At 42.2% G+C, this 72,089-nt stretch overlaps 2 protein-coding genes across 2 annotated transcripts; one reads left to right on the forward strand and one right to left on the reverse strand.

Annotated features, from left to right (window-relative positions):
- Positions 1–4,953: 4,953 nt before the first annotated feature.
- Positions 4,954–21,890, forward strand: MED17 (mediator complex subunit 17). The gene is made up of 12 exons (XM_072134126.1): positions 4,954–5,308; positions 6,465–6,631; positions 8,173–8,392; positions 10,998–11,134; positions 12,365–12,449; positions 14,990–15,142; positions 17,470–17,600; positions 17,689–17,873; positions 18,220–18,357; positions 18,845–18,962; positions 19,809–19,968; positions 21,622–21,890. The coding sequence occupies exons 1-12, from the start codon at positions 5,080–5,082 to the stop codon at positions 21,825–21,827; spliced, it is 1,929 nt and encodes a 642-aa protein (XP_071990227.1). The 5' UTR covers positions 4,954–5,079; the 3' UTR covers positions 21,828–21,890.
- Positions 21,891–27,356: 5,466 nt separating this feature from the next.
- VSTM5 (V-set and transmembrane domain containing 5) lies at positions 27,357–49,985 on the reverse strand. Its single transcript, XM_072134127.1, has 4 exons — positions 49,607–49,985; positions 30,181–30,507; positions 29,956–30,093; positions 27,357–27,884 (listed from the first exon to the last, which is right to left on the reverse strand). The coding sequence occupies exons 1-4, from the start codon at positions 49,686–49,688 to the stop codon at positions 27,850–27,852; spliced, it is 582 nt and encodes a 193-aa protein (XP_071990228.1). The 5' UTR covers positions 49,689–49,985; the 3' UTR covers positions 27,357–27,849.
- Between the last annotated feature and the right edge of the window lie 22,104 nt (positions 49,986–72,089).

The raw sequence follows: 72,089 nt of genomic DNA on the forward strand, positions 1-72,089 counted from the left end.
TTTTAACGCTAGCGCTCCCAGCCAATTTACTCCTCACCTTCTTTACACCTAGTTGTGTTTGTGTACAACTACAGATCTACTTTATCACACAAAATTCCTCTTTTTCAGTGTCCATTTCTCGGAATCACGCCTTATCCTTCCAGATACCATAATTTAACTTTTTACTATATTTTGCCTGATTTCACACCACCACCAAGTGCCGCACTTTTGACGAATTTATAACCGAAATCCTGTCATTACAATGATTTGGGTCTTACTTTAGATTGCAAGAGTGAAAATTTACTTGGGTGCAAAACAAGAATCAATAAGCGAAGCCTGAAATATAATAAGTCTCACATCCACATGCAAAAAAAAAGTGCCCCTGCACAACTAATGCCTCAATAATCTATATCCATGTCATTCTTTTTTCATACATTAGTGCTCAATCTTCACACACTCCCCGTCCTCTTTACACCTAGATGAAATTGTGTACAAAGTCAGATTGCTTTGGTCATTACAACGTTACGAGGTTCACTTTTACATTCTCCTCCTAAAACATCTGTGTTTGTCGGTCTTTTTGTTTTCAGGAGAACTAAAATATACTCCCGAGACATCAAGATGTGTAAAATGGCAGAACATGAAGACTCTCATCCTCTTGGAGGGCAGAGATCACCCACATACAAAAATAATTGACCCTCTGCACAAGTAACACCTCACTAATTTATTCATTTATTAGTATTCTTAATTTCAAGGCATTTCCAGGACTGAGCTCCAGCAATTCCCTCCTTTGCCTCTTTGAGCCTAGAAGATGCATTTGTGTACAACCTCAGATCCCTTTTTCATGCAAAAATTCCTCTTTCTTGCTAATTATTCTTCAGCATCAAGGACAGTTCTTCTATTATTTGCATCAGAGCAGATTACTAAAAGTAATCCGAAAGATAAACTAAAAGATCTGACCAATTTTTCAGTGTTTGTGACACTATCAGCACAGCCCCATCATTCTCACAAGTAGGGTTTCCCCCTGAAACTTCTATGTTGCTTTGTCTGTAGCTAAAACTTACTGAAGAACAAAAAAAAAAAAAGAAGAAGCATGAATATGGCATAAAACAGCAAGATACTAATAATACTCATGTCCTCACGGAGAACAAACAACATGTATGGTGTAAAAACCAAGCGCCCTTCAAAACGAATACCTTACTTATGTAATAATTTCTATTTTTTAACTTTTTTTTATATTTCTCATATGTTTGTATATTTTTTTTTATCAGTTATATGGCATTTTCTCACTACGCCTCCTCTCCATTTCATCCCCATCCTCATAGTGGCTAAATATGTTAAAGTACAACTACAGATCACATTTTCATGCAAAATTCCTCTTCTTTGGTGTTCATTCATCAGCGGTAGCCCTTTAGATACCCTAAATTTGCCCTTTTTGCACAATTTTTTCAAGTTTTCTCAGTGCAAAAATGATATAATTAGCAGAAAAAAATAATGCAGCAGATTAGACAGATTTTTTTTTTGTATACCATCCTGACATTACAATATTGCTTCCATCCTAAAGCCTCTGGAACATCTCCTATGGTTACAGCAGAGTAAACCTTCTATAATAATAATAATTCCTTTATTTATATAGCGCACACAGATTACTCAGCGCAGCACAGAACTTGCCAAATTGGTCCCTGTCCCCAATGGGGCTCACAATCTAATCAATCTCTTGTGTATATCAAAAATTGAGGCAAGACATGCACATGGTGGGCAGATGTCATGCAAAATTATTCCTATTTATTGTTCATTCCTCAGCATTAGGTCCAGTCCTTAATTACCTACATTTTGAAAATAAAAAAATTTCCCCATTTTGTCCGTTTTAAAAAATTTCCCCATTTTGTCCGTTTTAGTCCTAACAAAAAGTTTCTCAAAAATAAGTAAAATGTCAGGATATGAAGCCTCAGGTGCACGTGGATGTCAGATATCAAATCCCCCATGCAAAACTTAACTTCCCCGTCACCACTAAACCCTCACAAATCTTTTCACTTATTTCTAATTTCATTATATCTTGTTTGTAAGATTTTTACAGCATTTTTGTTCCAGAGTTTCACGCCAAACGCTCCACATACAGATCCCCTTTTCCGTTGTGTTCATTCCTCAGTGCTTCTAGTAACCATAATTTTGTCTGTCACATTATCCCAACCAACTCATCAGTAAAGGGGGTCACTGACATTTTTGCCCTCAAACATCTATGTTGTCTCTTCCATAGCAAAAATTTACTCAAGAGCAAAGATAACTTTAAAAAAAAATTTATGAAGATGGCATAAAACTGCTAGATATTAAGTCTCACATCCTCGTGAAGGGCAGACTTCATGCCCAACGCAAAAAAAAAAAAAGTCTCGCTTGCCTTTTCACGTTATTCATCTCTCAAATTTCTTGCATATTTCCCTCGTATATTTTTCAAACATTTTCCTTATATATTTTTCTCATAGGTGTGTAGTAATTTGACTTGTTTTTCTTTTTCAGTTGCATGGCATTTTCACACACACACACCATTCCCATTGAAGCCTAAATATATTCGTGTTCTACCACTTCTTAGGTGTTCATTCCTCAGGACAAGGTCTTAATAATAATTCTTTATTTATATAGTGCACACACATTACGCAGCGCTGCACAGAGTTTGCCAAATCAGTCCCTGTCCCCCAATGGGGCTCACAATCTAATCAACCCATCAGTATGTTTTGGAGTGTGGGAGGAAACCAGAGGACCCGGAAGAAACCCATGCAAACACCGAAAGAATATACAAACTCTGTGAATGTTGACCTGGAAGGGACTTGAACCCAGGTCCCCAGTGCTGCAAGGCTATAATGCTAACCACTGAGCCACCGTGCTGCCCTTGTCCTTCCATTTACCCTAATTTTGCCTGACTGAATTTCTGACTCTATTTTGTCAGTTTTAGCACCACCAAATGCCTCAGTGAAAATATTAAAATATTGTTAAAAGAGAAAAAATTCTGCAGATTTTGAAACATTTTTCTTTCCCCAAGATCATATCATTAAAATATTGGTCTCCCTTGGACAAGTTTCCCCCAAAACACTGATATATATGTCTTCTATTGTTGCTTCAGAATGGAAATTTTTTTCAAGTGTAAAAAAAAAAAAAACTAAATTGACACATGAAAATAGGTAAAAAGTGTTAGGAAAACTAACACCTCAGTATGTACTCATTTCCTCACATCTCCCGTGCTCGTTTTTCCCCAAATCTTTCTTGTATTTTTTTCCCCACAACTTTTTTTCATCACATCTTTCTCAGTTCTGACATTTACTCTGACCTTTATTCCCCATTTTGCCAGGTTCAGCACCAACACCAAGAGCCTCAGTAATAAATATAAAAATATTAGAGAGTAAAAAAAAAATAATAATGCAGCAGATTTTGACATATTTACTTTCTATATGATTCTGTCATTAAAATATTGGGCTCTTTGACAATTTCTCGATGATCCTGTCCTTACAATATGGGGACTCATTTGCTAATTTTCTAGCAAAACCCTCCGCTATATCTTCTATTGTTACTTCAGGGTTTACCCTAATATTGCCGTTCTGACCCTATTTTGTCAGTTGAAGCACCACCAAATGCTTCAGTGGAAAATCTAATATGGTTAAAAGTTAAAAAAAAATTCTGATTTTGAAATTCTCTTTCTTTGGAGATTCTGTCTTCATGATGCCATCATTACACTATTGGTCTCCCTTTGACTAGTTTCCTTCAAAAAGCCCTCAGATAAGTCTCCTATTGGTGCTTCAGAATGAAAATTAAACAAGTGCAAGAAAAAAAAAAACGAAATTGAGGCAAAATGGCCACACAGGCACATGGAGGACGGCTGTCACACCATATGAAAAAAAAATTAACCGCCCCCCTTGAAACTAATGCCTCAGTACTCATCTCTATTTTTCTTGCATCTTTCGCGCCCGTTTTTTTTCCCCTCACATCTTGCACATGCACGTTTTTTTTCCCTTGCATCTTGTGCACACGTGTGCTTTTTTTCCCCCTCACATCTTGCACATGCAAGCTTTTTTCCCTCACATCTTGCGCATGCACGCTTTTTCCCCTCACATCTTGCACATGCACGCTTTTTTCCCCTCACATCTTGCGCATGCACGCTTTTTTCCCCTCACATCTTGCGCATGCACGCTTTTTTCCCTCACATCTTGCGCATGCACGCTTTTTTCCCTCACATCTTGCGCATGCACGCTTTTTTCCCTCACATCTTGCGCACTTTTTCTCTCACATTTTTCGCGCTTGTGCTATTTTCCCTCACATCTTGCGTGCATGCACTTTTTCCCCTCACATCTTGCACACGCGCTTTTCCCCTCACATCTTTCTTGCACATTTTTCTGCAGCAGATTTTGATATTTTTCTTTCTCCATGATCCCGTCAATGCAATATTGGGCTCTCTTTGACAACTACCTCACAAAACCCTCTAAAAGTTCTTATGTGTGAGAAAATAAATTGAAAATTCAGGCACGGAGAGAAGTAAAATGGCTGCACAGGAACATTGAGGGCGGATGTCACCCGGTAGCAAAAAATAAATAAAAACACCCCCTCAAAACTAATGCCTCCTCATTACATTATGGGTCTTCCTATGACAATTTTCCAGAAAACCCCACGGATACGTCTTCTACAGTTATTTCAGGGTAAATGTTCTCTCATATGTAAGAAAAAAAAACGAAAATTCAGGCAAGAAAATATGTAAAATGGCCGGATGTCACCCCGTATGAAAAAAACAGGTGCCCCTTCTACACGAACTCCTCACTAATTTACTCATGTCTCCCCCTCATCCTTGTACTGTCTCTTTTCAGTATTTTCTCTCAGCATTTTCCCTCAGGATTTCCCCGCCATCTTTCCCCCACCCTCTCCCTCCGCAGCTCTGAGAAGACTGGCGGTGACGTCACGCGGCGGAAGTCGTTAGCCGCTGGTCCCGTGACCTCCGACGTCATCGCCGCGCGTCCCCCTTCCCCTGCTCGGATCCGAGAACTACAGGACAGCGGCCGTCATCACTGTGCGACCATACAATAGGAAATCTTTTATAGATCGCAGGTTTCATTAATCGGCTTGATCATGTCGGGGGGACCGGCAGTGCAGATCAGTATCGAGTCTTCGGCGGAGAAGCAGATACAAGAAGTTGGGCTGGACGGTTCCGAGACATATGTGCAGCCGCTTTCTATGTCGCAGAACCTGGCCCGCCTGGCGCAGAGGATTGACTTCGGACAGGATTCTGATGAAGAAGAGAATGGGGAGAGAAGTCTACCCCGGGAGAATGACTGGGGGGACCAGGACGAGGAGGAAGGTGAGGGTAGATGGAGATCGGCCGATGTGATCGTTTAAATTCATTGTTTAAAATGTAAATGTGTTCCTATTGGCATGTGTGTAACAGCTGGGTCCTTTTCAGCCTTCACTTAGGGAATAGAAAGCTTTAATATGCAAACTGCTGTGTAACTACAACTCCCAGCATGCCCCGAGAGCTGCAGGGCTTTCTGGGAGTTGTAGTTACCCAACAACTGATTACGTATCTATAGATCTAAGTGGAAATTGACTGGGAAAGTACTGCTGGGTCTTACTTCTGGTCATCTGTGTTTTTGGGATTCGTGTTTGGCCCATGGTGGTTGTTATTGTTTTTTTTCCTCCATAAAATCCCTTTTATAGGGAATTTTAGCAGTTTTGACTCTGCAGATCTATATATAGTCCAACTTTACTCACACTGCTGTGCTTAAGATCGCTGTCTTAGCCCTTCCTCTTAACTCTAAATGACTGCTGTAGTATTTAAAGGAAACCTACCATTTCAAATGGTCGGTGTAAGCTGTAAACACTGAGCACCAGCTCAGGGTGAGCTGGTGCCGGTACTTACTTTCGTTAGTGTTATTAACCGCGGTATCAACACATTTTAAACTTTATAGCAGAAGCTGCTTCGGTGCTGCGTGCACACGGTCGCGCGCAGCGCCGAAGCAGCTTCTGCTATAAAGTTTAAAAAGTGTTAAAACCGCGATACCGCGGTTAATAACACTAACGAAAGTAAGCACCGGCACCAGCTCACCCTAAGCTGGTGCTCGGTATTTACAGCTTACACCGACCATTTGAAATGGTAGGTTTCATTTAACCAGAAGACTGGTACAGCTTTTACTTGGTGCTTTTACTATATTTCACAGTCCTGCTGCTGTTATAGTTTTCTTTATTATTGTATTTTTTATTTTTATGTCTTGTTCGTATCTGTCTGTGCTCTTCAAGTCTATACTACCAATGCCGGAGCTATGTAAACTGCAATTTCCTCTGGGTTCAGTAATGTATAAAGGAATGGTTGCACATCTCTCACTAAATCCCAGCCCTGTCTGCAGATTTTTGTTTTATCTATAGCACGTTGACACTGGAATCAATGTATATGTCAGTGCTTGCTCATGTATCTTATATGATTTCCAGAGTCAGTATCTCTTATATTATTCTCTCTGCAGGTCTGGTCAAGTTCCAACCTTCCCTCTGGCCATGGGACTCTGTGCGTAACCATTTACGAGGCACCCTGACCGAGATGTGTGTATTACACGATGTCCTGACTCTGGTGAAAGACAAGAGGTACATGCACCTGGATCCTGTCTCCCAAGAGTCCATAGCACCAAAGCAGGTATGTACTACACTCTCACCACCACAGACTTAAAGGAAACCTACCAGTTCAAATGGTAGGGGTAAGCTGTAAATACCGAGCATCAGGGTGAGTTGGTGCCGGAGCTTACTGTAGCTGCTTCGGCGCTGCACGCGCCTACATAGGAAGTGCCGGAGACGTCGTGCGCAGCGCCGAAGCAGCTTCAGCTATAAACTTTAAAAAGTGTTTAAACTGCGATACAGCAGTTAATAACACTAACGAAAGTAAACACCGGGTGAGCTGGTGCTCGGTATTTACAGCTTACCCCTACCATTTGAACTGGTAGGTTTCCTTTAAAGGGAACCTGTCATGGCGGAGGTAATGTTTACATGAAGACAGGTTCCAATAACCTACAGCATGTTCATTTCAAAAAAGACCTTGTCAGTAATATGAATAAATCCAGTGCTTTTTAATTTGATTATTTTACATTACCTGGCTCCATGGTGAGTCCCAGAGGGGGCCATTCAAACAGCTTCTACCCCTCAATCCTTCCTCACACATGGCACTTCCTCAGCCTCTCCCCTTCTCCCTGAGTAAGGATTGAGGTGAAGATGACTAGATTTATTCATATTGCTGACAAAGGCATTTTTTAAAATGGTCATGCCAGAGGCTTGGAACCTGTCTTCAGGTAAAAAATGACATCCCTGATGACAGTTTCCCTTTTAAAGGAAATCTACCAAATGATTTAACCTCTACTAAGCTTCACCAGAGGATAAAAAGCTTAACCCCTGCATACTTTTACTATTGATAATTGCCAGGTGGATCCTTTAAAAAAATGCTTTTATCTATATGTAAATTAGGATAAAGGTCTCTGGGAGGAGTTACTGGAGCCCCTCCAGGAAATGGCATCACACAGCCCTTCTAATCTGCTTGCTTCCTCTCCCCTGCTCCCCTCCTGAGATCTACAGAGGATGGGAGGGGGGGGGGGGGGCATGATTCTGGATCTTGGACGGCGTTCATGGAGCTCTTCCAATTAATTTACATACTTATTGATAATAAAGATGCATGTTTTCCTATTTCAAGTACAGAGAAAAAAGACGCCAACAATCACCACCCACCCTAAACCTAGAACGCCCTCCCCTTCCCCTCCTTCAGCTCCAGGTGCAGTCCCAGAAAAGTCCAGTGTCTGAATGGCAAGTCTCAGCATAATCTTTCCATCTGGGTTAAAGGGAACCTGTCACCAGGAGACCCATTTTTAGCACTCCCCCGTCCCCACAGAGCATAGTACATACACTGCCAAAGTGTTTTTTGTATTAAAAATAGGTTTTACAGAAAAAAAGATACGTCATATTGTACCTTTCATTAGCATCTGCTGTGTGACTAGGCAGTTGCCTATTGGGAGTGGCTGGAAAGGAGCAGTTCCTGGTGACAGTTCCCTTTAAGAATTGTTACCTGGAGCCCCTAGCTTGCCAGATTAGTGGGGCACCTAATATTGTGCTAGTCTAATCAGAATTATATAGCCCCCCCCCCCCCCAGTTGTATCATAGATAAATTACAGTTTATAATCTATTTTATCTCTTCAGAGTCAGCATGGTTTACTGTTGGTTTCTAAGCGGAAATCCCTCTTCAGTGCAGCACAAATTCTTCTTAAAGGAGGCGAACGTCTGTCCAAATCTGTAGCAGAGAACCAAGAGAACAAGAGGCAGCGCGACTTCAACTCTGAACTGCTGAGATTACGCCAGCACTGGAAGCTGAGGAAACTGGGGGATAAGATCCTGGGGGACCTGAGCTATAGGAGTGCAGGTAGGTCCTGGATAATGTGTAGATCAAAGCATTGATTCTAGTCTAAGATTCAGATGACTGGACAGTAAAACTTCTGCCTTTTAAAACTGATTTCATGAAATTCTTATTTTATGTTGGTATTCATAGAGTGTGAATTAGATGCATAGTAATATACTTACCCTATGTGCATTTTCCATGTCTTATGGAAAGTTACTCTTTCACAGGATAGGGAATAACTTGCTGACCAGAGTGGTCTGACTACTGGGGCATTCAACAATTGAAGGGTTGCTTCCCCAAAGACAAGTTTCTTAAATATACTCAGAATAACAAAATAACACATTCTCTAATTCACAGTTATTAACAAAAATACAGCATTTCACAGATATAAGTCCAACCTGTCTCTATCAGTCATGCTGTACACATTTCGGTTGCCCCTGGACCCAAACCTGGATCTTCTGACTTTAGTGTGTATACAGTACAAGCCTTTACTCACACTGCTGTGCTCTTAGCTCTTTGTCTTTAGCCTTCCTCTTTGCTCTAAATCACTGCTGTAGTATTTAACCAGAAGACTGTTACAGCTTTTACTTGGAGGACATATTTTTCTCCTGTCTGTCTGTGCACTGAGCGGCTCTCTGCCTCTAGCCCCCACCCTTGTATTCAAGGACAAGCTCACACGGAGCATGTGAGGAGAGTAAAACTACAAGCTGCAGACATATAAGGTCTTAATCCAGTGGAAGGAGGTATACAGCAGAGCTGTGTATGTAATAGGTGTGATAGCAGAGCTGAGATTGTCATATGTAATATGCATCTCATGGATCTCATCATCTCTCATCTCTCTTTTTATGTGTCAGGTACTAATGAATGTTCAGAAGCTAAGTAATAGTGTATATAAACCTATACCCTTATAATCTAAGCACATTGTCATCACAGAGCATCTCACAGCACTACAGGGATCATGAAGTGTCTGATTAGAGTCCCAAACTCTGGAATCTTGCACTGACCATCACTGAGTGATGGGAGCTAAAAGAGCAACAAAACTGAGTAACATTGTAAAGTAAGGGGATTCAAAATTATCTCTAGTGTGTAGACATCACTTGAATTGAAACTTGAGAATTTTCTTTCATGGACAACCCCTTTAATAGGACAAACCTTGTTGCCTAAATGAATGACATCGTGCGTAAGATATCCAGTACAAAACTTCATCATACCTCTGTACAAAGCAATAATATCTTGCCACTGGAAGTCTAGCATACCCGTCTGCCGCCGCTACTACCCAATTCCAGAGCGGTATGACTGGGCCTGGCCATGGTGCTTTTGTGTCCAGTTACGGTACTAAATAATTAAGTACAGCTCATGATATCCCACGTGTATCATAAGTCATTAATACTCGTCCAAGTAAAATAGAATTCATGTAAAAAGATCTGTTTTATTTTAATATTAATTTTAGGATTTTGTTTTACACATTTTTTTTTTTTTTTAATTTTCACAATTTGGGAAATAATAACAAATTTATTATACTGTCCCACTGTAGGCCACTAGAGGGAACCACATCTTTATACTTTCAGCGTAGTACACAAGCCTTAGAAGAAAAGGGTGCAGACTCTAGATGGAAGTAAATTTGCATGCATCATGTTAATTATTGTAAATTTTTTTTTTTATTTTTTTTTTTTTTACTCTGATTTTATTTACAACTTTTTAAAAATACCTTTTATACATTCCAGTTGTCTTTTTGTAGCCCATAATAGCCCTTAAATAATCATCCGGTGTTCAGCAAGGGGTTAAGCAGGGGAGGCATTGTCAGACTATAGTTGGAGTTGCCGATCCTGCTTTAGAATATCATTTTTTATTTTTTTATTTTTTTTTTAACATTAATTTTTATTGCGTTTTTAATAAAAAGAAAATCCATGTGCAGGCAGTCCCCAGACAGAATTATTTTTTTTTTTTGGGTCTCTGACAATTGGATTTTAAAAATGTTGGATTGTCATAAGAACCAGGATTAATAAAAACCTATAAGTATTTTTGTGTCACATTAAAGATAAGGATTTCCTCTTTCAGATCACATCAGGCTTATGGTTCTGTGAGCTACAGAACCAGAGATCCAGAAAGCTAAACACATAGTTGGAAATGCTGATAAAGATGCAGATCCCACCTATTTGTTAAACTGCCTGTATGTCCAAGAGGAGCTTTGTATCTTTAATATGACACAAAATGTTTTGTTTTTAGGTGCTATAGAACAGAAGATGCAGGCTTCTGAAGTGAAAGACCCCGTACAAGCACCTAACTTGACTAGAATCTCATGGGAAAATGTGATGAGCTGAGTCATATTTGCCTCAATGTGGGGGAGATAAGGCCACCTGAAATCACACTTCCCCCCCCCCCCCAGCCTCATATAGTGACTCATCTAAGGCAAAATATGACTCTTCTTAGCTTAAATCCATATGACTTTGGATATATTTTTTTATATAGGTAAATTGGTGAGACTTATAGAAAGGACATTTCATACCCTACCTGAGGGGCAGGAAGTTTAACAGGGGGGAAACTTGGTGATTGTTTCCCTTAAATAATCTGATATGTCTTACTGACCTCTTATCTTTTTTTATAATTTTTTTTGTTTGTTTGTTTTAAGGTTCGCTCTTTCCTCATCAGGGAACATTTGAAGTCATAAAGAACACAGACATAGATCTGGATAAGAAGATCCCAGAAGACTACTGCCCGCTAGATGTACAGATTCCCAGCGATCTGGAGGGCTCCGCTTATCTGAAGGTTGATTACATGCACCCTACATGTCTAATAAATGACTGCAATACACCCCGGTGCACCCTACATGTCTGGTAAATGACTGCAATACACCCCGGTGCACCCTACATGTCTGGTAAATGACTGCAATACACCCCGGTGCACCCTACATGTCTGATAAATGACTGCAATACACCCCAGTGCACCCTACATGTCTGATAAATGACTGCAATACACCGCAGTGCACCCTACATGTCTGGTAAATGACTGCAATACACCCCGGTGCACCCTACATGTCTGGTAAATGACTGCAATACACCACGGTGCACCCTACATGTCTGGTAAATGACTGCAATACACCCCGGTGCACCCTACATGTCTGGTAAATGACTGCAATACACCCCGGTGCACCCTACATGTCTGATAAATGACTGCAATGCACCCCGGTGCACCCTACATGTCTGATAAATGACTGCAATACACCCCAGTGCACCCTACATGTCTGACTGCAATACACCCCAGTGCACCCTACATGTCTGACTGCAATACACCCCAGTGCACCCTACATGTCTGACTGCAATACACCCCAGTGCACCCTACATGACTGATAAATGACTGCAATACACCCCAGTGCACCCTACATGTCTGATAAATGACTGCAATACACCCCGGTGCACCCTACATGTCTGATAAATGGCTGCAATACACCCGGGTGCACCCTCCATGTCTGGTAAATGACTGCAATACACCCCGGTGCACCCTTCATGTCTGTTAAATGACTGCAATACACCCCGGTGCACCCTACATGTCTGATGCCAAGGGATCCGTAAAACTGATATGTAGGGGACTACATTGTTCTTTACATGTAGCTGCAGGAGGACAAGGATAGCAAATTATCACTTTATAAATAACATGGTTCTTGCATTGAAGAAATCTATTATTTATTTTCTTCAAAAAATGACAAGATATGGCCGTTACATACGTGATATGGCGCCCCCTGGTGTCTTTGATTCCCTCTCCGAATGTCCATCTATTGTGTCCAGTGCTACTGAGATGAAGACTCGCCAGTAATCACCTGATTCTTCTTGCTTGGCTCAAAAAATGACTCTAGGAGGATCCAGGAGATGGGACTGAGCTCTTGAGCATGTCTGATCACCAGCACTGGACACATTAGACCAACATTCATGAGTGAGTCGGCAGTGGGGGGCGCTATAACTAGTTAACATTGTTTTTCTTTGTTACAATTACATTTTTTAGGTTTCCATTCAGAAGCAGTCATCAGATATCGGTGACCTCGGCACAGTGAATCTCTTCAAAAGGCCCTTGCCGAAAACCAAGCCAGGTACGTGTCATGTACTACACGTGCCGCACCCGAGCCAGACACATTACATGCACTACACGCGCCGCACCCGAGCCAGACACATTACATGCACTACACGCGCCGCACCCGAGCCAGACACAGTACATGCACTACACGCGCCGCACCCGAGCCAGACACAGTACATGCACTACACGCGCCGCACCCGAGCCAGACACATTACATGCACTACACGCGCCGCACCCGAGCCAGACACATTACATGCACTACACGCGCCGCACCCGAGCCAGACACATTACATGCACTACACGCGCCGCACCCGAGCCAGACACATTACATGCACTACACGCGCCGCACCCGAGCCAGACACATTACATGCACTACACGCGCCGCACCCGAGCCAGACACATTACATGCACTACACGCGCCGCACCCGAGCCAGACACATTACATGCACTACACGCGCCGCACCCGAGCCAGACACATTACATGCACTACACGCGCCGCACCCGAGCCAGACACATTACATGCACTACACGCGCCGCACCCGAGCCAGACACATTACATGCACTACACGCGCTGAATGGCTGGGTCTCAATATGGACAGTAAGGCTGCCATATTACAATCTAGTACCTGTGATGGTGGTCCCTGAATTTTCCTAATCATAGGAGCTGCTAATATCTGTTAATACTCTAAGAGAATACTATAGAAACAAATCTCCTTTAGGCCACAGACCCCGTATAATCAGCTTTAATCAAAAACGTTGCCTTTCCCAGTAAGATAACGTGCCGGGGGTAGCAGCATTTCTAGGACACGACAACCCCCATCCATGAGAATGTTTGGGATGGCAGCACTAATTTCCTCCTAAAAACTTTACTCCCTTTTACTTTACTTTACTCCCAGACTGCAATGATCAGCTGTAAGGTGTCTGTAATGAAGATTATTGATAATTCTTGGTCCCATTACAGCTAAAAAAATGTAAAAATCCAATTGTCACTGGGGCAAAAAAAATTTGTCTGGAGCTACAATTGTAAAATATACAGTTCCGACTTACATACAAATTCAACTTAAGTACAAACTTGGGCGCATCTGAACAATAAACCAGAGACACTTACTCATAGATCCAGGCCCAGTGACTGTGGTTATCTTAGAAGGAAGGAGGCCATGTATAACAAGTATACTAAAATCAACTTTTACATTTATGCTAATGAACCTGAAAGACCAGTGCTGTAGATTCAAAGACTGTTACCATGAGCAGAACATGTGTCACCCAACCCCCTGCTCTCTCCCTCTTCCCTTTGCCTGTGTAATCTAGAAGCAGCAGGGGGAGGGGGGGGGCTCCCCTGTGCCCTTCAAGCTCATTAGCAAAAAAGGAATATAAGAAGATTACCACAGTAATGGTAAGGGTCCATTGTTTATCATGATGGATTTTTATTAGAATAGGTTTCCCAATGCACTCAATAGGTTCCGCTTTCACATCACAGACCATTGAAAACAATAGTGACCTGTACCAGAGGCAGCTTAGTCCCGTTCAAGCGAATAGTTTTGAGTTGCAATACCAAGCAAAGCCACTGTGCTATGTGTGGCAGTGTGCTTGGTAAGAAGTGAAGAGATAGCAACACATGTCAGCCCCTTTAAAACCAGGGTCAAAGGGTATCAGAGGTCAGACCCCACCATTCAGTAGTGAAATTATATATGTCATCTCTATACTAAAATATATGCATTATAATATATATTCTGCATATTTCTAATACACTTTCCCTTTAACTTGGTCACAATTTTCGAGAACTCTGCTTGCTGTCACTGGATGTCAATGTCCTTGGTTACATAGTTGGTATGGTTGAAAAAAGACATGCGTCCATCAAGTTCAATCAAGGAGAAGGGATTGGATGAGGAAGGGTACACAGTTCTCTATTATAACATAACTGTTAAGGTTATTTTGATATAAAAGCACATCTATAACCTTCTTGAAGCTCTCTGCTGTCCCTGCTGTGAGCAGCTCCTGAGCGCGGCTATTCTACAGATTGACAAGTCTCCTCTAATTACTAAACCTTGTATTTTTAGCATGGATCATTCATATATTTATATAAATGAATTGTCTTTGTCTTGTTTTCAAGCAGAAACTAAAATGTGTACAGACCTAATGTTACTCACATCAGCGGATTGTATCCGGGCTAGGCTCCAGACTCACTAATTTGGTCTGCACTGCTACATTGTAACAAACTATAACGACAGGATGGAGATTTCTGTTGCTGCCATGTTCAGGATTCATTGGCCTGGATACAGTCATAACAAAACCTTAGATGTGAGATGTGTTCTTTCTATACAAGTTTTCAGGTGCCGCATACAAAATTTTTCCTAATCACTGACAGTAAGCAGAGATCTTGAAAATGGTGAGAAATTGCAAAAACAAAGGATATTAAAGATTCTGCAGGATCCATTGACCGCTTCAGTGTTCTGGTGTTTTGTTCCTCATCCCATTCCAATGTTCTGGTGATACCATCTGCTGCGGGTTAGCTCGGCGCCCCCAATATTGAATCGCCCCCATGCTTCCTTATTCCAGGGACACCACATTGGCAGAGCAAGCTGGAAGCGGCACAGAACGTCCTGCTCTGCAAAGAAATATTTGCACAGTTGTCTCGTGAAGCCGTTCAGATCAAATCCCAAATCCCTCACATTGTCGTCAAGAACCAGATCATCTCCCAGCCGTTCCCTGGTAAGAAATCCGTGTTCTCCAAATGTGTATCACAATCTCTCTTATCCACAGTGTGTGCCAAGGTGAACCCACCCTATGAGAGAGACATGGATATAGGCAACATCTCATCTGGGAGCAGGTGGGACCATGCTGTACTGTACATATTATTCGGTATTGTCCCCAGAGATCTGTGTAATCCTACCTTTTGTGTCTGTTATTAGTAGCAGCAGGACTGTGTAAAATACATTTATATTCCAGCATTGTAGCTACTGCAAGTGTGTCCTCGCACTGCTGTGTAGTTAGAGTATATGGAAAAGGCAGTGGAGGTAAAATTGTAGCAGGCTTTACAGGAGTCAAAGTAAATAAAGGGGAGGGGCTGTGGGGCAGTTCTAAGCAGAGAGTGAAGAGCACAGCAGGGTGAGGACACGCCCCCAGTGCACTTGGAGAAGCTTCAATCCTAGAATTTTGTTCCTTTTATTTTTGTTATTGGCTAATCACCTCTGAAACAATTGCTGATTGCCATTCAACGCTTTTCGCCCATGTAATGAGAAGGGAGTCAGAAGACCCCCATACACCTTAGATGAGAATCGGCCAATTTAGAAAGGATTGGACCATACTGATATGTGTACGAGCAGAACTGGTCCCCATGTTTGTGCATGTTATTACTCACTAAATGCACGAAAGCCGCAATACCAGACCTGGCCTGTGAGCAGGAGGGGGCACTCCCACAACCACAAAGCCAGTGAAGGCTACAGTCTTTGTTGATGTGCTATGAAGTGACTGCGTAACACTGCTATCTGCAACCCCATTAATGTGGATACAATATTGACAGCTTTATTCTTACCCTCTTTGTTCTGGCAGTGTCGGGGTTAAGCGCGTCGCCTCGTTGTATGTAATGTTATTTGTGTGTTGCTCTTTATTCCCCCTCTTCCTTATTATAATCGGGCTCTATGTGTGCTCACAAGTGGAAAATCCAAATCTCTCCACACAATAGAGACCCCCCAACAGCAGCGCCCCCCGCCCCCCCCCCCCCCGAGAAGCAGCGCCTACAGTCATTACACACTGTAACAAAGCATCTGCGAGACCAGTTAAAATCTCCTTAAAATATCTTCTTTTCCGTGTTAAACAAGCCGGTCTTTTATGCTCTTGTGAGTGTAAATTCGCCCCCCGTGGCCGGCTCTTTGTGTGCACTGTAAAGCCTTAATATTTTATGGGGTTGGAAGGTTTGAGGTTCCTGGGCATAAAGCGAGGCACAGCCAGAGAGCTGACACGTCGTGCCGTTTCCTTGGTAGCCTTTGTACTAGACGGATCTCCATCTTTCTGTGTGCACAGGCTGTTCCCTGGCGCTCCACATTGCGGACAGGGCTCGCTTTGTATGTAGCGCTCTTGCTGCATTGTATGTAGGGTAACGGGGAGATGTCCCTGATATGCTCTCATGTCGCTGGCACATGCCCGGCATTGTGGACGTGTGCATATTTAGAGGGGTTTCTGGGATTAATATAGTGACTACCTATCATTTTGAAATCGGAGAAGTGGAGGTCCATTAATATGCAAGCGACAGCAGCGTTCCTGTGGTGTCTCATCCGTCTTGTTGTACAATATATTTCAAGTAAATGGAGCTGAGCTGCAATACCAAGCACAGCCAGAGTACGATACCTGGCACGGTGCTTGGAGAGCAGCAAAGGCACCACATCTCTTCTTTAAAGGACATCTACCACCAGGATGAAGGATTGTAAACCCAGCACTGATATACTGTTGTGTGCACACTCTCATGGCATCTGATCTTCTTTTAGCTTTTTTTTTTTTTATTTTTTTTATTTTTTTTTTAACCCTTGTTACGAAATAAGGTTTTAAAAATTATGCAAATGAACCTGAGGGGCTCCAGGTTTCATCGATAACAATAGAGCCCACCAGACTCATTTGCATAATTTTTAAAACCTTTTTTTTTTTTTCTTAAAAAGGGCTTAAGAAGCTAAAAGACGTATGTGGTAGATGTCCTTAACTACTTTGGTAGGGAGTCAGGTCCCTACTGATTTTTGATAGCTCTTCCCTTATCGGTGTCCTGGAAACCAATAAAGATAATAATAAAATACCGATGTAAAAGGGAGACGTTCTGGAGAAGGGTGAAGGGAAATCTGCGGGTGCACTAGACCTCAAGGCCATGTCCATTTTGCGCCAAAATGCTCATTTACATATAAATGAGAGTGAAGATTTCTCTTGAGGACGCCGATTTTCTTAGGAAGATGTGCGTGTAATGCAGGACACCTACAAGGTCCTATATAATATTTAATATTTGGATTGTTATGGGTTAAATACCGTAACGTCTTTGCATCTCCTTTTCCGCTCAGGCCTCCAGCTTTCCATATCGTTTTGTCACTCCACCAACGACAAGAAGTCCCAGAAGTCGTCTTCCGATAAGATGAACCCAGAAGATCATCTGTACGTCCTGGAGCACAACCTGCACCAGCTGATCAGAGAGGTGAGACTTGGGTGGAGGCGGCACACAGCCCTCCTGACAGTGCTGGGGTACTAAGAGCGGATACTATTGTCCCTTTTTATTATCCCAGTTCCACAAGCAGACGCTAAGTAACATCGTCATGCCCCATCCGGCCAGCGCTCCGTTCGGACACAAGAGGATGAGGCTGGCGGGGCCCCAGGCGTTTGATAGGAATGAGATTAATACCATGCAGCAGAGCGAGGGCCTCCTGGAGAAGATCATCAAGCAGGCCAAGCACATATTCCTCAGGAGCAGGTAAGTGTCACTAGAAAGGAGCCATTCCCATCCTATTATTACTCTATGATCAGTGGGATCAGACCTCTCGGACCACCACTAATACCAGGAAAAAAGGGGCCGCAGCACGTGCCTTATTGTCTCATATGGCCTTGATTGTCACTTGATCAATTTGACTCCCAGCTGTTCTCTCTCCTGGAGTAAATTGACAACTGGGCGTGTCCCTACACAATCTAATTCAGTGCAGGTAGTATAGGAACACACCCTATTGACAAGGTTACACCCGGATGTCTTTTTATACTTTTTCTATGACTGTATCTAACACTTAAAGTTTCCAATTGATCCCATGTAATGTCTTCTATAACAGGACAGCCCGCACCATAGACAGCCTGGCCAGCAGAATCGAAGACCCCCAAATCCAAGCCCACTGGTCCAGCATCAATGATGTCTACGAGTCCAGTGTCAAAGTCTTAATAACCTCCCAGGGTTACGAACAGATCTGCAAGTGAGTGCTGGGATTTTATTACAAACTTGGTTCTGTTGAAAATTGATAACTGGCAGCATGATGGGGGTAGTAGTTACTTGGTGGAAATTCTGTGAATGTTCGCTCAGATTAGCCTGCAGGACATGCATTGTGTGCTATTATAGACCCAAGCTGATTTTTGGAAGCTCTCCTATAGGGTGCAAAGTTTCCCTGCTCGGAAATTTATTCATAGTGCTGATCTGCTACAGATTTCTTTTCTATCAAAGAGAGAGGAGAAACTCCACAAATCCACAAATAATTGTATTCAATGAGAGTCTAGATTGCAGAAGATGAGTTTGTCGCACCCGAAGACGCATTGCTGGTGCAGGTCTCCGTATCTTGTATTTAATGGATTAGATGGAAGATCTCATGTCATTTCCTGAGGATTGGTCTATGTTGGATATGTCGGTATCTGTCAGGGTCATGTCATTCACCTTTACTTACCCTTCATCGGGTTTTCTCCCTCCAGATCCATCCAGTTACAGCTGAACATTGGAGTGGATCAGATCCGAGTGGTCCACAGAGATGGGAGAGTGATCACCCTATCACATCAGGAACAAGAGCTGCAGGACTTCCTCCTGTCACAGGTGACCCCCTCCTATATTTAACACAAACCGACAGATTTATTGGGCTTGATACATACTGGCATATACATCTGACATGTATAGAGGTCTATGTATATCAGACAGGTCCATATGTCAGTTTACCAATGGCCACTGTAAATGATTTCTGAAAGAAGCATTACTAATTCAATTTACAATTGGCCTTGAGCCACTTCACACAACCATAAATTGCTGCCATAATTTAGCCATCTAAACGGCAGCTAGCATGCAGCAGAGTGCATTGTGCACAGTATAGTGAGAACATGTGTGTCACCATAAAATGTTTTCGCCGGAAAAAAAGATAAAGCATGCTCTTTATTCTCTCATGTACAACACAGAAGCACAATGGGGGTGAGGAGCTTTTCCATCTCCCCTTCTCCGGCCTGCTCCATGCTACTCCTGCTACATCTATTTTGTTAATCTTGACCTTCCCCCTTCCAAATCAACTTGTAAAATTCCGTGAATGAGCCAGAAGGGCTCTGAGTGTTAAGAGCCCCTACATACTGCAGCTTCACCGGCTGTTACAGTCTTACTGTCTACCCCCCCCCCCCTCTGCCTGATGTTATATCACACAGTGGGAGGGGATGTGCCGAGTGAGGTCGAGACATGGAATCATCCTGTCCAAATACAGCACAGAGGGGCTTTGGTAATACCTCCCCTCCTTCCAGAGCCCTTCAGGCTCTTTGGCATAATTTTTAAAGTTGATTTTAGAAGGAAGGAGGCCTGGATCTATGAGTAAGTGTCCCTGGTGTATTATGCTTGATTTTGATGGTAGATTTCCTTTAAGAGCAGGATATAATATATTCAGCCTTCTTTCCTGTATCTTCTCAGATGTCTCAGCACCAGGTCCTGGCTGTTCAGCAGTTGGCCAAGGTAATGGGTTGGCACGTGCTTAGCTTCAGCAACCATGTCGGTCTGGGCCCGGTAGAGAGCATTGGAAATGCGTCGTCCATTACCGTGGCTTCTCCAAACGGGGATTATACTGTATCAGGTAAGTGATCATTGTCTATTAGTTTTACAGCTGCTTCTACCTTTTTACAATGGCTTTCCATTACAGTAGTGAATTGGAGGAGGGGTCCCTGTAATGCTGAGTTATCATTTATATTCCCATTATAACCCCTTTCAAAGAAGTGCGTGTGTGTGTGGCCTCTACAAGTCCATGTTCACACAAAAACACTACACCAAAAGAGTCTTGTCATCAATCAGTGACTTTCAATAGCCAAAAAAAAAAACGTAACCCTTACATTTTAGTAGATCAATATCTTCAGCCGAAGGGTACATTCAGACAAACATGTGCTCCGGAGGAGGAGGAGGGAGGAGTACTGCTCACCGATCCCCTCTCCATAGATAAGCGCAGGAGCAGCAGCGTAAAACGGCGAAATATAGGTCATAACCATGCACAGAGAAATATAGGACATGGTGCGGTGAGACAACATGTGCTCATCGCACCGTGACCGGGCGCTACAGGTGTCAATGGGGACCCATATCTGTCTGAAAATGGTGTGGCCGGATATCTGTCCCCATTAAGGCCATGTGAATGAGCCCTTAGATCGGTCTGTTAAAAACGCTACTTTAGTCTGTCTAGTCCATATGGCATTACAGCCAACAGTAGTCCATAGTTGCAGATCAATAATATAATCCAGATAATATTGTTGGATATACGGCCATATGGACTAGAAGAACTAAAGTGCTAAGGGTGAAGATCTGGATCTACTGCAATGTATGTATTGCCTTTTTGATGTCATCGATTGATGACAAAATTCTTTTGGTGTAGTGTTGACTAATGTAGGGCACGATAACACTATACTCTTAATATATCTTGCATCCAACTAACAATTCTGAAGAAATCTGTATTGATCTCCATCTACCAGAACCAAGCGTAACATTCACAGTCAGAATCCAGAGAAATTGGCTCCGGTGGTGGATTTGGCCGGTTTCTCTCTGTTGTGTTGAGTAGTAGGAGGCTTGTTCCTGCAGCATGGCGGCCGGTGTGATGTGCTGTGGAGTCCTGCATTGTGTAGCACAGTCCTGTTCTGTACAGATCGCAGCAGACATGTTCTGCGCGGCCTCCTGGGACGTGCCGAGTGCCTCCAGTCATTAGTAGGACGGAGATTTCCTGTCATTTGTGGAATGTAAAACCTAATGTGCAGAATTCAGATCATCTACATGAGGGGGATTTTTCTAAATCGCCCTCTGTCGTGTATCTTTCTGCTTTGCGCTCGTATCTCTCACATCTGTGTCTGTCTCTCGCACGACGTTCTTCTTCTGTTGGTCACGAAAACAAAATCTTCTTGTTGAAGTATCCTGTAACTGCAGAAGTCTATGGAGAGGTTAGGGGGGGAGAAGGGAGAGGCAGTGGTTGCTGTCTCACCCCAAGTTTTTTTTATAATGTCTTGTAGTAACTTCTCAATGAGAGAGACTCCGGGTTTTGAAGCAGATTTTTGTCTGTCTGCGTGCAGTGTATGGGAGACATAATTGCAGCTAGTCTCCAGCTCTAAGCCTGCCAAAGGAGAACCAGATAAAAACAAAGGCAGGGACAAGTAATAGGGTGACATGTAGACACACAGGGAGGTTAGTAAGTGAACACGGCTCATGTTTGTTTCCAGTGATAGAAGCCATGTTATATCTTACCTTTACCTTCCAGTACGTAACGGACCTGAGAGCGGCAGTAAAGTCATGGTGCAGTTCCCCCGATGTCAGAGTAAAGAGGTCCCTAAAAGCGACGTGTTACAGGACAACAAGTGGACCCACCTGCGAGGACCCTTCAAGGAAGTTCAGTGGAATAAGATGGAGGGGCGCAACTTTGTATATAAGATGGAGCTATTAATGGCGGCACTGACGCCCTGCTAGATGGTAGCTGTATTCACAGGGACTGTAATATTTCATTGGAATAAACCACATTTTTATAGTTTTTGTTTGACTCCCCTGTATGTATAAATACAGCCCATTGTATATGTTGTGTGTATGTGTATCGTCTATCCTTTAACACCATCACTATTGGGACCAACATTGGTTAAAGGCTCACATATAACATGGTAGGATAAGTGTCCTGCAACTTAAACCTACATTTCTGGAGCAAATCTGTGGCCTAAATGCAAAGATTTCTTCATTCTTGTATAAATTTGGATTCTTGTTTTAGTGCTCTATGGGCGTGGCCTCAAGGTCTAGTGCACAATCCCTTGCCTGCTTTAAAATATGTCAATAATGCACCAAAAGCAACTGCATAAGGATTGTTGAGACAAAGGGGGCCCCACATTGTAATGGGGTGAAAGTTAACTGGATATGTTGTTAAAATTATAGTTATAGGAACCAAAGGGAAGTGGGATGAAGAGCTACATCCTCCCTGTGCTCGGCATCTCTTCTCCTTTCTTCTTTTCCTTTTACTCACCAGAGGAGAAAGAAGGAGATTAAGCTGAACTGCATCACTCATAGGGATGGAGTTTACCATTAGGGGGTGTCAACTAATAATTTAGTTGGCCCCAAAAATGCTAAATCTGTCCCATGCCAGGACTGACTTCCCATTCAGCTTTGATATACTGTATCTTAAAAACACCCACACCCACTGTGCACCTAACTTACAAGGCTATATGCTTAGTGTATATGTGATCAGGGAGCTAAAAGAACAGGCTGTGGGAAAAAAAAATGGTGCACCATTTCGGGTCACTGCATATTTAGTCAGTTGGTGGATGTTTCGGGAATTGGAACTGCGTGATCTTAGATACTTGCTTTATCTCGAAGGCAAATCGTAAGCATTCTCACCCATATTCCCTGATGGGTTAAGTGGCCATGGCTTATCAGGTGAAATAACCTCTTAAATTTCTTGTTGCCTATAGCCGCCACTAGGGGGAGCTTAAGAGTTTACTGTATACATTGAAGTTATATTGACACAGTAAGCTACAGAACTACATCTAGTGAGGTTATAAAGTATATCAAAGGTATCTTGACTCATGGAGACAAACAGGACTGCACAGGAGTTTTTTTTAAAAAGGGATGGTAAAGGTAAAATACTGTTCATTTCCAAATGAATTCATGGTCCACATTTTTATGTTTAGGCTGATTGTTGCCTTTTATAAGAGTTTACTTTCATTTTTGTAGTCTGTAATAGTAATGTCTAGGATCTTGACTTTCCAGTCGGGTCAGTCTGTATTAGAATAAACCCTCTGCTAAATATAGCTTACATTTCAGTGATGCACGCGCCAATTATCTGCGCGTGGCTTCCAATGCATAAAGAAACAGTTCTCACCTGTATGTAAGGTTGTCTATACGGAACCTGTAACCTATATTTTCACAAATACAACTAGTGGCAGGTTCCCATAGAGCCTCATTAACTAAGTGACACCCTTCTTTTAGTTAAAAATAGTTTCCCCTCACATCCCCATAAATCAATTTTGGGATATCTTAAAAGAAATAGGTATTCAGCTTTTATTCACTGAGTGCACAGGGCAAAAAAACGTTGGTCCGGCTACCAGGTGCAACATGGAATAAGGCAAAAATGCAACAAGTTGTGTGTAGAGAAAAAAAAAAGTTAAAATCTACATTTTTATTAACCATGTGATCTTGTGTCTTGGGTTTTTATAATGGAGTTAGTAGATGTGTGTGACAGACGGACAGACACTGTTGACTTATGTGGTATCGGAGGGGGCGTGTCCTGCTTGGTCGACTCCTCCCCAACAAGATTTTCTTACCGCTGAATCGTGCGATGCCTGAGCACTCTTATTTGCTGATAACAATGTAATCAGGGTGAATTCAAATGCTGGGACCCCCATAAAACACGAGGGGGATACCGCTTTCACTAAATGGTTGAGCATTCGGTCGAGCATGCTTACTGCCACTGTATTCCATACTGTGGGAGAGTTGGAAATTGCTGGGCACAGCAAACGGGTATCTCTGGAACATAGCGTAAGATCCAAACCCTGCGGATCTACAGTATTAGGAGGATATCTGATGGTGTGGGCACATCGTGAACTGCTTTAGCCTGCGCCCGAACCTGGCACCAGCCATAACTAGTGCCGGCCCGCTGCCCAGACTGGCACAATCCCTTCTCCACCCAAGTGGCATAGGGGCGGAATAGGTGCAATTCTCAGATCTTTGCATGTAAATGTGACTTTTATACCTGTTTTCTGGCGTACAAGCCGTGATAAGTCCCACCCTTAATATTGAATGCAGCAGCAGGACACATGCTTGACCTGCCGCTCTATTTGTTATAGAGAAGGAGCCCCCTGTTCTCATGTCTGATGAGGGTCCCAGTAATCCAACCCCCACCAATCAGATTGTTACACGATACGGTACAACAATCAAACTTGGTACAACCCCTTTAAGAGAGAATTTGTCCAAAACTTGTGGCACATTATTGTACGTTGCAGGTTAAACTACGGTAAAACAAGTATTTTTAGCATAACAGCTTGTTGGCCGGATGAAGCCGGATAAAGGTTGGCAGGTCCTATAAGGTCAGCTTGAATTTTTCGGATCAGCGTCACTAGGGAGAAGAATAGGGGGGGGGGGGAATGTTTTCCCGCGCAGCAGAGGCGAGATGTTTCGGCATTGGCCATTACTGGTGGATTATTCACATAACGATAATATCACACGATGCAGTCACCATTGGATCCTATGGCGGGAAGATGGCGGCTGTCCCTCTTTTTGTTGGAATGCGCCTATGTTTTCTCGTCTATAATGTGTGTGCATACACATCAAAAGGAAAACACATATTTCTAAGTAAAACAATCCGACATCTGTGTCAACATGTCAGCGGGATGCTCCCAGCGGCTCATTCCTCCGCACTGCTGTGCTTAGATAATAATACGTAATGTCACATAGCGCGGCTATACAGGGGAACAAGAGAACCGCAAAAACACCCCGCCCCCGTGTATGGCGTCTAATCGAGGTAATAGCCCCTTTCCAGGGAATTTTTTGGGACAAGTAGAGCTTATTGTGTATCACTTTTATATGGTAAATGACGGCTCGTTATATCCCTCGTCATGTGATGTCATACAGGTGCACGGCTCATTATATCCTTGGTCATGTGATGTCACACAGGTGCACGGCTCGTTATATCCCTCGTCATGTGATGTCACACGGGTGCACAGCTTGTTATATCCCTGGTCATGTGATGTCACACAGGTGCACGGTTCGTTATATCCCTCGTCATGTGATGTCACACAGGTGCAAGGCTCATTATATCTCTGGTCATGTGATGTCACACAGTTGCATGGTTCGTTATATATCCCTGGTCATGTGATGTCACACTGGTACATGGCTCGTTTTATCCCCGGTCATTTGATATCCCAAAGGTGCACGGCTCCTTATATCCCTGGTCATGTGATGTCACAAAGGTGCACTGCTTTTTATATCCCTGGTCATGTGATGTCACACAGGTGCATGGCTCATTATATCCCTGGTCATGTGATGTCACACAGGTGCAAGGCTCGTTATATCCCTGGTCATGTTATGTCACACAGTTGCATAGCTCGTTTTATCCCCAGTCATGTGATATCCCAAAGGGGCACGGCTCCTTATATCCCTGGTCATGTGATGTCACACAGGTGCACGGCTCGTTATATCACACGGCTCTGATTATTCTCTGTGATATAATGAGCCGTGCACCTTTGTGACATCATATGACTAGGGCTATAACGAGCCGTGCACCTGTGTGACATCACATGACCAGGGATATAACAAATGAAGTAATATAACTACAACATAACAAAAAAATGAAGCTTCCTGTTGAATGAAAGCAAGCAGAGATCTAGAAAACTGTGTGGAAAAGTACAATATACAGAAAGTATATTGGAAAATGATATAACTTTTCATTACACGAACAATAAAATGTATTTGCTTAAATGGACAAACCTTTTAAGCCCTCTCTGCCGCCAGGACTCCTTATCGCTCAAGTGAATAAGATAATTTTGTGATTTTTCTGAATCTCCCAGAATTTAGGACATCATTGTGCTCCTGTCACAGGAGGGTAGGCCCGAGTCCTCAGGGCAGGTTTCCTTTAGTATGAAGTTATGTCGTAGTCGCAGCAACTTGAGTCACAACATGAAGTAATTCATTATCAATAGCTGTAAAGCAGGTCGTGCAACCCTGTGTCCAGACTAATCACCTACATCTGACCTGAAGAAGTCATTAATCTCATGTCGAAACGCGTTGCCTTTCAATAAAATACATGGAGATGCTCAGCCATCTTGTGCTCTTCATTGTACACTGTGAACACCCAGCTTTCCCAGAGTTCCGGCACCAGACACAGCCAGAATTGGAGGATTGGTGGGGGGTGTCCCTTCTTCCTCATAGACTGTAAGCTCCTGTGAGCAGGGACCTCATTCCTGTTGTTTCATATGACTGTACTCTGTGATGTTATATTATATTAGTACGGTATATGTCCCACGGAATTTGATGGAGCTATACAAATAAAGATTATTATTTTTATAGAACCACCATCAATCTACCACAAAGGATGGATCTTAAAGGGGTTGTCCACTTTACCTCATGTTTTTTTGTAATGTGTGTGTAAAAGTGAGGGCAGGATATGAGGTAATTTACCAATATACATCTATTATTAGTTCTGCTCCGCTTTCTTGATATGTAAAGTGAAGCCTCCTGTCTTTTACCTCATCATCCAGACATTCCTGACCATAAAATGGCGGCAGATGGTGGGTCATGTGATCTCTATCTGTCCATGAACAATTGCCCTGCTAAGACCTTATGATAGTATTGCGATTGATGATGGACAGTGTTTGTCGACAACAAAAGACAATTACCTATTGCAACTAGTCCTGGAGCCAACAAGAGGCTAGACCTTATCCTAACCAACAAACCTGACAGGGTATCAAAATTACATGTGTGAGGGGGAACCTGGATAATAGTGATCATAATATCATTAATTTTGTATTATGCTTTACTATGAACGTTAGGGGAGGGGCAACAAGCACTCTAAACTTCAGGAGGGCAAATTTTCAGCAACTAAGGGAAGACCTTACAGGCATAGACTGGAACAATGTTCTCAAAGACAAAAGCCCCCCCCCCCCCCCCCCCAAAAAAAAATGGGACTTTTTTTACAAATATTTTATGTGTGAAAAACACATACCATATGGGGAAAAGCATAGGAGGAACAAAAAAAAAGCCAATGTGGCTAACTGGTCTTGTAAGGAGAGTAATAAGTAATTGTGTTAACATAAGTGTTAACAAACACATGTATTAACACGTATTTAACACATGTTAACAAAAGCAGTAACACGTGTTTTGCAAACAGAATGTTGACAACAATGTAATTAGGCAAAACTCTTCTTCAGCTGTTTAAAAACGCATGCGTTAAACGCAAACAAGACGCAACGTGTGACCGCAGCCTAAGTTAAACCTACAGCAAAAAAAGCAAATACCCCAGGCTTGTCCATTTCACAGTCACATTTATAAAACGTACATATCTACACAGTGCATTATTATCGTCACAGGAGCTCACAATTCAATGGCACGGCGATTCCAGTTACTGAAAGTGACAACACAGACTGTAAACAAGCTTCTCCGTGCGGTGCATTATCATACAATATCAATGTACACGCAGCCCCTGCCATTACCATGGAGAGTGCGTGTTATAACAGGTGACGGGAAGTCACGGAATCTCCACTGACTGGTTGTATCACTGATAAGACTCTGGAAACAATGGTTTATACAGGTCGCTCTGGTTTGCACTGAATCTGGACTGCCATTGCAAACTCCAGTCCACCAGATGGAAATGTCCTTTAAACGTTACGAGAAATACTGCAGAACAACTACCCCCCACCCCACCCCCACCCACGGCCCTGATCACTGGTAAACATGACTTTACATTGGACAATTGTCTCTGTAGTGCCTTGAGGTAGGTGGTCCACGCTCACGTTCCTCAGTCTGAAATGATACGAAGCTCAATCTCTTCTGCTGCAAGTAGTTAAAAGGAATTATTAAAGATTATTACAAGCCTTCAAATTATACAATGTCTACATCTGAATATCAATAGGAATAACAGGACTAATGCTATATGTACATGATGTGTTCATATTCTCAATGTATCCGCACCACAGCCTGAATATGGAAATTTTAAAGGGCTTTTACCCTACTACCAATTGCCTGAAGTAAAGTATAACATGTCCTATAGTTATAACTATAAAATTTCCCTCTTTTATGTAAAAAATTGTACTATAAAAACAATATTCTCAGTTGAGAGGAGTCACTTTTCCCATAGATGAGTCACTTTTAAAGGCTGAAGGGAGAGTATCACTTCCAATGTTCCTATCCTGTATCCTATCCTATCCTATCCTATCCAATGTACCTAGAACTGGTGTCATTGAAAGATTAGACTCTTATCTTTTAAATCAAAATGGGTCTGTAATCAGATTTTACCCCATTAAACCCTTTGCGCGCAAGAACATACTATTATGTTCTGGTGGTGCAAGGGGTGTATGGAGAGAGCTCTCTCCATGTACAGCGGGTATCAGCTGTATAACACAGCTAACAACCGCCTGTAACTGCCAACACCTACCACGGCACCTACCTGGGCTGCAGGTCGGCGCTGCCATCTTGGATGTCAACGGAGGGGGCCGATTGGTTACAATGGGCAGCCTACAGTCTCATAGAGATTTGTCGGCCTGCAATGGATAGTGGCAGGCTAATAGAGATCAGCAGTAAAATTACTATATACTGCAATACTGAAGTATCGCCAGTATATAGTAAGAGCAATCAGACCCTGCAGGGTTAGAGTACCCTTGAGGGTCTGAAATAATAGTAAAAAAAAAAAATTAAAAAATATAAAGCAAATTTAAAAAGAAAAAGTTTAAGTAACCCTCTTTCTCTAGAAAAAAATAAAAAATAAACAGTAAAAATCATACATATGTTTGGCATCCCCATGTCTCAAAATGCCCAATCTATCAAAATATAAAAAAGATTATTCCCGGCAGTGAACACCGTAATGGAAAGTAGCGCCCAAATGTTCGAATCGACACTTTTTCCATTTATGAATATTTGAATAAAAAATGATCAAATAGTCGTAAAGGTCTAAAATTGATATAAATTAAAATGTCACCTCAAAAAATAACACCTTGTATAGGTCCGTAAACTAAAGTGTGGAAGAGAATTTGGCAAAATGGCAAATATTCTTTTTTTTTTAAATCTACTAAAACATAAAGCAGACATATGGGAAATGTTAGTTTGTAACTAATTTGGGTTGTAAAACTAACAGTCTAAAAATTTTCACATTTTTGTTCATAAAAAAACTCAAAATTAAGTTAAAATGTTCAAATCCTATAACCATATAAAGTGACGCATGTCAGATGGGGCCTAAAAGGACATCTACCACCAGAATGAAGGACCGTATGCAAATGAACCTGAGGGGCTCCAGCCTCCTTTAACACCTATGGAGTCTGCAGCCCCTCAGGCTCATTTGCATACAGCCCTTCATCCTGGTGGTAGATGCCCATTAAACTACAAAACGCCTGCGTCCTTAAGGGGTTAATGGGGTAAAATCTGTTATCAGTATCCCTTTAACTGACTGCATCTCCAGTTGAATGCACAACTATTTAAACTGTAATTTTAAAAGATTCTTATAACCGATAACATGTTTCTAGGTACTATAGAGACCAGGATAGAGGCATATCAAATGACACTCTACCCTCAGGTAAAAAGTGACTCATCTCAGGCAAAATATGACTCTTCTCAGCTCAATTGCACATGGCACACTTTGGATGAATTTTTTTTTTTTTTGCAAATGGGGAAGATTTCACACAGAAGAGGGAATTCTAGAAAGGAAATGTTATACCATACCTGAGGGCACTGAGAGTTTAGTGTGGTAAAAGCTGGGTACAGTGTCCCTTTAAGTCTCATGTTTAGGTCCACCTTGAGTCCTAGGCAAAATGTGAACCGGGCCTCAAATATAGTGTATAATTTATAGTTGTGATCTCATCATACAGGAAAGAAGCCAGTTATTGCCCCGCTAAGGATTTGGTATTGTAGTTACCTCTCCGATGTTGCTTTCTCCTCTGGGCGATGTTAATACACTTGTTACAGATCCACATGAGGCAGACCAAGACGGCGGATCCCGCAGCTAGAAATGCAATGAACACGGCCACAAAGTAGAACTCTTCATAGCGGATTTCTGAAACGAGAAAGAGTCATGAGGAACATGGCCGACAACCCACCCGGAACATAAGAAAATGCCCAGAGAGAAGGAGAGAGGTTCTACCATGAACATTGAGGATAATTGTGCTCTGCTTGGTACTTCCAAAGTCATCACTCACAGTGATCATATAGAAACCAGTGTCTCTGACCTCCACGTTCTGCAGCTGTATGGAGCCATTCCCAAACTTGTGGACCCGACCCGTATAACTGGCGGAGACATTAACGTAAGAGTTCACCTTCCACTCAATGATACACTGCGCTTTCCAGCTCGACATATACTGCCATTGTATCCACGGGGTTCCGTTACTTGAGTAGTCGACAGACAGGAGAACATTTTGGGTCACGGTTGCATTTATAATGGGATCTGGGACCAGTAGGATGATTCCTTCACCTGGAAAGAAAAGAAGAAACTTTCCTTTAAATTATATGAATTGCAGATTTTCTTTAGTTCATACGTTTTTGACATGTACCCTACTATATAATATAAGGGTGAAGTTCCTGATCTATGAGACATGGGCTGGATGGCGCTCAGCAGGCCCACTGAGAACATTGGGGGAACCAACAGAAGCCACAATGCTGGAAATGGTAATTTAAGGGGTTAAGTACACTGCCTCATACCATATGGCAGTGTTGGCGGACCTATGGCACGGGTGCCAGAGGTGGCACTCAGAGCCCTTTTTCTGGGCACCCAGGCCTTGCTTCGTCCTGAGGTCCAATACAGCCCAGGACTTGCTATGCTCAGCGCCATTTTAAAGCGACATCTTTGGCCTGCCAGGGATACAGGAGAAACGAGATGGTGTGGATAGAAACAGATTATTATTTTAGCTCCTTTTCTAGGAACCCTGATTCTTCCTCTTCAGGGGACCCTGGAGGGAACCTAAAATCCGTATTTCTCCATCATCAATCTATTGTATTGGTGAACTCTTTGCTGCATATAAGTGGGTTTTGGTTGTACTTTGGGCACTCTGTCTCCAAAAGGTTGGGCATCACTGCCCTATGGATTTTCCAGAATTGGTAGAGAACCCTTTTAGGGTCAAGGGATATGTTTGTATATGAAGGCTAGTTTTTCTTTTTTCGTGGGAGTTAGTTTTTGTATTTGGGTATAGCACTATTGTTCACTTTTGGTTGAGAATGGGTGGTGCAAAGACTTCCACACTGTGCTCCTAGATCAAAAGAATGTCCACACTATGCCCCCAGATTAAAAGAATGTCCACACTATGCCCCCAGATTAAAAGAATGTCCACACTATGCCCCCAGATTAAAAGGATGTCCACATTATGCTCCTTGATTAAAAGAATATCCATAATGTGCTCCTAGATTAAAAGAATATCCACACTGTGTTCCTAGATGTCCACACTCTATTCCCAAATTAAAAGAATGTTCTCACTTTTCTTATGAGTAAATAAATTGCCCTCTGATTAAATATGTCCACAGTCTACCCCCTGTTTTGCCCAGCAGCCAGAGCTCATATAAGGCAACAATTGTGCTTATTCTTTTCTTTCTCCTCGGGTCCCAAGCACCCCCCATCACCTCTGGTCTTTGAAAAGGAAAAGTTTCCTCAGGGGTACATAGCCACTGCAGCTGTCAACATGACATGGTGGCTTAGCGGTGAACATTACAGCCTTGCAGCGCTGGGGACATTGGTTCAAGTCCCACGGTCAACATCTGCAAAGAGTTTGTATGTTCTCTCTGTGTTTGCGTGGGTTTCCTCCGGGTCCTTTGGTTTCCTCCCACACTCCAAAACAAACTGGTAGGTTGATTAGATTGTGAGCCCCATTGGGGACAGGGACTGACGTGACATGCTTTGTGCAGCGCTGCATAATCTGTGTGCGCTATATAAATGAAGAATTATTATTATTAATGACATTTCCAACTAAACTCCTATCTACAGAGTCTGGCGGTTACAGGGACCGGTTTGGAAGAAGATGGTAAGTATAGAGTTGTTTGTTGTATTTCTGACTGATATTCCCAAACATCCTCTTTAAGCACACGATTGCAAATAATTTCATATAAGGAAAGGGGGCGCCATTATAGGAGGATTTATATGATCCTTTACAATGGATTTCTGGCATAACTCAACTGAAAGGAATGACGCTCAGGCTGAGCACCATATTTATACACCCACACTCACACTGCCCTGCTGCTCAGCATGAGTAACTCTACTCCATTGTGTTTCAGCTTGTCAACATTTTCAATGCCTTGTTTTTTTGTAAAAAATATATCGAAGATTTATCCATTGCAAATGTGACCTTTAGGTCTATCATCTGATCTACTACAGTCTCTCGGCACATATACATATATTTATGCTGATTTTATACAACCCCTAGTAGTGTCATACTACATACGGTATGTAACAGACTCAATATTCCATCTATTTTAAGGGATTTTTAAATATTTAATGGACAACATTTGTATACATTAGGCTACAACATTGGACATTCATTTATCTGACATTCCCCACAAGTTATTGCCGTACTTTTATCTATACCGGTACAGTCTATAGACACTGCACTTTGATCATGTTTGCCATAAAGTTGGATCACCAATAAGGTGCAATAGATTCACGGAGATATCTAACTCATTGATCGGAATGCTAGATAAAAGTATCGGATGAGCTTGTCATGGGATCAGTTGTGTCTCTATTGACTTGTTTGATCCTAGAGCATCTTATCTTTGTACCCTTCCTCTTTGTTGACACCTTCCTCTATTATTTATCCTGGAAATGACCATACACCATAAACCTCGTCAATGAGGCGTGTCCCTATACTATCGGACACTGTGTAACTCGTTCTGAATATCATACAGTGTAAAAAACTTCAGCTATTAAAATGAGAAATACAATGTAATACCCTGTTTTCAGCTTACCATTACATTTCCAAGAGGAACAACAGAGGGACATCACCGATTTTTATTAAACCACACATAATAAGTAGAGATTACATGCCCTTTTAAATCAGTTTTTGCAGAATAAGGCTGCATTCACACGACCGCAAGGGGGACGTATATACGGCCGACGTATATACGGCCGATATACGTCCCCCATAGACGGCAATGGGCGCGCGGCGCCCTACGGGAGCGGTACGGTGCCGCACACGTGCGGCACCGTACTGCTCCGTGCCCCGTGAAAAAATAGGACATGCCCTATTTTTTCAGGGCATACGGCGCCGTGCGCCATATATCCCTATGGAGAGGGGCGGGGGTGAGCAGGGCTCTCCCCCTCCTCCTCTCCCCGCACGCTGCCGTGTGCCCGCCGTGCTACGGTACGGCGGGCACCGGTCGTGTGAATCCAGCCTAAGATCATAAATATTAGGTTTTTAACTAGTTATTGACTACTCAATGCATAATGCTGAGCAACCCTTCATGCCTAAAGCCTGTGCTACAGTATATTTACAGCACAGACTTCAGGAGACTGTCTGAGGGATCTGGAAACTGAATGCCCAGTCCCCTGCTCCAAGCGGTTGCAGCAGACTCCGGAGAGACAGAAGCGGCTTTAATTCTACTTCTATTGGTCCCGGTGGTCACATGATTAAACATATAATTGTCAGTATGCTGGTATTAGGAGGCTGACAACTTTCACACTAGAAGTGCAGTTTTCTCCTGTTGCCCCGTTACATTGAAAAAGTTCTACTTAACAAAAAAACAAAATCTATATTTCCCAAGGGTCTTTTTTGAAAAGAAAAATGTAAATTAAAGGAAAAACCTGAATAAACTAAATAAGTAATACATGAAAAAGAAACCTACCCAAAAGTTCTCACAAATTGCTGATGTGACCCTAGAACAGAGATGCCAAATCTGTTTTAGAGTAACACTATTGTAATGCAGGAACTGAGAACGGATAGGTTACACAGACAGAGACCAAGTGGGCCCTGGAACTAAACCCCTTCCCATCTGTCCTTGGAAGATTGCCTTTCCTACCCTAACCAGTAAGGGACAACTAGTTAACGTGCAAAGAAATAGACAAGACAGAACAACCAAAGAGAAATAGTCACCAGAATGAGAGTACAAAATCACAAGACAAAAGGATAGTTTGAATAGAAGCAAAGGGTCCAGAATATATAATAACACGATAACACAAAAATTTCTATGGCTAAAGCAGACAAAGGCCCTAGGGTAGACAGACCACTGATGTGATGTCCGAGTCCCGGTCCAGAAGATGTTTGGACCAGAACTCTGAAATTCAGACAGGACACAACATTAACCCCTTAAGGACGCAGCCTGTTTGCAGGTTAAGGCTCGCAACTTTTTTTGGAAATTTGACCAGTGTCTCTTCCTGTGGTAATAACTTTTCAACGCTTTAAGATATCTCTGTGATTTTGAGATTGTTTTCTCGTGAGACATTGTAGTTTATGTTAGTAGTGTCATTTCGGTGAACCGTTCCTTTTTTGGGGGGTAAAAATTTAAAAATTTAGGAAAAATTTGAAAAAAATGACTATTTTCAAAGTTTCAAATGTTATAATTTTTAGACAAAAAGTGATACCACAAATTTTTTTTGATAGAAACCTTTTGCCATTGGTCTTCTTTTTATATCCATAATTTGTTTTACGTTTCCATTATTTTTATGGATGTGAGAAGGTTTGAAGTTTTAGTAGCAACTTCTCAGATTTTCTTGAAATTTGAAAAATGCGAACTTTTTGGTGATCAATTCAGTTTGGAAGTGCCGTATAAAGGCTTATGTACTATATACCCCCACAAGTAACACCATTTTATGAACCTAACATCTCACCCTATTCAAATCAGCATTTAAGAAGTCTGTTAACCCTTTAATTATTTTTCCGGACGCATATGAAAATGGAGTGGAAATTTTGAAATTTCAATTTTTGATTTCAATCTTTCCAATTTAGCCCTAAAACGGATACATTCAGAAGGAATTTGAGGTAAATATATATTCCTAATTTCTTGCCCTGCTTCTTCCGAGTACGGCAATACCAGACATGTGGATGTCAGCTGCTGTTTCCCCGCACATCGATGTCCAGAACAGAGTTAGCGATACCGGGAATTTGGAAGGCCAATTTGGCTGCAAATATTTTGTGGTGCCACAGTGTAATTGAAGAGCCCCTGAAGTAAAAGTACAATAGAAAACCCCCCAAAATGTCACCATTTCGGAAACTAGACCCCTCAAAGAATTTATCGGTGGTTGTGGTGAGCATTTTAACCCCCGACACGCTGGTCAAAATTGAATGCAAAGTAAATGGTGCAGAGTAAAAATTGTGTTTTTATCTCAAAAATGTCATTTTAGTGCCTCATATACTGTGCCCAACTCATGCCACTTTAGACAAACACCCCAAAAATCATTCTGCGGGTTGTCCCGAGTACAGCAATACCACACATGTGCCAATAATTTACAGACTGGGCGCACAGAAGGGATGAGAACGGAAGGAGTGAAATTTTGATTTTCCAGCTCCGTTTTCACATGTTTGGATTTGGAGTGCCATGTCATGTTGGCAGGGCCCGTGAGGTGCCAGTGCAATAGAAACCCCCAATAAATGATACCATTACGGAAACTAGACCCCTCAAAGAATTTATCGGTGGTTGTGGTGAGCATTTTAACCCCCGACACGCTGGTCAAAATTAAATGCAAAGCAAATGGTGCAGAGTAAAAATTGCGTTTTTATCTCAAAAATGTCATTTTAGTGCCTCATATACTGTGCCCAACCCGTGCCACTTTAGACAAACACCCCAAAAATCATTCTGCAGGTTGTCCCGAGTACAGCAATACCACACATGTGCCAATAATTTACAGACTGGGCACACAGAAGGGATGAGAACGGAAGGAATGAAATTTTGATTTTCCAGCTCCGTTTTCACATGTTTGGATTTGGAGTGCCATGTCATGTTGGCAGGGCCCGTGAGGTGCCAGTGCAATAGAAACCCCCAATAAATGATACCATTACGGAAACTAGACCCCTCAAAGAATTTATCGGTGGTTGTGGTGAGCATTTTAACCCCCGACACGCTGGTCAAAATTGAATGCAAAGAAAATGGTGCAGAGTAAAAATTGCGTTTTTATCTCAAAAATGTCATTTTAGTGCCTCATATACTGTGCCCAACCCATGCCACTTCAGACAAACACCCCAAAAATCATTCTGCAGGTTGTCCCGAGTACGGCAATACCACACATGTGCCAATAATTTACAGGCTGGGCACACAGAAGGGATGAGAACGGAAGGAGTGAAATTTTGATTTTCCAGCTCCGTTTTCACACGTTTGGATTTGGAGTGCCATGTCATGTTGGCAGGGCCCGTGAGGTGCCAGTGCAATAGAAACCCCCAATAAATGATACCATTACGGAAACTAGACCCCTCAAAGAATTTATCGGTGGTTGTGGTGAGCATTTTAACCCCCGACACGCTGGTCAAAATTGAATGCAAAGTAAATGGTGCAGAGTAAAAATTGTGTTTTTATCTCAAAAAAGTCATTTTTGTGCCTCATATACTGTGCCCAACCCATGCCACTTTAGACAAACACCCCAAAAATCATTCTGGGGGTTGTCCTGAGTACGGCAATACCACACATGTGCCAATAATTTACAGGCTGGGCACACGGCAGGGGTCAGGAAGAAAGAAGCACAATTTAGGTTTTCAAGCTTCGTTTTCACTAGATTGGTAATGGGGGGTACCCCCGAGGTACCAGTACAATAGAAACTCCCAAGTAGTGAACCCATTTTGGAAAGGGCACCCCTCAAAGAATGTATGTAGGCTTGTATGATCATTTTAACCCCCAACACGCTGGTCAAAATTGAATGCAAAGTAAATGGTGCAGAGTAAAAATTGTGTTTTTATCTCAAAAAAGTCATTTTTGTGCCTCATATACTGTGCCCAACCCATGCCACTTTAGACAAACACCCCAAAAGTCATTCTGGGGGTTGTCCTGAGTACGGCAATACCACACATGTGCCAATAATTTACAGGCTGGGCACACGGCAGGGGTCAGGAAGAAAGAAGCACAATTTAGGTTTTCAAGCTTCGTTTTCACTAGATTGGTAATGGGGGGTACCCCCGAGGTACCAGTACAATAGAAACTCCCAAGTAGTGAACCCATTTTGGAAAGGGCACCCCTCAAAGAATGTATGTAGGCTTGTATGATCATTTTAACCCCCAACACGCTGGTCAAAATTGAATGCAAAGTAAATGGTGCAGAGTAAAAATTGTGTTTTTATCTCAAAAAAGTCATTTTTGTGCCTCATATACTGTGCCCAACCCATGCCACTTTAGACAAACACCCCAAAAATCATTCTGGGGGTTGTCCTGAGTACGGCAATACCACACATGTGCCAATAATTTACAGGCTGGGCACACGGCAGGGGTCAGGAAGAAAGAAGCACAATTTAGGTTTTCAAGCTTTGTTTTCACTAGATTGGTAATGGGGGGTACCCCCGAGGTACCAGTACAATAGAAAGCCCAAGTAGTGAACCCATTTTGGAAAGGGCACCCCTCAAAGAATGTATGTAGGCTTGTATGAGTATTTTAACCCCTAAGGTGCTGGCTCAAATGTAATACAAAGTGAGTAGTGCAGAGAAACAGTTGTATTGCAATTTATCAAATATGCCATTGAAGTGACAAAAGTATTTTGCCCAACTCATGCCACTGGGGAAAAACACATCAAAAATCATTCTGCGGGTTACCCCGGTTAGGGCAATACCCCATAGGAGGCAATAATCTGTAGGATGGTGACACGGCAGGGCTCAAAAGGGAATAACTTGTTGGAGCACAGACATTGTACTTTTTTTTTTCTTTTTGGCATCATGAAAGATTTGTAGATGCCAATAGGGGCCAGTACAGTAGAAACCCCTAAGAACTGACCCTATTTTGGAAACTACACCCCTCCATGAATTAATCTAGGGGTATAGTTAGCATTTTAACCCCACAGGTGGACCCCTGAAAAAGTGCAAAATGGATAGTGCATAGTAAAAAATATCTATTATGTCATTTTGTGCCCAGCTGCTGCCATGGGAGACAAACACCCTAAAAATCATGATGCATGTTTTCCCGGGTAAAGCATACGGGACAGTAATCTAGAGGCTGGGCACATGGCAGGGCTTAGAAGGGAAGGTGCGGCATGATGTATAAGCTGTGCGTCAGGGTAACAACAGGGTACTCTAAAAATCCAGGGATGTATGATAAATTCGGAAGCAATCTTTCATACATAACCCTGGTTTTTCTGGGCATGTCTCACAGTGATGAATGGTGTCCTTCCGAATGCCATTTTTGGAGCACACCCTGCACCTCTTTTGTGACCTTCCCTTGCTGGCTGATTGGGGAACTACTCCTGGAAAGTGCTGCCCTGGTACAATACGTGATGTGGCCTCACTTCCAGATGTGCTAGCACTCCCCCCTTCCTGGTCTCCAAAAAGAAAGTACTTTATTACCATCTCTTGAAATTCCAGGAAAGTTCCCCTCTGGCCGGCATATCGATGCAGCACATAAGCATTATACAATGCCATCTGCATGATGTGCACGGCCAGCTTCTTGTACCACACCCTCGACTTCCGCATGGCATTGTACGGCTGAAGCACCTGGTCAGACAAGTCCACCCCTCCCATGTATTTGTTATAATCTAAAATACAGTCTGGCTTGGGGGTTTCTGTACTGGCACCTCGTACTGGGACAGGGGTGGTGGTGTGCTCATGTATTGTGGTTAATACAAGGACCTCTCTCTTGTCCTTGTACTTAACACACAATACAGAGTCGCTGCATAGTGCCCTGCTTTCGTGCCTTTTAAGTTTTTGCCCAAGCAGCGACTTAGGGAGACCTCTCTGATTTCTGCGTACAGTGCCGCATGCCGCAGTATTTCTGGAAGTGAGGCACTTGAACAGGGTGGTGCTGGTGTAGAAATTGTCCAGGTAGAGGTGGTAGCCCTGGTCCAGCAGTGGGTGCACTAAATCCCACACTATCTTCCCTGTAACACCCAGGAAGGGGGGGCATTCTGGGGGCACTATAGAGGAGTCCTTCCCTTCATATACCCTGAACTTGTATGTGTACCCTGATGAACTTTCGCACAGCTTATACATTTTCACACCATATCTTGCCCTCTTATTGGGCAGGTACTGGCGGAATTGAAGTCTCCCTTTGAATTGTACCAGGGACTCGTCTATGCTCACATGTTTGGCGGGAGTATATGCCTGGGCAAACTTGGCACTAAAATGATCTAATATGGGCCTGACCTTAAATAACCGATCATAACTGGGGTCACCTCTGGGTGGGCACTGTGTGTTGTCAGTGTAGTGCAAAAACTTATGGATGGCTTCAAAGCGCATCCTGCTCATTGCCATGCGGAACATGGGGGTGTGGTACAGTATATCTGTGCTCCAGTAGTCCCTGATTGAAGGCTTCTTTACTATCCCCATAAGGAGTATTATGCCCCAATACTTGTACATCTCTGCTGCAGTGACAGGGGTCCACCTGTAGGGTTGTGCATAAAAGGACGTGGGGTTTTGGGCAATATGTTGTGCAGCGTAGAGATTTGTCTGAAATATAATAATATTTAGCAGCTCCTCATCAAAAAAAAACTTAAAAAAGTCCACAGCTCTGAGCCCTGTCGTGTCAAAGTTAATGCCAGGATGGCCCAAAAAGTCAGGGACCTGAGGGGTATAATTATCTGGGGCTACCCATGTGGGGTCAGTGGAAGCCCCAGACGCTTCTCCTGCAGAAGTCCCAGGCACTTCTCCTGCAGAAGTCCCAGGCACTTCTCCTGCAGAAGTCCCAGGCACTTCTCCTGCAGAAGTCCCAGGCACTTCTCCTGCAGAAGTCCCAGGCACTTCTCCTGCAGAAGTCCCAGGCACTTCTCCTGCAGAAGTCCCAGGCACTTCTCCTGCAGAAGTCCCAGGCACTTCTCCTGCAGAAGTCCCAGGCACTTCTCCTGCAGAAGTCCCAGGCACTTCTCCTGCAGAAGTCCCAGGCACTTCTCCTGCAGAAGTCCCAGGCACTTCAATTGCAGAAGTCCCTGGAACCCTACGGCGCCTTCTTGGGGGTCCTTCCAGGTCACTGGAAGATGAGCAGGAGGATGATGATAGGTAAAAGGGACCATCATCCCCACTAGCTGACTCGGTGTCAGAGGCAAGCATGTTATATGCCTCCAACACGGTGTACGTCTTCTGAGACATTGCACACAAAAAAAAATAGAGAACAAGAAAAATTAGATAATGTGCACCAAACTACACGGATAAACCGTCTAGCAGGCACACAAAAAAAAAATATAATGCACACCAAACTACACGGACAAGCCGCACAGATGGCACACACAAAAAATAATGTGCACTAAACTACACGGACAAGCCGCACAGATAGCACACAAAAAAAAAAAGATAATGCGCACCAAACTACACGGACAAGCCGCACAGATGGCACACACAAAAAATAATGTGCACTAAACTACACGGACAAGCCGCACAGATAGCACACAAAAAAAAAAGATAATGCACACCAAGCCACACGGACCAGCCGCACAGATGGCACACAAAAAATAATGCGCACTAAACTACACGGACAAGCCGCACAGATGGCACACAAAAAATAATGCGCACTAAACTACACGGACAAGCCGCACAGATAGCACACAAAAAAAATAATGCGCACTAAACTACACGGACAAGCCGCACAGATAGCACACAAAAAAAATAATGCGCACTAAACTACACGGACAAGCCGCACAGATAGCACACAAAAAAAAAGGTAATGCACACCAAACCACACGGACAAGCCGCACAGATGGCACACACAAAAAATAATGCGCACTAAACTACACGGACAAGCCGCACAGATAGCACACAAAAAAAATAATGCGCACTAAACTACACGGACAAGCCGCACAGATAGCACACAAAAAAAAAGGTAATGCACACCAAACTACACGGACAAGCCGCACAGATGGCACACACAAAAAATAATGCGCACTAAACTACACGGACAAGCCGCACAGATAGCACACAAAAAAAAAAGATAATGCACACCAAGCCACACGGACCAGCCGCACAGATGGCACACACAAAAAGTAGCTATGTACGGGTACACCTACGGCGTTCTGGAAAAAAATATTACCAGGCACCGAAAAAAAACCTATGTGCACCGCGCAAAAAGGCGCTACAAATGCACCTAGCTTGCCCTAAGACAAACTAACTACCGCTAAGATTGCTAAAGATTCTGTGCAGCGCTATTCACACGGCGCACTGAAAAGTGCGTCCAGTGCAGAACAACGCTAACACAGCGCACTGAAAAGTGCGTTTGGGTTCAGAAGGGACAGACAGGGAAAAACGGAAGACACGTGGGATCACACAAGGCGATCACACAGGGAACACACAGGACACAGGAAAAAACAGATAGGATGGGAATTTGTAGGGAACAATAGGGATCAGATAAGGATCAGAACACTATTTATAGTGTAAAAGTGTATTTTGGTGCACACAGTAACGCTCTTTCCTCTCTCCAGCGATACCAAACCAAAATGGTGCCGCTGGAGGAAGAGGAAAGTGCTAAAAGCACGTTTTTTAGCCTAAAATCGCTGTAATTGGCCAGTCAGGTTTGACTGGCCAATCACGGCGATCGGCGGGCGGGACCAATTTGATTGGTCGGGTGACGGAGACAGGAACTCCTCCTGCCTCTGTCACCCAAATTTCAGCCCGATGTCACCACGTCTCGCGACGTGGTGACAATTCTAAAATAGTATGCGCTCGCGCAGTAGCTGTACTGCGCTGAGCGCCAATAGTGGGAAGCTGCGCAGTACAGCTACGGCTCGGAGCGCTAAGGGGTTAAGGGAGTAAGGAAGTGATGTAAGAGGGTTTCTGTCAGTAATAGCGGGTTAACTATTGATGAAGAGTCATGCGGAACATGGCCGACAACCCACCCGCAGTGATAAGTCTCCTTCTATGAGATTATTGTGTTGCATGTGATAGGTCCAGATATAGACAGTTTAAATTTAAAATAACCAATGAAATGAAGGAGCCGATGACATCATCAGAAGCTAAGTATGTGTTGCACTTGTTGGAGTTCCCTATATCTATACTCTTATAGTTATAGGGTCACACTCCATTATTTCCTATTGGGCCCAGTCATGTTCTAGGACACATTCATCACTTTTTTTGGATTATTTCGAAAACCTGTTAAAATTTGCCATATAGACTGTTACCGGAATGTATGAATGTCCCTTCCATACTTTAATTTTTTTGGAGGGGAAAGTCAGTCCCCCACTATGGAACCAACCAATTTGAGTTGTGTTGGCATTAGGCCCATTTCTTTTAGGCCACTTAAGGCACATTTGGTAAAACTGTTAGTAAAGTTTTTTTTCACATTCTGTATTGTTGAAAAATAAGTTATCGATACGATCGTTCTGTCTGATATGAAGTATAAATGAAAAGGAATGGGGCGGGGAGATGCATTATTTTTGGAATGTGAATGTTATTTTATGAATGTGAAGTCAGTAATTGATGCTCTAAAATACAGACGCTTCCTGGCAGGAAATAATAGGAATGCATTATTGAGTGGAGATAGTCCAATACCGCTAAGTGCATAGCACATTGTTGTAGGATCAGTTCTGAAGAATCTGGAAAGGACCTGATCAAGAAAATATCGGCTCCTGGCCTAAGTCAAAGTGTCAAAAAAAAAAAACTTACACTCCATTTATACTTTGGACAATCCCTACTTTTTGAAGGGTCAACTCTGTTGAGTGGTGATCATTTATTCTCCATCTTGGGAAAACAAACTATCCAATACCATCTGGTAATATTCCAATTCCCTACAGCACCCCCAGAGGTGGAAGTCAGTATTACACTGTGTCCATTCACATGAATAGGTTCTATGTGCAATGGGACAGGTCAGGTCCTCCAGGGACCTCTAGCTTCTCTTCATAAACGGTCCTGACTTTTCCCAGGAGATGGGAATTCTAAACAGAAACTTTCCTCTATTATCGCAGAATTCCTAATAATGGTACATTATTATTTTTTCAGTATTAGATACTACCCTATTTATCACTAATATCATCACCATTTTCTTGCAAAATAGGGAAAGTCGGAAATTGGGGCTAACAAAATTTTTGAGTTACCAGTAGAAAACGTTGAGCGGATATGAAATTTATGAAATTTTGATGGGAAACACCTAAAATTTGACAGTTTTTTGTGCTTTGTGTTTTTTAAAACTACAGTTAATGAAATGGTCCTTCCGGTGGGAGGTGCTTATACAAATTTGTCTCAAAATGGGCAAAGCTAGAAGCATGTAGCTGTTCTTGGTCAGATTGGGCGTGTAACTAAAAACTAAAGATATTTTCTTACTTTTTCTATTACTTGCATTTAGGCACTCACCCAAGCCCATATATAGACTATTTTATAGGGATGATGTTTCCCCGAAACGGGTCCATGTAAGAATGCATTGAGTCAGCCAACAATTGCACAACTCAACCAACGTGTGGGAAATGACCTGCAATGACCTTCACTAGATATATACATTAAACTATATAGTTTAATATTACATATAAACCCTTTTATAGACTCCTCAGGTAGGTTACTGATATCCACATCTCATAAAACAATAAGGCAACATATGGAAGTTTTATGATACTAAACTTCAGAACTATTTCAAGGTTAACTAATAGTCTGTGGGACACAGTTATTGTCTGAATGGTCCATACAGTAGCTGAGGATCCTCCAGTGTTATATACAGGTATCATCCACAGGCAACATAGGACCTGGAGTATGCAAAAATAATAAACACCACCCAATATTCAGTATACACTCAATCTGCGGTCAGTCCACATGTTTTACATATTATTCAGTACAGACTTTCATGCAGATATTTTAGGGCTCCTGCTGAGGTTTTATCCCCCCTCATTCTCCATGTTGGAGCTTCTAGAATACGCAGGTAATATCAATTTCCTTGTGGAAATAATAAGCAACAATTACAGTGTAAATTTGAAATCACTTTTATGTTTTATTATTGTTTATTATCAGTCCCATGGTGCCTCAGCACAGCATCACATAGCAGCTAGTACCATCTTTGCCTTCTGGGAGGACAGTCTGATTATTCCACTATATATATCATACTTAAAAACTAATAGATTGTAAGTATACAGTCAGGGAAGCTACTCTGTTATTGTTTAGTTTATAATCGTATGACAGAAACCAGTCTAATCATCAGGATCATCTCAACTGAAAGGATAAGATTCCAAACACTTTCTGAGGGAAAATTATATATATGAGCAGCACATAGAGAAGTAAGGCGGGCCATGTCCTGATCCAATCAATCAAGAAAATAGAAAAACTGTCTGCATTCCAAAGAATTCATAACGAAAAAATCAAGGTGCCTTTGTGCCTTTGCCTATGTATCCAGCCAAGGTCCGGCACTTAAAGGGGTTTTCCTAGCAAACAAGTTAGGCCCTATCCAAATACTGGGGTGATTTTTACTATTTACTATTAATATTTACTATTAATAGTAGTCGTTATAGTAGAAGTAGTAGCACATATATCATTAGTAGTAGTAATAGTGGTAGAAGTAGGAGTTATTAGCAGTAGGAATATTAGTAGTAGTAGTGGTAGGAGTTACAGTAGTAGTAATAGTTGGTGTAGCAGTAGTATGTGTAGTACTTATAGTAGAAGTAATAGTAGAAGTATTTGTAGTATGAATAGCAGTAGTAGTAGTAATAACGGTAGCAGTAGGTGTTATAGTAGTAGTAATAGTTGGTGTAGCAGTAGTAGTTTTAGTACTTACAGTAGAAGTAGCAGTAGTAGTAGAAGTATTAGTAGTATGAATAGCAGTAGTAGTAGGGGTAGCAGTAGGTGTTATAGTAGTAGTAATAGTTGGTGTAGCAGTAGTAGTTGTAGTTCTTACAGTAGAAGTAGAAGTAGCAGTAGTAGTAGAAGTATTTGTAGTATGAATAGCAGTAGTAGTAGTGGTAGCAGTAGGTGTTATAGTAGTAGTAATAGTTGGTGTAGCAGTAGTAGTTGTAGTACTTACAGTAGCAGTAGTAGTAGCAGAAGTAGTAGTTGTATGAATGGTAGTAGTAGTAGTAGTAGTAGTAGAAGTAGTGGTAGCAGTAGGAGTTATAGTTGTAGTAATAGTTGGTGTAGCAGTAGTAGTTGTAGTACTTACATGAGAAGTAGTCGTAGTAGCAGAAGTAGTAGCTGTATGAATGGTAGTAGAAGTAGTGGTAGCAGTAGGAGTTATAGTTGTAGCAATAGTAGTTGTAGTACTTACAGTAGAAGTAGTCGTAGTAGCAAAAGTAGTAGTTGTATGAATGGTAGTAGTAGAAGTAGTAGTGGTAGCAGTAGGAGTTATAGTTGTAGTAATAGTTGGTGTAGCAGTAGTAGTTGTAGTACGTACAGTAGAAGTAGTAGTAGAAGTATTAGTAGTATGAATAGCAGCAGTAGTAGTAGTGGTAGCAGTAGGAGTTATAGTAGTAGTAATAGTTGGTGTAGCAGTGGTAGTTGTAGTACTTACAGTAGAAGTAGTCGTAGTAGCAGAAGTAGTAGTTTTCTGAATGGTAGTAGTAGTAGAAGTAGTGGTAGCAGAAGGAGTTATAGTAGTAGTAATTGTTGTTGTAGCAATAGTAGTTGTAGTACTTATAGAAGTAGTAGTAGAAGTAGTATTATTATTATAGATTACAAAAGAAGCCCTTTCAGGACTGCCAAGGCAAAGAGCTAATCTATTTACAAATCTGTCCTGAGACAGGATAGAGCCTTATCGGTCAGGCCTAAAACATAACTTTTATTAAGTCTATAGAAATAAAAGGTAGTAAGTAGTTAATCACACTGTGTATTAAAATCCGAAGGTATGAGGCCACTATTTACCCTAATATCATTAGCAGTGCTGAGTATTCGCTCAGCCTATACATGTGTGAGCGGGTCTCTGCAGTGACCCTTCGCTATAGTGGCCTCAAACAAGTCAAATTAAAAACCAAACAGTAGCCCCCCCCGACATGTTTCGCTGGAAACCCAGCGTCATCAGGGGATCGGGGCTACTTTCCAGCGAAACATGTCGGGGGGGCTACTGTTTGGTTTTTAATTTGACTTGTTTGAGGCCACTATAGCGAAGGGTCACTGCAGAGACCCGCTCACACATGTATAGGCTGAGCGAATACTCAGCACTGCTAATGATATTAGGGTAAATAGTGGCCTCATACCTGCGGATTTTAATACACAGTGTGATTAACTACTTACTACCTTTTATTTCTATAGACTTAATAAAAGTTATGTTTTAGGCCTGACCGATAAGGCTCTATCCTGTCTCAGGACAGATTTGTAAATAGATTAGTATTATTATTAGTTGCAAGAGCATTAGGAATTATTTCTTACTTTGGATATAAATAGAGAAGAAATCTTCACAATCAGTCCCAAACAATAAAAAACAACGTGGCACAAATCTTTACGGTTGCCACATGTTGTCATGTTCTTGTAATCTCACTTGTAACTTCACTGTAAAACAAACACATTGCCCATCCCAGTCTTATCTGGAGGTGTAGACGTAGTAGAGTATGAGAAAGATGTGAGGGGTGTGGACACGATTCATTTCTCACTATCTCCACCCTCGTAGATACACACAAGGAGATCACAGAGACAACACAGCGTGGATGTCTGCAGGAGCTACCATGTGCACTTACTACATATATAGACGGCTAGTAGTAGGTTATTTACTGGAATCCCCTACTACAGATCACTCTACAACCACTTACCTAATTTTAGAATTTTGGTGTTTTGTCTTAATTTTTTATATATTTTTGTTGACATGACACTGGCTTCCACTTCCTGTTCTATGCAGCTCACACCTTTTTAGCTTTGCTGTGTAGACTGTGAGGCAATGGACAAAGTCATTAAAGGGGTTTTCCCAAGAAATAAAATGTTAACATTTCAATCCCCTAGTGATGTTAACAAAATAAAGATCATTTTAACCCTTTACTTTACAATGTTACTCAGTTTTATTGTTGTTTTAGCTTCTATCTCTCCCTCAGGTGCTCAGCGCAAAATCACAAGGTGTGGGCGGGGCCTCTCTAAGCAGACACAATATGACCCATCTAGTTCTGTGGGGTGACAATGTGCTTAGATTATCAGGGTACAAGTGTATATGCATTTTCATCTGGCTTCTGACATTGTGCTAACACATTGACGCATAGAGAGGTAAGACAGATCAGAGATGCATAAGATTACACAGAGGCTGATAGACCATTACACTGTTACACTGTGAGCTCTGCTACATCTCACAGAAATGTGCCTGCCTCCCCCTTCCCCCAGATCACTTATCTCCTTGTAGTTTGTAGTTTGCAGCCTCTCTCTCTGTTCACCATGTGCTGGCAGGAAATGATCAGTGTATGTGTCTCTGAGCTCCGTGCAGGGGGCGGGGCTACAGACACAGCAGAGACAGACAGTAATCTCACCTGCACCATCTCACACAGAAATCCAAGATGGCGACCCAACCTTAAGTCAGAAGTGACAGGGTCACGTCTAGGGGCAACTGAAATTATGTACACCCGGACTGAGACAGGTTGAACTTATATCTGTGAAATGCTGCTATTTTGTTAATAACAGTGAATGAGAGAATGTGTTATTTTGTTGTCCTGAGTACATATAGGAAGCTTATCTTCGTGGGAATACCCCTTTAATAAATCGACAGCAATATACAATATACACATACAATGGCATAAATAGGAGAGGCAGGGCCCCATAGCAGGCCTCTGAATGGGGCCCCTCTTCCCACTTAAAAAATATACTTATTTATATACTCACTCATGCCAGTTACAATCACACATTTATACACTCACATGTCAAATATATACACACACATGCAGTGCCACATACAAATGTACAGCATGTATACACACTTACAGTATATACACATACCATACATCATATACACATCACAGATACAGTATATATACATATTATGCTGTTCAATGTGCAGCATAATATGTATATAAGGGAGCAGATCCTCCACTTTTTAATGTGTCAGGTCGGATGATGGGGCCCCCTGACACTGCAGGCTCCATAGCAGCTGCTATGACTGCTAGCACTGAAGTTTCCCCCCTGTACCCATAATATCGTGAACTGAACATGTGCAGCTCCCCTTTCGCTACATGGTATCAGAGGAAGGGGACTGTACTGGAGACTTATTCATGACACTTCAATACTTGCCAACAATCCTGAATTTGCCATAATCCTCATCAAACTGACATGGGACATGGTTCTTACAAAGCCTGTCCTAAAAATAGACATTCCCTTAGGAACGTTCTTAATTGTATGCATAGGATATTGGCTCCAATCCAATCTAAGTTGTGTAATTCTTATTGTGTAGTTTAATTCTTAATTTTATAGGCTTAAATAGCTAGTTTTGTGCCTAATTAGAACTGTATACAGCAGTATACAATGAGCTCCCCCTTCTGGTGGCTGTGGAATCTTGAATTATAAAATGTATCATCCATAATAATTCATAAAAATTCCATTATTTATATAGCGCACACAGACTATGCAGCACTACACAGAGTTTACCAAATCAGTCCACACATCAGAATACAACCTCTGCTCTATCTGAAAGGCATCTAGTATAGCCTTATTAACCCTTATGGATACATGATACGCTTAAGATAAGCTCTATGTGGTCACATAGGAGATATGCATTAATACACTCCAATTAATAGGTCACCTTCTATTACCATCATATTTTATTATTAATGTTGACAGTGAAGGGTCATACTTATGGACAAGCCCTTTAAATTACAAGCTCAGCACTGCTATATCCTGCACTTCACATGATATATATGAATTTATCAATCGGTTGCTACACTGTAACAGCTATGATGCAGTCAGTAAATATTTCATGGCTGCATATGGTCCATGGAAACCTCAGTAATTGCAATTGATGCAGACGTGAGGATATGGCTGATAATAAAGCCGGCATATCCTGCAGCCCTGTGCATGCAACCTGTTAGGCAGATGTAAGGCAGGATCCATTAGAGAGCTTTCTATGGATTCCCCCAGATGATGGACACTTATACAGCATTAGAGGTTGCTCTTCTGCATTTACACAGACGGATGTGCGGATAATGAATTTACACAGACGTGGTGTCTGAGCTCAGGATTTCCGGAATAAAATCAAATTTTTTTTTCCAATATTTTTTTTATTATTTTTCCAATTCACATCAGTGATCAGATTAATACATATAATACTGTTTATAATATTGGGGGCAGTCTGATTCCATACATTTTGATATCCATTGATTATTATATGATACAGCAATACTGCACTCTGTATACGCATAGCAGAGCTGACTTTGTCACGACCACTTTGACGCATTTACCTGCAGTCCTATGTAAAAAATGACGCCTCCAAATAGCAATCTCAGCTCTGCTACACCTGACAAACCCACCTCTACTATATCTCCAAAGGGTAAACCGGTGATCGTAGTAGATACAGCAGCGGGAGACCACATGTTGCATGTAAGACTACAAGTAGCAGAGTAACAGTGGCTGCTACTTGTAGTTCTACAATGGCCGTAGTGCGATCCGCTAAATGACTGGCACTTACTTTGATGGATCTGATGAATGAGACATAAGGTGAAGATCACAACAGAGGCTCTTGTTGGGCTCCAGCCTTTGAGATTCTTCATGGGAGAGGTGGTGCGGGCACATTTCAGGTTCCTTTGTATCTGGCGTGGCAGTGCAGCATGATGGTGGTGGTGGTAGTGAGGAGGATGGGTGCTGTTATTCCTTCTTCATGGATGGAGGCGAGGAGAAGCCGGGTGGGCACAGCACCTGCACTATGCACATCACCTTGCTCCTCGCTGCTCCTTATATCTGTTGCTCAGAGGCTGCAGTGACTCTGGTTAGACCAGTTTTCATAGGCACGTCCTTTAAAAGAAACACACACACAGCAAATGCAGCGCGGCCGTGTACAGCACATGCCCACATATTGATTGATGGATCGTCTGGCTGCACTACAAAGATATCTGCCAGATTTACAGCATAAGCATCTCCCCATCACTGGCCTGGTACTAAATGGGGGGCGTCTTACACTGGGGGGGGGGGGGGGGGTGCTAGCCATTGTATGGAATATGGGGGAATAAGGGATAGAAGCCACAGGTGACGGACTGTAATTCGTCATCTTTTCTCAGATGTCAGAGTGACCACAAAATAGTAGCTACCATAGTATCCCTACTATTTAATAGTGTTTCTCACTGATGGACTATGAGGCCTTACTAATAGAGTAATAATACACACAGTGATGTCACAGTACAGGGATAATACACACAGTGATGTCACAGTACAGGGATAATACACACAGTGATGTCACAGTACAGGGAGAATACACACAGTGATGTCACACTACAGGGATAATACACACAGTGATGTCACAGTACAGAGATAATACACACAGTGATGTCCCAGTACAGGGATAATACACACAGTGATGTCACAGTACAGAGGTAATATACACAGTGATGTCACAGTACAGGAATAATACACACAGTGATGTCACAGTACAGGGATAATACACACAGTGATGTCACAGTACAGAGGTAATATACACAGTGATGTCACAGTACAGGGATAATACACACAGTGATGTCACAGTACAGGGATAATACACACAGTGATGTCACAGTACAAGGATAATACACACAGTGATGTCACAGTACAGGGATAATACACACAATGATGTCACAGTACAGGGATAATACACACAGTGATGTCACAGTACAGGGATAATACACACAGTGATGTCACAGTACAGGGATAATACACACAGTGATGTCACAGTACAGGGATCATACACACAGTGATGTCACAGTACAGGGATAATACACACAGTGATGTCACAGTACAGGGATAATACACACAGTGATGTCACAGTACAGGGATAATACACACAGTGATGTCACAGTACAGAGATAATACACACAGTGATGTCACAGTACAGGGATAATACTCACAGTGATGTCACGGTACAGGGATAATACACACAGTGATGTCACAGTACAGGAATAATACACACAGAGATGTCACAGTACAGGGATAATATACAGAGTGAAGTCACAGTACATGGATAATACACACAGTGATGTCACAGTACAGGGATAATACACACAGCAATGTCATAGTACAGGGATAATACACACAGTGATGTCACAGTACAGGAATAATACACACAGAGATGTCACAGTACAGAGATAATACACACAGTGATGTCACAGTACAGGGATAATACACAGAGTGAAGTCACAGTACATGGATAATACACACAGTGATGTCACAGTACAGGGATAATACACACAGTGATGTCACAGTACAGGGATAATACACACAGTGATGTCACAGTACAGGGATAATACACACAGTGATATCACAATACAGGGATAATACACACAGTGATGTCACAGTACAGGGATAATACACACAGTGATATCACAATACAGGGATAATACACACAGTGATGTCACAGTACTGGGATAATACACACAGTGATGTCACAGTACAGAGATAATACACACAGTGATGTCACAGTACAGGGATAATACACACAGTGATGTCACAGTACAGGGATAATACACACAGTGATGTCACAGTACAGAGATAATACACACAGTGATGTCACAGTACAGGGATAATACACACAGTGATGTCACAGTACTGGGATAATACACACAGTGATGTCACAGTACAGAGATAATACACACAGTGATGTCACAGTACAGGGATAATACACGCAAAGATGTCACAGTACAGGGCTAATACACACAGTTATGTCCCAGTAGAGGGATAATACACACAGTAATGTCACAGCATAGAGATAATACACACAGTGATGTCACAGTACAGGGATAATACACATAGTGATGTCACAGTACAGAGATAATACACACAGTGATGTCACAGTAGAGGGATAATACACACAGTTATGTCACAGTACAGAGATAATACACACAGTGATGTCACAGTAGAGGGATAATACACACAGTTATGTCACAGTACAGAGATAATACACATAGTGATGTCCCAGTATAGGGATTAATACACACAGCGATGTCACAGTATAGGGATAATACACACAGCGATGTCACAGTACAGGGATAATACACGCAAAGATGTCACAGTACAGGGCTAATACACACAGTTATGTCCCAGTAGAGGGATAATACACACAGTAATGTCACAGCATAGAGATAATACACACAGTGATGTCACAGTACAGGGATAATACACATAGTGATGTCACAGTACAGAGATAATACACACAGTGATGTCACAGTAGAGGGATAATACACACAGTTATGTCACAGTACAGAGATAATACACACAGTGATGTCACAGTAGAGGGATAATACACACAGTTATGTCACAGTACAGAGATAATACACATAGTGATGTCCCAGTATAGGGATTAATACACACAGCGATGTCACAGTACAGGGATAATACACACAGTGATGTCACAGTACAGGGATAATACACACAGTGATGTTGGGGTACTATAATGCCCACACTATGATATGATAGTACCTTTTTATAGTTGATTAAGTATTCGATTGGTGATCTGCTAAACATGACCACAAAATAAGAACAAATGCTGTGGTCACTTCTCTGCTCTCCAAGAATGGAGATGTACAGTGATAGGTAAGTGAGCGCCATTTTCTATTAGACACAAAAAGAACCTACGTCTAGATAGAGATTTCTATATTTGCTCCTTGGCGATGAGAGTTTCCGTGTTCTGCATGTGAGATGTAATTATGTTGTGTACTTCCTAAACCCTGAGCTTTATAATGTAATAGTTATTGAGTAGGTCTCATTTATACAAAGGATCATTCAATTCAGTACAAGTGATAGAGGAGTAGTAGTCCTCCAAGGACTGCCTGCACAGGATCAGCGTATACTGTTTGGATATAGAAGATATGTTTATAATGTAATGTAACCGTGTAGACCAGGGGTCTCAAACTCAATTTACCTGGGGGCCGCTGGAGGTAGATTCTGGGTAAGGCTGGGCCGCATCAAGTTTTCCACACAAAATGCGCTTACAAAATATCATTATTCAGATTCAAATGTCATGGCGTCTCCCAGCGCAAGGAAAGCCCCGAGCGGGGAGACGTGTTTTCTCTATGAACGCGTCCTGTGCACCGAGGGGTCCCAAGCTCCTACCGCACTGAGCCCAGTCAGGGACACTCCATCCCCCCCTCCCCCCCGGTACTTGCCTCCCCGTGTCCCTCCCATCGAAGAAGATGAAGTCGCCGCTCTGACTTGCACCAAGTGCGTTCAGAGCGGCGACTTCATCTTTTTCAAGTACCGGAGGGAAGGGGATTAACCGGTTACGGGCCCTTTCCTGTTTTTTCATGTCCATTTTTCACTCCCCACCTTCAAAAATCTATAACTTTTTTATTTTTACACGTAAAGAGCTGTCTGACGGCTTGTTTTCTGCGTAACAAATTGCACTTCATAGTGATGGTATTAAATATTACATGCCATGTACTCGGAAGCGGGAAAAAAATTCCAAATGCAATGAAAATGCATTTGCGCCATTTTCTTGTGGGCTTGGATATTACGTCTTTCACTGAGCGCCCCAAATGACATGTCTACTTTATTCTTTGGGTCGGTACGATTAAGGGGATACCAAATTTGTATAGGATTTATAATGTTTTCATACATTTACAAAAATTAAAACCTGTACAAAAATTATTTTTTTGATTTTGCCAACTTCTGGCGCTAATAACTTTTTTATACTTTGGTGTACGGAGCTGTGGGTGGTGTCATTTTTTGCGAAATATGACAATATTTTCAATTATATCATTTTTAGGACTGTACGACCTTTTGATCACTTTTTATAGATTTTTTTATATTTTTCAAAATGGCAAAAAAGTGCCATTTTCGACTTTGGGCGCTATTTTCCGTAACGGGGTTAAACGCATTGTAAAAAACGTTATCATATTTTGATAGATCGGGCATTTTCGGACGCGTCGATACCTGATGTGTTTATGATTTTTACTGTTTATTTATATTTATGTAAGTTCTAGGGAAAGGGGGGTGATTTGAAATTTAATGTTTTTTTATTATAATTTTTTTTTTAAAAACTTTTTTTTATTTTTATTTATACTATTTTTCAGACTCCCTAGGGTACTTTAACCCTAGGTTGTCTGATCGATCCTATCATATATTGCCATACTACCGTATGGCAGTATATGGGGATTTTCCTCCTCATTCATTACAATGTGCTATCAGCACATTGTAATGAAGGGGTTAAAACGAAATAGCCTCGGGTCTACGGAAGACCCGAGGCTACCATGGAGACGGATCGCTGCCCCCGGGGGAGCTGCCCGTGAGCCCTCTCCATGCAGCGTGACGCGACCGCCGCCGTGAATACACGGCGGGCGTTGCTTTTCCAGGTGGGGGCCGCAAAATGTTGTCCCGCGGGCCGCGAGTTTGAGACCCCTGGTGTAGATAGTGTAACCCATAGCAAAACAATTTTGATTGCATAGAAAAGCCTTGTTCTCTCAGACGTTGAGTTACGTATTTTAAGGAGCACTCAAGTTTTTTTTTTTTTAACTCCATATAACCTCAATATAAAAAAAAATCAACCAATATTCCCTTAATTCTATGTTTATTACAGCCTTGCAGCGCTGGGGGCCTGGGTTCAAGTCCCAGGGTCAACATCTGCAAAGAGTTTGTATGTTCTCTCCGTGTTTGTGTTGGTTTCCTCCGGGTCTTCCGGTTTCCTCCCACACTCCAAAACATACTGATAGGCTAATAAGATTGTGAGCCCCATTGGGGTGCATTAGTGGTGCATGTAAGTGCTTGGGCTTGTGACACAATTTGAAAGTTAAATCCCGCGCTCAGTCCGAATCAGTCGGATTGTCCGACAGCGTCACATGCAAGCCAGCTGCACCAAAAGACGGTCGCACGTGCCAAAATCCCGATGCAAACACTTGCAAAATACCTGTCCAAGCCGTGTAATTCCCAGAAATTTCTAAGAAATTTGGATGATCATTGTAGCTTCTCTCCAGGGTCCCATAAACAGGAAGAATTGTCAGGGCCGGAGCAGGAGCTACAATGATAATCCAGATCTGTCCACACCTTCCCACTACTCTAGTAGTCCCAGGTAGCACTGTCACTTTAAAATAGTTCTGTGCACAGCAAGTCCTGGGCTGTCTGGGACTGTAGGAAGATACCTGGAGTCATCTCTGGTGATGGCCTGAGTGCCCACAGAAAGGGCTCCGAGTGCCACCTCTGGCACCAGTGCCATAGGTTCGCCACCACTGCTCTAGGGTACTTTATCCCTGCAGGGTCTGACTGCTCATATTATATACTAGGATACAAAGCACAAGGAGGTTTTCAGAGTCTTGAGTAAGTGGCCCTGCATACACATCATATGGATTAAAAGCAATGTCTTTTTCTTGGTCGCGACACGTTTCAATCTCATACTGAGATCTTCTTCAGGCATTAAAAACATACACTCACCGGCCACTTTATTAGGTACACCATGCTAGTAACGGGTTGGACCCCCTTTTGCCTTCAGAACTGCCTCAATTCTTCGTGGCATAGATTCAACAAGGTGCTGGAAGCTCCTCAGAGAATTTGCTCCATATTGACATGATGGCATCACACAGTTGCCGCAGATTTGTCGGCTGCACATCCATGAGGCGAATCTCCCGTTCCACCACATCCCAAAGATGCTCTATTGGATTGAGATCTGGTGACTGTGGAGGCCATTTGAGTCCAGTGACCTCATTGTCATGTTCAAGAAACCAGTCTGAGATGATTCCAGCTTTATGACATGGCGCATTATCCTGCTGACAGTAGCCATCAGATGTTGTGTACATTGTGGTCATAAAGGGATGGACATGGTCAGCAACAATACTCAGGTAGGCTGTGGCGTTGCAACGATGCTCAATTGGTACCAAGGGGCCCAAAGAGTGCCAAGAAAATATTCCCCACACCATGACACCACCACCACCAGCCTGAACCGTTGATACAAGGCAGGATGGATCCATGCTTTCATGTTGTTGACGCCAAATTCTGACCCTACCATCCGAATGTCGCAGCAGAAATCGAGACTCATCAGACCAGGCAACGTTTTTCCAATCTTCTACTGTCCAATTTCGATGAGCTTGTGCAAATTGTAGCCTCAGTTTCCTGTTCTTAGCTGAAAGGAGTGGCACCCGGTGTGGTCTTCTGCTGCTGTAGCCCATCTGCCTCAAAGTTCGACGTACTGTGCGTTCAGAGATGCTCTTCTGCCTACCTTGGTTGTAACGGGTGGCGATTTGAGTCACTGTTGCCTTTCTATCAGCTCGAACCAGTCTGCCCATTCTCCTCTGACCTCTGGCATCAACAAGGCATTTCCGCCCACAGAACTGCCGCTCACTGGATGTTTTTTCTTTTTCGGACCATTCTCTGTAAACCCTAGAGATGATTGTGCGTGAAAATCCCAGTAGATCAGCAGTTTCTGAAATACTCAGACCAGCCCTTCTGGCACCAACAACCATGCCACGTTCAAAGGCACTCAAATCACCTTTCTTCCCCATACTGATGCTCGGTTTGAACTGCAGGAGATTGTCTTGACCATGTCTACATGCCTAAATGCACTGAGTTGCCGCCATGTGATTGGCTGATTAGAAATTAAGTGTTAACGAGCAGTTGGACAGGTGTACCTAATAAAGTGGCCGGTGAGTGTACATCTTCATGTATTGCAGTATATAGTAATTTTACTGCTGATCTCTAATAACCTGCCATCAGGACAGAGATCATTGCAGTCTCTATGAGATTGTAGTCTGCCATGGCAATGATGTCACGGGGGAGAGGTGGGGGGATTGGGGGAGGGAGGTTGTTCGGTGATCGGCCATACAAGATAGCGGCTCCCTCTGGCAGCTCTGTTAGGTGCTGCAGTTGGTGCACTTAACAGGTTAACTGCCGCAGTCGGCGCCAGCACCAACCGTGTCAGTTATAAGCGGTTGTCAGCTGTGTCATACAGCTGACACCCACTGTGTATGGAGAGAGAGCTCAGTCGGTGAGCTCTCTACATACACCTCCTGCATGTCCTGCTGCGCAAAGGGGATAGTCCTGGAACAGGTATTTAAACTGTCTAGAGTCCACCAGAATTATAGGAATATTGGGGGGATTTATAGCTTTTTCCATGTGCTTGTTTGGTGGGAATTTGCGACCTCTACATTTTGCACGGCACACAGTATAACGCTCTGTGTGACTCATCTATCTCTATATAAATGTTTGTTGGCGTCTGATCCTAATTTATCTTGTGACTGAGACATTTCACTCACAAAATAAACAGCATTTTCACTCCAGGACTAAGCAGCTGACGAGCAGCAAACTTCTTATTATTATTTTTTAATTAAAAATATATATATTAACAAGGATTAAGATGTGTTAAATGAAAGTTTTTTTAACCCCTTTAGAACCGCCCAACGCGAATATACTTTGCGTGGTCGTGAAGCAGTGAATCAAGACGGCTCAAGGACCGAGTCCTCTCCATCCACAGCGGACACCTGCAGAGAACTGTTGTGGTCGGTCCTGGAACCAGTTACTGGGCGCCGCCATTTTTAAATTCAAGTCAGCGCCCTCTGCGACATCATTGTAGGGCTCCGCATGGCACAATGACAACTAAGAACCTAGTAAAGGCTCCCATAACAGTCTTTTGTAATTCTATAGCACAGTCTGTCAGAGACAGACAGTAATATTGATGCAGTATATCTACAGTATACTGCATACATACTGTATACCGTATACCGTATTTTTCGGCCTATAAGGCGCAACAAAAATCCTTTAATTTTCTCAAAAATCAAAGGTGCGCCTTATAGGCCGGTGCGCCTTATATATGAACTTATACAGAAATGTACTACAGACAAGATGCACTGTACATTTACCAGTGTTTAATAGCTCCATCCCCAGAAATTTCCTGCACCTTCCCACAAAGTATACAGGGTCCCTGGCTCCTGAAGTGCCCCGGCACCACAACTAACACTGTGCCCATCCTGCCCTCCCCTAGCAGGGAGAGACCGGAGCTGCCATACTGCCGACCATGAGGCAATCATCATCATCATCAGTAAGAAATCCCCCATACCTGACAGCCCTGTAACAGTGGGAAGAGAAGGAGCCACAGGAACCCCACAGGAATAACACCCTGGCTGAGGAGGGAAGGAGAAGGGGCAGAGGGAGACCGCTTAACCCCTGCTGCATCACCCTGCATTACCTCTGAGATCGGAGCTCTCTGACAGCTGAAGACAAGTTTCCCGGGAAGTGTATCAGGCTTGAACTGTGCACAGGTCTGCCACCTGCTGGTCATTTTTAGGTACTGCATTTGATCCTGCGCCTTATACTCCAGTGCGCCTTATATATGAACCTAGATGTCTTAGCAGGCATTTAGTAGAGGTGCGCCTTATACTCCGGTGCGCCTCATAGGCCGAAAAATACGGTAAGTGATTAAAACACCTAGGGTTGAAATACTAACCTAGGAGGGTTGAAATACTAAAAGATAGTTTAAAGAAAATATGAAATTTAAAAAAAAAACGTAAAATAAAAAAATGTGCGCAATACAAATATAGAAAAAATATAGAATATAGAAATATAGAAACAAATATAAAAAAAATAAATAAAAGTAAAATCACCATGTCCCAAAGTGTCAGTTCTAGTAAAATATAAAAACAATTGCACCGGGTGGTGAACCCCGTAACAGAAAATAGCACCTAAATGTCTGGATCTCCACTTTTTCGCAATTTTGCCACCGAAAAAAATGTGAATAACAGTGATAAAAAGGTCGTAGAGTTTTCAAAATTGTATAATGAGAATGTCACCCCCATCCTGCAAAGAATGACACCTTACACAGCTCCGTATACCGAAGTATGAAAAAGTTACATATGGCAATGCAATGCATTTTTTTTTAATGCAAGGTTTTAGATTTTTTTTTTTTTAAACTAAACATAACTAAACTACTGTACCGTATTTTCCGGACTATAAGGCGCACATAAAAACCTAAGATTTCCTTAGAAATCCAAAGTGCGCCTTATAGTCCGGTGCGCCTTATGTATGGAGGAGGGCAGCGGACCCTACTTACATAGGTCCCCGCTACCGGAGACAGCAGATCTCCAGCGGGAACTGCAGACCACGCGGCACGAACAACAGGCGCCATAGCGCGAACCAACTTCTGCCACGTGGTCTGCAGTTCCCGCTGGAGATCTGCTGTCTCCGGTAGCGGGGACTTATGTAAGTAGGGTCCGCTGCCCTCCTCCATCTCCCTGGGGAGACCGCTCACCTCTTGCCGGGTCTGCGGAGAGTCGCTGGTTGCGACCTCTCTGCTCAGTTTTCACACCACGCCCCCGCACCTCCTCCACGTCCCCGGACCTCCTCCACACCCCCGGACCCTGCACCTTATAGTCCGGTGCGCCTTATATATGGAATTATTCCATATATAAGGCCTTTTTTAGTAATTCGCCTTATTGTCCGGTGCGCCTTATCACCAGGAAAATACGTTATATAAATTTGGAATCTTTGCAATAGTACCGACCCAAAGAATAAAGGAGAGGTGTCATTCCGAATGCATATTGAAAGCTGTAAAAGTAGAGCCCATCCGATTATGGTGCAATTGTTTTTTTTTTTTTTTTTTGTCAATTCCACCACATTTGTATTTTTTTTCAGCTTCCCAGTAAATGGCACAGAATATTAACTGGTGCCACTAGAAAATAAAATTTATCTTGAACATAACGAGCCCTCATATAGCTTTGTAAACATAAGAAAATCTAAAAGTTATGGCTTGTGGAAGGAGAGGCATGAAATATAAAAAAGCAAAAAAAAAAAAAAGGCTTCAACAGTTTTATACTTTTCCAAACAACAAATCTATATTTAAACAAAAAAAAAAATTAAAAAATGATGTCACATGATTCACATAGTCATGTTGATGTTAGTAATTTTTTTTTTTTAATTACATTTTTTTTTTTTACCTTTTAAACTCAGGAATGTTCTTATGCTTAGACTCGTTAGTATCTCAAATAAGAGATATTTTATAGCGCAGAGAATGGTCACATTTACCACACACCTTACCGGATAAATATGGGACATAACTGATTTGTTAGCTCACACACAAAAGCCCAAAAAATGATAAATCCTCCCGCCATTGTTTGTAATGTTTTATTAGGAAACCCAAACTAAATTCCAGGGGCATATACTTCTTGTAAACCATTATGTAGCGATGTTATGATAAGTTTTAGTTACTGAGAAAAGAAGCTCTAATAATAACGTATATACTCCAGTATAAGCCGACCCAAGTATAAGCTGAGGCCCCTAATTTTACCACAAAACCTTGGAAAACCTATTGACTCGAGTATAAGCCGAGGGTGGGAAATGCATTGGTCACAGCCTCCCCAGTATATAGCCTGCCGGACCCTGCCCCTTAGTATATAGTCAGCACGTGCCCCCCAGTATATAGCCTGCCAGCCCATATCCCCCAGTATATAGCCAGCCCCCTGCCCCAGTATATAGCCAGCAGCGGGGGAAGCCAGAAAGGTGAGTTTTGATATATATATTTTTTTACTCGAGTATAAGCCGAGTTTGGGTTTTCAGCACATTTTTTGTGCTGAAAAACTAGGCTTATACTCGAGTACTCGAGTAATTTTCTCAATGAACCATTAAAGTAGGAATACGCTGTTCTCTTAAGAACCTTTTTCAAGGTGAACCAAATCCACCCTGTACCCAGACACTAAGTGATAAGGGGCAAGAAGCCGCTATGTATTGCTAGGCAGATGTATAAACACATTAAAATGTAACCAATAAGGAAATAACTAAAAGCTTTTCATAAAGCCTCAATTCGACTACTTGCAAAGTTAGAATATTTAGATTGTGAGTGAAATTTCAGGAGGAACCTAAAATGCCCTCCAACTTTTACAGGAGAACTTAATGTGACCTTCTCTAAACTGACAAGTTGCTTAAAGGGAATTTAGCATTTGTTTTCATGCATTGTGAACCAAACATACCTTGAGAATGCTGTAGTGACAATGATGCAGAAACATATCTTGTTTAATCCCTGAATTGAGTGTTTTTGCTGAACAAATAAAGTTATGATAATGAGGCTCTGCCACCCCTGTGGCTGCTCCAATGCTTTCCTCTTACCCTAATTATACACTGCTCCAGAGAATGATGTAATCACTGTGTTTTCCCTAAAAGGCAGAAGGAAATTATCGCACCATCAACAGCTGCTGTGTAAGAGTCATCCAGCTCAGGTTGATTAGTCCTGTCTGGACAGTTCAGGAAGCTCTGTGAAATGTGTTTATGAACCACAGACAGTATGCAACCCTGAATTTTATTAAATTTTTTTGAGCAAAACCACTCCGATCAGGGATTAAACAAGATATGTTTATGCAGCATTGTCACTACAGCATTCTCAAGGTATGTTTGGTTCGTAATGATTGAAAACAAATGGTAGATTTTCTTTAACCCCTTTGTGTCACAGCGTGTTTATCTTTTTGCTTTAACTCATAACTCCACCTTCAAAAATGAAGAATTTTAAATTTTTCGGTGATAACAAATTTATACGTACATACAGTACCATACACACCCATGCAGCATGTAAACAGACATACAGTATATACACATCACATATACACACCTATAGAACATGTAAACATCACCATATACAGACATACAGCAAATACATACACACACATCCAGCATATATACACCCAATACCCCCGATGCCGGGGCCCCCTGACACTGTGGGCCCCATAGTAGCTACTATGGCTGCTACCACTATAGTTATGCCTCTGCTACAGCGGGAAGCATTTATGTTTTCCATAAGTTTCACCCTAAAGGCCAAGTATTCCTAACTTTTGGTGTGTAGTGTTTTTATGTTATGCATAAAATGGTAAGGTGATTGATAAAGCCTTGTGACCTTCAGCAAAAACGTATCTGAGGATTTCTTTACCAATGTCAATGATGTGTACACAGCTTGTCACATGCAGATCACAGACTATCAGCAGCCTCTATAGAACCGTAATATGAATTACTCTGTTAATTAGTAATACGGGTTCAGACCCTATGCACACAACTTCATCTACTGGAAAAAAACAGCAGCTGAGTCACCATCATCATAATCATGTACAGAAAATAACATTTAAAAATATTAAAAGTTAAAAACCAACTAAAAAAATATATACGATTTCTGTATAATATGAGTGTTAGCTGCTCTACCACACTGCGAGGCACCATCGTCTGACCGGAGTGACTGCCTAACTCCTGGTGAGACCTCTAGTGGTGACATTGGTTAGGAAAGTCATAACAGATTTCCGGAATCTGAAGAGCACCTTAAAGGGGATGTATTTTCACACTGGATAATCGATGGAAACCATTAATATCATTAAGGTCCATCGAAAAAACACTCAGATCTTTCTGATGGTCCATGTGTGGTGATCCAGCTTTCATCATAAACTGAAGCCATGACACCACCACGTACACGTGAAAGCTACTCAGATATTCCATCGATGGGGCCATATGTTACATATCACGGCAGTGGTGTAACTAGGAGAGACAGGGCCCCCTAGCAGGCTACTGCATGGGGCCCCCCTCCCCACTTAAAAAAATATACATACAGGCCGTCCCCGGGTTACATACAAGATAGGTTCTGTAGGTTTGTTCTTAAGTTGAGTTTGTATGCAAGTCGGAACCGTATACTTTATTATTGTAATCCCAGTCAAATTTTTTTTGGTCTCTGTGACAATTGGATTTTAAAAATGTTGGATTGTCATAAGAACCAGGAGTAACAATAAATCTTAATTACAGACACCTGTGGTAACTGTTATAGCTGTTTATTGTAGCCTAGGACTAAAGTACAGTAACTTACCAACATCCAGAGGTCCGTTTGTAAGTCGGGTGTTCTTAAGTAGGGGACCGCCTGTATTAGTATACTCACACGTATAAATACACTCATGAGCAAATACACATACATACAGTGCCATATGCAACATACTCACATACAGTGTATACAGACACCATATACACATGACAGATACTGCATATATACATCACAGTATATGTTATATACATATTATGCTGGACATCTGCAGTACAATATAGATATAATGGTGCATATCCTCCATTCTTTATTGTGTCAGGTCGGATGACGGGGTCCCCTGACACTGCGGGCCCCATAGTGGCTGCTATGGCTGCTACCACTGTAGGTACGCCCCTGTATATTGGCTATACCACGTTTTTGGTTTTGATGGAGCACATTATTACCATGGCCGTTACCACATGGTATACTTCAACCAGTCAGGGCGAGACAGTGATCACATCTAAAATGTAGACCTGGATTATGGCATACCTACCAATCCTTTTTAGAAAAGTTGTGACAATTTAGTAGAAAGTTAAGTCAATCTTCCTGTCCCACTCTTAACGCCATCCCCTGCTGCCTCAAATAAGTGGCCCCCAAACCATCTAACCCCCTCTCGAAGTCTAGTATAATACCCCCCTGGTGGCCGCACACTTATTAGCCCCCATGGCTGCACTGTTGCCCAAGACCTATAACTGCCCACTTCCTGTGTCTCCAACTTATAATTGCCCATCGTGGGCCCCAAAAATTATGATTACCCCTCTTGAAACCCCCAAATTGATCAAAATTGAAATAAAATCCTTATACATAAATAGTGGAGTATGAACCTTATGACTACCTGCTTCCCGATTGTACTCAAGACAGAAAATCTACCTCTCAGTGGGACAGTGGGACAGCACCAGAATGCTGGGACTGCCCAGCCCCATCCAGATTTAAGGGTAGTGCACGTAGCATTGTGTTTGCTACAGATTCTGTCAAATTTTCCGAAACCAAATTCTCAAAAATAAAAAGGCGGAACATGATGTTTCACACAATGACTAAAATTTCTTGGAACAAAAAAAAAGCAACACGCTCTTTCTTGACACAGTTTTTACATTTTTTTTTACTTAAAACAGGACCACAGGACCGAAACTGGGTCAGGAGACCCATGGCCGCGAACTGCTGACAACAGCATGAAACCAGCCCTCGACCTCGGCTCTCTGCCATGAATTTAACAACCAGAATATTTATTGGGTTTTTCCATCAAATGTTTTGCCCAAGTGAACTTACCCTAAGAGAGCAACGCTCACACTCCAGAGGAGGAAGTCTGAAATACCTGTAACCATTATAGTAACCGCCATGCTTTACACTGCTGTCCTGCGTGTTTTGGTTGATTGAGTAGTAAATCTATATGATCAATATACCCAACCAGGGCTATTTTATCACATTGGTGGTCCCACCTTTGACATCAAGGGAAAAGTATTTATACAGGATGTGAGTAGTAGTACTGTTCAGGGTCCATATATACAGGATTAGTAGTACTGTCATGTGCCAATATATACAGGATAGGAGAAGTAGTACTGTTCTGTGCTCATATATACACAATAAGAGTAGTAGTACTGAGCAGTGTCCATAAATACAGGATAGGAGTAGTAGTACTGTGCTGTGCTCATATATACAGGATAGGAGTAGTAGTACTGTGCTGTGCTCATATATACAGGATAGGAGTAGTAGTACTGTGCAGTGTCCATAAATACAGGATAGGAGTAGTAGTACTGTGCTGTGTCCATATATACAGGATAGGAGTAGTAGTACTGTGCTGTGCCCATATATACAGGATAGGAGTAGTAGTACTGTGCTGTGCTCATATATACAGGATATGAGTAGTAGTACTGTGCAATGTCCATTAATACAGGATAGGAGTAATCGTACTATATATCTTTATTTACATGATAAGAGTAATAGTACTGTACAGCATTTATATGCACAGGATAGGAGTAGTAGTACTTTGCTGTGCCCATATATACAGGATAGGAGTAGTAGTACTGTGCTGTGTCCATATATATAGGATAGGAGTAGTAGTACTGTGCTGTGCCCATATATACAGGATAGTAGTAGTAGTACTGTGCTGTTCCCATATATACAGGATAGGAGTAGTAGTACTGTACTGTGCCCATATATACAGGATATGAGTAGTAGTTTTGTGCTGTGCCCATATATACAGGTTTGTAGTAGTAGTACTGTGCTGTGACCATATATACAGGATAGGAGTAGTAGTACTGTGCTGTACCCATATATACAGGATAGGAGCAGTAGTACTGTGTGGTGCCCATACACACAGGATAGGAGCAGTAGTACTGTGCCCATATATACAGGGTAGGAGTAGAAGTACTGTGCTGTGCCCATATATACAGGATAGTAGTAGTACTGTGTGGTGCCCATGCAGTATATACAGGATAGGAGTAGTAGTACTGTGTTGTGTCCGTATATACAGGATAATAGTAGTAGTACTGTGTTGTGCCCATATACACAGGATAGTAGTACTGTGCCGTGTCCATATATACAGGATAGGAGCAGTAGTTTTGTGCTGTGCCCATATATACAGGTTTGTAGTAGTAGTACTGTGCCCATATATACAGGATAGGAGCAGTAGTATTGTTCTGTGTCCATATATACAGGGTAGGAGTATTAGTACTGTTAGTACTGTGCTGTGACCATATATACAGGATAGGAGTAGTAGTACTGTGCTGTGCCCATATATACAGGATAGGAGCAGTAGTACTGTGTGGTGCCCATACATACAGGATAGGAGCAGTAGTACTATGCCCATATATACAGGATAGGAGTAGTAGTACTGTACTGTGCCCATATATACAGGGTAGGAGTAGAAGTACTGTGCTGTGCCCATATATACATGATAGTAGTAGTACTGTGTGGTGCCCATGCAGTATATACAGGATAGGAGTAGTAGTACTGTGTTGTGTCCGTATATACAGGATAATAGTAGTAGTACTGTGCTGTGCCCATATACACAGGATAGTAGTACTGTGCCGTGTCCATATATACAGGATAGGAGCAGTAGTTTTGTGCTGTGCCCATATATACAGGTTTGTATTAGTAGTACTGTGCTGTGCCCATATATACAGGTTTGTATTAGTAGTACTATGCTATGCCCATATATACAGGGTAGGAGCAGTAGTACTGTGCTGTGCCCATATATACAGGGTAGGAGTATTAGTACTGTGCTGTGACCATATATACAGGATAGTAGTAGTACTGTGCTGTGCCCATACACAGGATAGGAGTACTAGTACTGTGCCCATATATACAGGATAGTAGTAGTAGTACTGTGCTGTTTCCATATATACAGGATAGGAGTAGTAGTACTGTGCTGTGCCCATATATACATGATAGGAGCAGTAGTACTGTGCCCATATATACAGGATAGAAGTAGTAGTACTGTGCCCATATATACAGGATAGGAGTAGTAGTACTGTGCTGTATCCATATATACAGGATAGGAGTAGTAGCAGTGAGCTGTCCCCATATATACAGCACATATATACAGGATAGGAGTAGTAGTAGTGAGCTGTCCCCATATATACAGGACAGGAGTAATAGTACTGTGCTGTGCCCATATATACATAATAGGAGTAATAGTGCTGTGCTCTGCCCATATATACAGGATAGGAGTAGTAGTACTGTGCTGTGCATATATATACAGGATAGGAGTAGTAGTACTGTGCTGTGCCCATATATACATAATAGGAGTAATAGTACTGTGCTCTGCCCATATATACAGGATAGGAGTAGTAGTACTGTGCTGTGTCCATTTATGTAGGATAGGAGTAGTAGGATTATTATGCTCATATATCGCATATTGTGTCCCAAGACACAATTTTAAGTGGCACGCTAAAAATGGTAAATCTGCCCTTGCATGCGCAGTATGATGAATTATATGGTAACTGCAGCACATTTTCTAAGAATAATGATCCCCAGTAAGGGAGGGGGATAACATCAGTGGGGGCTTAGTTTGAAGTGAGATGTGATGATGTTTTGGCACTGACTACATCTCTCTACCTAGAATCTTAAATGAATATGTTTGGTGAATAATGTGGTGATTCAGTGTCTGTAAGAGAGGAGACGCAGGGAGGGAAGGAGGGGGCTACACACAGGGCGGCTGATGATCCCATCTCTGTAAAGATTGATCTGTTTGGATGTTTAACAAATTGTACAGTCACAGACGCACCATATGCTTGTTATCTTCTAGGAAAATTCCTAGAACCAAGGCTGATTCAATTTACCCTGCATTTTCGTATTCGTTTTCCAAAATACTATTAAAGGAGTTGGTCGGGGTAAAAAGAATGGGTTCTGCTTTCTGTTGTTTACATAAACATTGTGGCTCTCTTGTTCATTGGTTGCATCCGGTATTGCAGCTCAGCCCCTCTATACACAAATCATTACAATATATATATATATGTAATGACCTATTGGGGCTCATTTACTAAGGGTCCGAACACCGCACTTTCGTCGGGTTTCCCAAATATTTCCATTTTGAGCCGAACTGCCCTGAGATTTTGGTGCAACGATCGGATTGTGGCGCATTGGCGGCGCCTTGCACGTGACAGAAGTCATGGGGCGTGGCCGTCGGGCAACCCGACGGATTCGGACAAGCCGCGGAATTTAAAAAAGGAATTGTGTCGCAAGATCAACCACGTACATGCACCGGGAAGAAGAAGGTGAACTCCGGTGGACCTCAACGCTGAAGCGACGGATGCAGGTACTCGGGCGCATGAGCTTAGTAAATCGTGGCAGACCCGAATCCTTGTCGGACAACGCACTGCGGGATCGCGACAAGACCGAGTAGGTAAATCTACCCCATTGTGGCATTCGTTGGTTGCATCCGGTATTGCAGCTCAGCCCCTTTATACACAAATCAGTACAGTATATATTTAATGACCTATTGCATCCACCGATGCGCTGGTGAATATGCTACATATTGTTTTAAATAACTTCTTTAAAAAACAAATAAAAATTATTAATAAAACAAACAAAAAACATATCTAGAAAGAAATACACCCTGTTTTTTAATCATGTTATCACCTTTAAGAAAGATAGTTCTTAACAGATAGTCTGAAGATCACAGGAAAAGAAGACTTGTGGTCTGATTCCTCCGCAGATCGCCCCGAGGCAATATGTAATGTCCCTTTAAATGCGGTCATGATTAAAGGAAACCTACCACTTGAAGTGGCAGGTTTCCGATGGCAATACCGGGCACCAGCTCAGGGTGAGCTGGTGCCGGAGCTTATTTTCGTTAGTGTTTTAAACCGCGGTATCGCGGTTTAAAACACTTTTTAAACTTTATAGCCGGCGCAGGCAGGTACGCGCTCGGCGCTTACCATGCGCGCGGCTCTCATTCACTTCCTATGTAGCCACGCGCACGGTAAGCGCCGAGCGCGTACCTGCCTGCGCCGGCTATAAAGTTTAAAAAGTGTTTTAAACCGCGATACCGCGGTTTAAAACACTAGTGAAAGTAAGCTCCGGCACCAGCTCACCCTGAGCTGGTGCCCGGTATTTCCATCAGAAACCTGCCACTACAAGTGGTAGGTTTCCTTTAAACAAATCACTTCTATTAGATTGTAATGTGTCCCATAGAGCCTGATCACCTCTCTGCGCCATCTACTGTCTATAACTGGTAATGCAGCTGAATATTATCTGCCAAGGAAGGGAGGGTTATTGACCAATGGTAAGTGCTGACTTCCTAGTGAGTGGACACAAGGGCTGCAGACAGCGGCCTGATGCTATCTCCTATCTGAGGATAATCTTCCATTTTATAGGGCCTGCAGGACTCTTACAGAGCCTGCCCTAATCCTTGAACTCCTGCATGCAACCAAGTCACTTCGGATGTTGGCAGATTGGACCTCTACCTCAGCCTGTTCTCATTGCTGCGTTGTAGTCTTTGAATAAATAGACTGTAAGTTTGATGTTCTACCTCTTGTCTCCATTTGTGATCCCTGGCTGCTGCTAACTTCACGGGCCTCCCCTCTACCATCTACTGGGGATCCCTACATCAAACATACACGAGAGTGCCCCAAGGAGAACCTTCCATCTTTTAGCTGCCTCTCTCTCTTCTTGAAAAATAGAACGAGACACGGGCGGCGCCCCTAGTGCAATAGGTCACTTATAAGCGAGATGAGGTATTAGAGAGTATCTGCTCACCTGAAGACACCTTGTGTCTTATGCGTCTAGAGTAGATACTTTTTGTTCTCCGGTAGCTGTGGCTAGGGTGTGCTGCGTCTTCCCGGGGTCCGGTACAGTGGTAGTGCCGGATAGGGAATCACAGGGATGTAAAGGTTTGAAAAAACCGGGTTGGTATAAGACGCGCTGCCCCAATTGAGTTGTATCCGACACGGTAGTGGAGTGTAAGATATTATTTATTTAGAGGATAAAAAGGACTACACGTTTCGGGGGTGGTCTACCCCCTTCCTCAGGTCCGTGATAATTGCTAGGCAAAACAACATGATAAAAACTAGTTTAGAGTATATATACATATAAAAGATGATGTTTGTTTTTTTGAAAAGATTATATAAAGAATAAAAACGTGTCTATAAAGTACAGGTCATTTCGTCGTTTCTTGGTGGAATAAATTCATATCATACAAGTACTGACAAAAATAATTCATAATTGATAGTATCAAAGGAAATACATAAACAGGAAATTCATAGTAATGCGTAAAAGAAAATTCATAAAAAGAAAATACATGTGGTTCATGTAGGAACGTCTGAATATAAATAATATAAAATATGGTAATAGGGTAAACTGTATAGAATATATAAAATATAATATATAAAAATGTAATATATAAAATATCATGCAGGTATGGGGTGGTGGAGAAAAAGATAGTGTACAGCAGGCGGGATTCCATACTATAGTGGATGCGTGGAACAGATGGGTTTGTGATGCAGATGAATTGGGTAATAGGGAGATGGGTTAATGATATAATGTGGTGTACAAATCAATTATGTAGTTACCTTGAGCGCCAGGGTTCAGGGTAAACACAGGACGGCTGTTGAAGAGTGAGAGGGGGATTAAGTGCCTTGAATGAGAGCATCTGTATGATAGCGGGGGTATGAGGGGGGAGATAACTTACTGTTCCCGGTGTTCAGGGTGAACACAGGATCGCCGGGGTTCAGGGTAAACACAGGACGGCTGTTGGAGAGTGAAAGTGGGATTAAGTTCCTTGGATGTGAGCATCTGTGGGATAGCGGGGGTGTGGAGGGGAAGGTGACTTACTGTTCCCGGTGTTGAAGGCTGTGTGGCTGGTTTCGGCGCGAAGTGTGCGCCCAATGGGAGCAGGAGCCTTTTATGTGTGCGGAGATAATAGGTGTAAGGGGTGTATGGATAAAGTTAAAAAAAAAAAAAAAAAAAAAAAAGTTGTAAGAGGTGTATGAATAAAGTTGGGGAAAAAAAAAAAAAAAAAAAAAAAAGGTGGGAAAAAAAAAAAAATAGTTGTAAGAGGTGTATGAATAAAGTTGGAAAAATTATAACTTAATAATTAAATGAATATTAGTTAAATGAATAATTAGATAATTAAATAGATCATAAGTAGATGAGTCTGCGTATGTGAGTATTGTGGAATCAGGTACGTTCGATTAGTTCATTTAGTCCATTGGGGGTCAGGGTGTTTAATTTAAAGATCCAAAAGTTCTCCCTACGGACCAGTTGGTTAAACCTATCTGGATGTGAGGTCGGGATTTGCTCGATCGGGGTGAGTTTCAATAGGAGTGGGTCTTTGTTGTGATGGGATGCAAAGTGACGGGATACACTGTGTAGGGGGTAACCACAGTTAATTTTGCTCCGATGGGTATTGATGCGTTCTCTGAGATTCTGGGTCGTACGTCCCACATATTGTAAGGAGCAAGGGCATTCTAGGACATAAATTACGTAATCTGAGCCACAATTGATAAATGAGTTGATACTGAATGATTCTCCTGTGGATAGAGCTTTGAAGTCTTTGGTTTTGTTATTAAGAATGTCGCAAGTTTTGCATCTTTCTTTATTGCACCTGTAGCAGCCCTTTAATTCTGGAAAAAAGGATAAGGTAGTTTTCTCTTTTGTTTTACGGAGTTTTGTGGGGGCTAGAATATTCTTGAGGGTGGGGGCCCTTCTGAATGTGAGATGTGGTTTGGATGGGAGTAGTTCTGAAATGTATGGGTCTTTTTTGAGGATGTTCCAGTTTTGTTCTAGAGTATGTCTGATCAGGTTATGGTCTGTGGTGTAGGTGGTGATGAAGTTGGATTTGTGCGATGGGGCATGTGCTTTTTTTGTGGAGGGGATAAGGCAGTCCTTTTGTGTGAGGCAGTTAACTTTCTGGTAGGCGTTTTTTAGTATGCCTGGTGGATAGCCTTTTACCCTATTCATCTGCATCACAAACCCATCTGTTCCACGCATCCACTATAGTATGGAATCCCGCCTGCTGTACACTATCTTTTTCTCCACCACCCCATACCTGCATGATATTTTATATATTACATTTTTATATATTATATTTTATATATTCTATACAGTTTACCCTATTACCATATTTTATATTATTTATATTCAGACGTTCCTACATGAACCACATGTATTTTCTTTTTATGAATTTTCTTTTACGCATTACTATGAATTTCCTGTTTATGTATTTCCTTTGATACTATCAATTATGAATTATTTTTGTCAGTACTTGTATGATATGAATTTATTCCACCAAGAAACGACGAAATGACCTGTACTTTATAGACACGTTTTTATTCTTTATATAATCTTTTCAAAAAAACAAACATCATCTTTTATATGTATATATACTCTAAACTAGTTTTTATCATGTTGTTTTGCCTAGCAATTATCACGGACCTGAGGAAGGGGGTAGACCACCCCCGAAACGCGTAGTCCTTTTTATCCTCTAAATAAATAATATCTTACACTCCACTACCGTGTCGGATACAACTCAATTGGGGCAGCGCGTCTTATACCAACCCGGTTTTTTCAAACCTTTACATCCCTGTGATTCCCTATCCGGCACTACCACTGTACCGGACCCCGGGAAGACGCAGCACACCCTAGCCACAGCTACCGGAGAACAAAAAGTATCTACTCTAGACGCATAAGACACAAGGTGTCTTCAGGTGAGCAGATACTCTCTAATACCTCATCTCGCTTATAAGTGACCTATTGCACTAGG

This window comes from Engystomops pustulosus, chromosome 2, assembly GCF_040894005.1.
Source record: "Engystomops pustulosus chromosome 2, aEngPut4.maternal, whole genome shotgun sequence".
Taxonomy (NCBI): domain Eukaryota; kingdom Metazoa; phylum Chordata; class Amphibia; order Anura; family Leptodactylidae; genus Engystomops; species Engystomops pustulosus.

Bases quoted from the DNA above. Each gene is read 5' to 3' on its own strand.
- MED17 (XM_072134126.1), top strand. From the start codon at position 5,080: ATGTCGGGGGGACCGGCAGTGCAGATCAGTATCGAGTCTTCGGCGGAG. The intron at 8,393-10,997 runs GTAGGTCCTGGA...GTTTGTTTTAAG, and splicing joins CCTGAGCTATAGGAGTGCAG to GTTCGCTCTTTCCTCATCAG. The intron at 12,450-14,989 runs GTACGTGTCATG...TCCTTATTCCAG, and splicing joins CTTGCCGAAAACCAAGCCAG to GGACACCACATTGGCAGAGC.
- VSTM5 (XM_072134127.1), bottom strand. From the start codon at position 49,688: ATGAAGAATCTCAAAGGCTGGAGCCCAACAAGAGCCTCTGTTGTGATC. The intron at 30,508-49,606 runs GTAAGTGCCAGT...TTTTCTTTCCAG, and splicing joins CATTCATCAGATCCATCAAA to GTGAAGGAATCATCCTACTG. The intron at 27,885-29,955 runs GTAACTACAATA...AACTACTTGCAG, and splicing joins GAGAAAGCAACATCGGAGAG to CAGAAGAGATTGAGCTTCGT.